The sequence below is a fragment of the Salvelinus namaycush genome, chromosome 26, assembly GCF_016432855.1.
Source record: "Salvelinus namaycush isolate Seneca chromosome 26, SaNama_1.0, whole genome shotgun sequence".
In the NCBI taxonomy this organism is placed as follows: domain Eukaryota; kingdom Metazoa; phylum Chordata; class Actinopteri; order Salmoniformes; family Salmonidae; genus Salvelinus; species Salvelinus namaycush.
The window spans coordinates 17,349,637-17,410,584 of NC_052332.1; the positions used below are offsets into that span (position 1 = coordinate 17,349,637).

At 43.4% G+C, this 60,948-nt stretch overlaps 1 protein-coding gene across 1 annotated transcript; it reads right to left on the reverse strand.

Annotated features, from left to right (window-relative positions):
• Positions 1 to 18,408: 18,408 nt before the first annotated feature.
• On the reverse strand, positions 18,409 to 58,975 carry LOC120021216 (sarcoplasmic/endoplasmic reticulum calcium ATPase 2). The gene is made up of 21 exons (XM_038964877.1): positions 58,335 to 58,975; positions 56,218 to 56,235; positions 56,044 to 56,126; positions 47,472 to 47,576; positions 40,987 to 41,125; positions 30,745 to 30,825; positions 28,274 to 28,359; positions 27,660 to 27,957; positions 27,379 to 27,545; positions 25,265 to 25,353; positions 25,036 to 25,138; positions 24,714 to 24,845; positions 24,320 to 24,439; positions 23,252 to 23,470; positions 21,402 to 21,737; positions 20,998 to 21,218; positions 20,585 to 20,787; positions 20,372 to 20,457; positions 20,149 to 20,282; positions 19,863 to 19,980; positions 18,409 to 19,708 (listed from the first exon to the last, which is right to left on the reverse strand). Exons 1-21 carry the CDS (start codon positions 58,450 to 58,452, stop codon positions 19,433 to 19,435), a joined length of 3,132 nt encoding a protein of 1,043 aa, XP_038820805.1. The 5' UTR covers positions 58,453 to 58,975; the 3' UTR covers positions 18,409 to 19,432.
• Positions 58,976 to 60,948: the final 1,973 nt, after the last annotated feature.

Sequence of the window (60,948 nt, forward strand, 5' to 3'; positions counted from 1 at the left end):
GGAACTGCCCCTCAGTCCAGAGCTGTCTCTCTGTCCGGAGCTGCCTTTCAGTCCGGAGTTGCCCCTCTATCCTGAGCTATCTCTCTATCCTGAGCTACCTCTCTATCTCGACCTACCTCGCTGTCCTGAGCTACCTTGTCTTGGTGTTGCCCCTTATATTAGGTGGGTGGAGAGAGAGGGTGGTCATTCTAAGGGGGAGATGTAAGATGGGATTGACTATGGTGGGGTGGGGACCTCGCCCTGAGCCTGAGCCACCACCGTGGTCAGATGCCCACCCAGACCCTCCCCTAGACTTTGTGCTGGTGCGCCCGGAGTTCGCACCTTAAGGGGGGGGTTATGTCACGTTCCTGACCTGTTTTCTGTTAGTTTTGTATGTGTTAGTTGGTCAGGACGTGAGTTTGGGTGGGCAGTCTATGTTTTCTGTTTCTATGTTGGTTAATGGGTACCTAATATGGCTCTCAATTAGAGGCAGGTGTGTGTCGTTTCCTCTGATTGAGAGTCATATTAAGGTAGGTGTTTTCACACTGTTTGTTGTGGGTGGTTGTCTCCTGTGTCAGTGTCTGTATGTTACGCCACATGGGACTGTTCTCGGTATGTTTGTTCGTTCGGTTTTTGTGTAGTCAGTTTTCCTGTTATTGCGTTCTTCGTGTTTCATGTAAGTTCGTCGTCCAGGTCTGTCTACATCGTTTATTTGTTTTGTTAATTATTCAAGTGTAGTTCGTTTTTTCGTCTTGTTTAATAAATCATGTCATTTCACAACGCTGCGCCTTAGTTCAATCCATGCTCCTCCTCTTCGGATGAAGAGGAGGAGGAACACCGTTACAACCAGTATCCCTGCACTTTATAAATATGGTATTGGAACAGACCCTGTATACAGTATGCTTACTTTCTCGTGTTCTTCTTATTTCTTATTTTTATTTCTCATGTGTTTTTGTTCTACCTTGTTATTTTTCATACTACATTGATATGTATTACTGAATTGTTGAGTTTAGAGCTTGTGCACATGACACTAAAACTTGAAACACGCACGCACACACTATGGAGGTGATGAAATCGTCACGATTGAATCAGAGAGGTTGCTAAGGGACACAGAGCCACACAGCCTGGCACCATGGAGTCGTCCACTTCTACCAACATCATATCTCAACTAACATATTTATTCTATGACAGAAAAGAGAGAGGGGAGGGGGGGGGGGGGTTAGTGAAAGAGAGCAAGAGAGAGAGGTTGTCCAACAGCAACATATGTCCAGAACAGGCTTGCAAATTTTCAGTAACTTTTCTTAAATTCCCTTGTTTTCCAGATATCCTGGTTGGATTATTACCCATTTATTCCGGGAATCCACCAATCTGGATTTCTGGAAAGTTCCTGGAATTTTGCAACCCTAGGCCCTAGTCGAACACACACACTCACTCTGGACCTATGTGGAAATAACCCTGGGGCTGGCCAGGAGTGTTCCCTGACCAAAATAACACCCTAGCAGGACCCGGGCATGGGAGGGGAGGGTGGGGTGGACAAAGTGTCTATTGAGGCTGAGCTTGGGTCAGGTCTGACCATTTTGGTACAACCAACCTCAAAGAAGAAAAAAACATAGGTATGCAGTATGCACTGGTCCTGGACCAGCATTCCCCTCCCCAAACCTTCAAATGAATCATCGGAGTGCAAATAAAACAACTTGCCCTGGAGTCAAACAAAATACCTATACATCCTAAAGGCTGATGTGCTATTTCACCTCTTTTACAGGTACACAGGCTACATTCAAATGAAATCAGCTGGCTCTCAACGTGTCTCTAGACGGGACTAAGACAAGGCTAACACATAGACTAAATGACACATAAGGCTAACACATAGACTAAATGGCAATAAGATGGTTAATATACTGGCAATAAACATGTTAAATAATGAGAAAGATTGCCTAAACGATTCCACCCAATATGTAGGTTTTACCAGCTTACCCCCGACCCATGTGAAATAGGTCATAGAGATAATGATATGAAGCTTAAGAGGCCATCGGTACACCAAAGAGGATCATTTGAATTGGACAAACCCAACATAGGCTGCCTAAAATAATCCTTACATTTGAGCAGCCCTCTTTCTCTCCTTTTAAAACCCACCTACTTATTGCCAAGATTATGAGCTCTCTCTATCGCGCCTGAACTCTTCCATCCGCTTTCAGCTTGAAATTCTTCTCTCAGTCTTAAGTTTCCATGTGGCTATCTCTGTCCCCTCTCTTTCGACGGCGTTTAAGTCAGTGTGTCCCAATTTTCCTGTTCCATATTTCAGAAATGTAAGTCTTTCCTTTCACTGTCAATCGCTGTGGCTAGCCGTGGAAGAAAATATCCTTCCATTCTTGGCAAGTGAGATGAAGGTCTATTTCAGACTATGCATGTAGTACATGAGGAAGTGGGCCTGTCAGAAAGCTAACTGAACGTAAACAATCCAATCATCTGTTCAGTGGCACTGCTTTACTGATGCTCCACTGACAAAGCTCTGTTTCAGCCCAAGCTTCTCCTGGTTACTTCTCCATTGAATGACGCTTGTATTTGAGAGCACTGAGAGGGAGATGTTTTGTCTTTCCTCTCTTTCGCATTGAAGAAGCAGCCATCTTGGATTGACCAGCATGAATACAGTTCATCCTGAACAAAACCCACTTCAACAGGCCAAAGGGACATGAACGAACAATTACTATTGTTGTTTACAGCAAGACCATCTACCATGGGGAGAGAGAGATCACGGAGTGGAGGAGAGGAAGAAGAGAGAAGTCCTAGCTAGCAGACGGCCTGAATCATCCACAGAGACAGTACCTTCTCTCTCCAGAACCAGAGCAGCCATTAGGAGAAAAGCCTTCTGCTAGAGGAACACTTCACTGTGAACACTCACTCCAGCATTGGGATTGGAGGAATCAAAAAGCCCAGCTAGCTACAATACAAACAAACAGCCCAGCTAACTACAGTACGAACAAACAGCCCAGCTAGCTACAGTACAAACAGCCCAGCTAACTACAGTACAAACAAACAGCCCAGCTAACTACAGTACAAACAAACAGCCAAGCTAACTACAGTACGAACAAACAGCCAAGCTAACTACAGTACGAACAAACAGCCCAGCTAACTACAGTACGAACAAACAGCCCAGCTAACTACAGTACAAACAGCCCAGCTAACTACAGTACGAACAAACAGCCCAGCTAACTACAGTACAAACAGCCCAGCTAACTACAGTACGAACAAACAGCCCAGCTAACTACAGTACGAACAAACAGCCCAGCTAGCTACAGTACAAACAAACAGCCCAGCTAACTACAGTACGAACAAACAGCCCAGCTAACTACAGTACAAACAAACAGCCCAGCTAACTACAGTACGAACAAACAGCCCAGCTAACTACAGTACAAACAGCCCAGCTAACTACAGTACGAACAAACAGCCCAGCTAGCTACAGTACAAACAAACAGCCCAGCTAACTACAGTACGAACAAACAGCCCAGCTAACTACAGTACAAACAAACAGCCCAGCTAACTACAGTACAAACAAACAGCCCAGCTAACTACAGTACGAACAAACAGCCCAGCTAACTACAGTACAAACAGCCCAGCTAACTACAGTACGAACAAACAGCCCAGCTAGCTACAGTACAAACAAACAGCCCAGCTAACTACAGTACGAACAAACAGCCCAGCTAACTACAGTACAAACAAACAGCCCAGCTAACTACAGTACAAACAAACAGCCCAGATAGCTACAGTACGAACAAACAGCCCAGCTAGCTACAGTACAAACAGCCCAGCTAGCTACAGTACGAACAAACAGCCCAGCTAACTACAGTACGAACAAACAGCCCAGCTAACTACAGTACAAACAGCCCAGCTAACTACAGTACGAACAAACAGCCCAGCTAGCTACAGTACAAACAAACAGCCCAGCTAACTACAGTACGAACAAACAGCCCAGCTAACTACAGTACGAACAAACAGCCCAGCTAACTACAGTACGAACAAACAGCCCAGCTAACTACAGTACGAACAAACAGCCCAGCTAACTACAGTACAAACAAACAGCCCAGCTAGCTACAGTACAAACAAACAGCCCAGCTAACTACAGTACGAACAAACAGCCCAGCTAGCTACAGTACGAACAAACAGCCCAGCTAACTACAGTACGAACAAACAGCCCAGCTAACTACAGTACGAACAAACAGCCCAGCAGTACGAACAAACAGCCCAGCTAACTACAGTACGAACAAACAGCCCAGCTAACTACAGTACGAACAGCCCAGCTAGCTACAGTACGAACAAACAGCCCAGCTAACTACAGTACAAACAAACAGCATCCAGCACCTGGTCACAACACATGCATGTACGCTTTGGCACAAACACACACACGCACAAACACACACTGCTGACAGCGTATTAGCCCCAATATATGTGTGAGAGTATGTGTGTGTGTGTTTGTTTGTGTAAGTGTGTTTGTTTGTGCGTGTGTATTCTGTTACGCAACGGGAGAGCTCGTCCCATCTGTGCCTCTCTACAGACCCCCATCCCTGACCAGTGAAGTGAGAAACCCCAAATCAGCCATGCAATCTGCCTCAGCCGTACTCATCATCTTCACCATCAACCCCTTCCTCTTCCTCCCCATCATAATCATTACCCTCATCATTTTCCTCCTCCACCTCTTCCTCATCCTCATCACTTTCATCCCCATCCTCACTCACGACGGCTCAACCACTAACAGAAAACATCTCCTATTCTCCGTCCCCTAAAGCTTGATCAAACAGATTCCATACATTTTAAAATGCAGATTATCCCACAAATACATGAGTGCAACTCCGACATCGTCTGTGGAACTGTACAGTGACTTCAGAAAGAATTCATACACCTTGACTTATTCCACATATTGTTGTCTTACAGCTTGAATTCAAAATGGATTATTTCAGATTTTTTTTTCTCACCCATCTACACACAATACCCCATAATGACAAAGTGAAAACATTTTATTTATTTGCTAATTTATTGAAAATGAAATACATAAATGCCTAATTTACATACAGTTGAAGTCAGAAGTTTACATACACTTAGGTTGGAGTCATTAAAACTCGTTTTTCAACCACTCCACAAATGTCTTAACAAACTATAGTTTTGGCAAGTCAGTTAGGACATCTACTTTGTGCATGACACAAGTAATTTTTCCAACAATTGTTTACAGACAGATTATTTCACTTATAATTCACTGTACCACAATTCCAGTGGGTCAGATGTTTACATACACTAAGTTGACTGTGCCTTTAAACAGATTGGAAAATGGCTTCAGAAGCTTCTGATAGGCTAATTGACATCATTTGAGTCAATTGGAGGTGTACCTGTGAATGTATTTCAAGGCCTACCTTCAAACTCAGTGACTCTTTGCTTGATATCATGGGAAAATCAAAAGAAATCAGCCAAGACCTTAGAAAAAAAATTGTAGACATCCGCAAGTCTGGTTCATCCTTGAGAGCAATTTCTAAACGCCTGAAGGTACCACGTTCATCTTTACAAACAATAGTATGCAAGTATAAACACAATGGGACCACGCAGCCGTCATACTGCTCAGGAAGGAGACGCGTTCTGTCTCCTAGAGATAAACGTACTTTGGTGCGAAAAGGGCAAATCAATCCCAGAACAACAGCAAAGGACCCTGTGAAGATGCTGGAGGAAACAGGTACAAAAGTATCTATATCCACAGTAAAACAAATCCTATATCGACATGACCTGAAAGGCCGCTCAGCAAGGAAAAAGCCACTGCTCCAAAACCGCCATAAAAAAAGCCAGACTATGGTTTGCAACTGCACATGGAGACAAAGACTGCACTTTTTGGAGAAATGTCCTCTGGTCTGATGAAACAAAAAGTTGGCCATAATGAACATCGTTATGTTTGGAGGAAAAAGGGGGAGGCTTGCAAGCCAAAGAACACCATCCCAACTGTGAAGCACAAGGGTGGCAGCATCATGTTGTGGGGGTGCTTTGCTGCAGGAGGGACTGGTGCACTTCACAAAATAGATGGCATCATGAGGCAGGAAAATTATGTGGATATAATATATTGAAGCAACATCTCAAGACATCAGTTAGGAAGTTAAAGCTTGGTCGCAAATGGGTCTTCCAAATGGACAATGACCCCAAGCATACTTCCAGAATTGTGGCAAAATGGCTTAAGGACAACAAAGTCAAGGTATTGCAGTGGCCATCACAAAGCCCTGACCTCATCCTATAGAACATTTGTGGGCAGAACTGAAAAAGCGTGTGCGAGCAAGGAGGCCTACAAACCTGACTCAGTTACTCCAGCTCAGTCAGGAGGAATGGGACAAAATTCACCCAACTTATTGTGGGAAGCTTGTGGAAGGCTACCCGAAACGTTTGACCCAAGTTAAACAATTTTAAGGCAATGCTCCAAATACTAATTGAGTGTATGTAAATGTCTGACCACTGGGAATGTGATGAAATAAATAAAAGCTAAAATAAATAATTCTCTCTACTATTATTCTGACATTTCACGTTCTTAAAATAAAGTGGTGATCCTAACTGACCTAAAACGGGGAATTTTTACTAGTATTAAATGTCAGGAATTGTGAAAAACTGAGCTTAAATGTATTTGGCTAAGGTGTATGTAAACTTCCGACTTCAACTGTAAGTATTCACAACCCTGAGTCAATACATGTTAGAATCACCTTTGGCAGTGATTACAGCTGTGAGTATTTCTGGGTAAGTCTCTAAGAGTGTTGCACACCTGGATTGCACAATATTTGTACATTATTATTTTTGAAATGTTTCAATCCCTGTCAAGTTGGTTGTTGATCATTGCTAGACAGCCATTTTCAAGTCTTGCCATAGATTTTCAAGCCGATTTAAGTCAACTGTAACTAGGCCATTCAATGTCGTCTTGGTAAGCAACTCCAGTGTATATTTGGCCTTGTGTTTTCGGTTATTGTCCTGCTGAAAGGTGAATTTGTCTTCCAGTGTCTGTTGGAAAACAGACTGAACCAGTTTTACCTCTAGGATTTTGTCTGTGCTTAGCTCTATTCTGTTTATTTTTATCATAAAAAACACTGGTCCTTGCCAATGACAAGCATAACCATAACATGATGCAGCCACCACCATGCTTGAAAATAGTAAGAGTGTTACTCAGTGATGTGTTGGATTTGCCCCAAACATAACGCTTTGTATTGAGGACATATAGTTCATTTCTTTGCCAAACGTTTTGCAGTTTTACTTTAGTCACGCCCTGATCTGTTTCACCTACAATTGTCTCCACCCCCTCCAGGTGTCGCTTATTTTCCCCAGTGTATTTATCCCTGTGTTTCCTGTCTCTCTGTACCAGTTCGTCTTGTATGTTTTCAAGTCAACCAGTGTTTTTCCCGTTCTCCTGCTTTTTGCATTCTCCTTTTTCTAGTCCTCACAGTTTTGACCCTTGCCTGTTTCTGGACTTTGTACCCGACTGCCTGACCATTCTGCCTGCCTTGACCATGAGCCTGTCTGCCACTGTGTACCTCATGGACTCTGATCTGGATTTGACCTTTTTGCCTGTCCACGACCATTCTCTTGTCTACCCCTTTGGATTAATAAACATTGTAAGACTCCAACCATCTGCCTCCTGTGTCTGCATGTGGGTCTCGCCTTGTGCCTTGATACTATCATTAAGATAGTATTGTGGAGTAACTACAATGTTGATCCATCCTCAGTTTTCTCCTATCACAGCCATTAAACTCTGTAACTGCAAAGTCACCATTGGCCTCATGGTAAAATCCCTGAGCGGTTTCCTTCCTCTCCAGCAACTGAGTTAGGAAGGACACCTGTATCTTTGTAGTGACTGGTTGTATTGATACACCAACCAAAGTGTAATTAAGAACCTCACCATGCTCAAAGTAATTTTTTACCCATCTACCAATAGGTGCCCTTCTTTGCAAGGCATTGGAATACCTTCCTGGTCTTTGTGGTTGAACCTGTGTTTGAAATTCACTGCTTGACTGAGGGACCTTACAGATAATTGTATGTGTGGGGTACAGTGATGAGGTAGTCATTTTAAAATCATGTTAAACACTTATTGCACACAGAGTGAGTCCATGCAACTTATTATGTGACTTGTTAAGCAAATTTGTACTCCTGAACTTATTTAGGCTTGCCATAACAAAAGGGTTGAATACTTATTGACCCAAGACATTCCCGCTTTTAATTATTAATTAATTTGTAAAAGTTTCTAAAAACATAAATCCACTTTGACATTATGGGGTATTGTGTGTAAGTCAGTGACACAACAGCTCAATATAATACATTTTAAATTCAGGCTGTAACACAACAAAATATGTAAAAAGTCAAGGTGTGAATACTTTCTGAAGGCACTGTAAGTGACCCCGCTCTGCCATTAACACCCATTTGTATTTAACGAGGCAAGTCAGTTAAGAACAAGAAAGACATTTCTACAAAATAAAAAAACTGAAATACCTTATTTACATAAGTATTCAGACCCTTTGCTATGAGACTCGAAATTGAACTCAGGTGCCATGTGTTTCCACTGATCATCCTTGAGATGCTTCTACAACTTCATTGGAGTTCACCTGTGGTAAATTCAATTGATTGGACATGATTTGGAAAGGCACACACCTGTCTATATAAGGTCTGAATACTTTCCGAATGCACTGTACTTTGAAAAAACGACTAAAATAGTGATTTTGTCAGACAACATAGGCAGCAGCTCTATAGAGATGAGATGATGACTTGGAATGAAATTAAGTCATCAAATAAAACAAATATAATATAAACAACTGAAATATTGAATTAAAGTAAAGTGATGTGAATAAATGATTGTTAATAAGCGGTAAATGGTTAGTCACTACCATCATGGGACTTTTATTAATTGTTTTATTCTGTGTTACAGCATTCAACCCACAAAATGCATAAAGCATTTCATATAAAAAAAGAATAATATGAACCGAAATCCGTGATTATTTATTAGTAATCGAACTAAAACCTGAACTGACCTCAAAAAGCACTAATCGCTCATAACTAGGTACGAAATGGCAGGAATCAACAAATTCTCAGTAGGAGGAGCCTAGTATGCAGATATTTGTTCCTTACTGCATTCGTTTTTACTAAACAGTACATTCTAAATAGTATGTAGTACGCTTAGTACACAGTATGCAGTTTAAGTAGGTAGTAGGCAAGCCAGATTTGGCGCCACACCCTATGTACAGGGGTTAGTGTGCATCTGCTGCCCCCCCGCCCCCGCCATCAGAGAAGACAGTCTTATCTGCCTCTCTGCACACACACACACAGGGCTCATCCTGGCACAGTAAAGGGCGTCCGCTGCCAATGGCCCGCAGCTCTGTCTGCTCCGCCAGGGCTGCGGCGGGAGGGCAGGCGCTAAAACGCCACTCACTTCGTCAGCAGAAAGCCCAGGGACACCGGGCCAGAAGGAGACAACGCTGCAGCTAGCGCCAAGCATAGCGCCCACGCCTCTAGCTCCAAGCCAAACGGCTAACCGCTAACCTGCTCTGTTAGCTGGGCAGTAACTGGGCCTCGAGGCTACAAACAGGTTAAAGATACTGAAGCTGATTGCTTGGGAGAGAGGGGGAAAATATAGCTTTCTTTGTCTAGTATTCCAGTAAAAGCTTCTAGAAAAAATCTAGTTGGGTTTCAGAAATATTCGTGGGCTGAGTCAGAAGCCTCTCTCCCTGCTTTCTAATGGTACCCTATTCCCTAATACAGTGCTCTACTTTCGACTAGCGTTCTATGAGCCCTGGTCAAATGTAGTGCATTACATAGGGAATAGGGTGCCATTTAGGATGCATCCTCTGTCTCCCCTGGCTGGCTGAGGCTCGCAGACACACACACACACACACATCTACTCTGTGAGGCTCATGTAGCCCTCTAATAGCCCCTCACAATGAACGTACCTGCGCAGAGACAAGGGAGGGAGGAGACAAGAGTGTCAAAATTCACCGAGAGAGAAGAGTGAATGAGGGGAAAAGCTGCTCACACAGACAAAAGAAAACAACGCTGACAATTCATTGTGCAGCTATTTTTAGGAGGAGCCCATGTCTCACAAGGCTTAGTGGCTCTATGACTGTGTAATGAACAGGCAATGAAGAGAGCACTCAGTGCAGGCAATTAGTCGGGTTTCTATGGGTCGTCTCAGTCAAGAGGTCAAACCTGACATTTTAGCCAAGGAACATGTCAAGTACCAGAAACTACACCTGAGAATCAACGGCACCAATGCAAGGACCTGCAGTTGTGAGATTTAAGTCAAATAAAAAAATGGAAACCGTTGGATTTGATTTAGATGCTCTAAATCCTACCAGTGTGGATGATGAGGCTCTAAGCCCATCCTCACTCCTTCCTTACATGGCAGTCAATCAACCCTGCCAGGCAACAGTCAGCATGCGACTGCCTCTTCAACCTCCAGACAGGAACGGAGTAGCAACTAGAGCTAAGATTAGAGAGGGCGGCGGCCACTCACCCAGGTCTCCATGGAAACTGCTGTCATGGGGGGCTCTGCTGGTCGGCGTGGTGTCCGGGTCGAGCGGGGGCCAGATCTGGCCGGTCTTACGGACGCTCACGATGGTGGCTTCGGACATAACCACGTGGCCCTGCTGGCGGTGGGGACGCTTCTGGGACTGTGGAGTGGGGGGGCTGCTGCTGTCAATAGAGTGCTGGGAGTTCTGTGAGTTCTGTGAGGGCGAGCGGCTCTTCTCCCTGAAAGGCCGTCGGAAGGCCGTGGTGGGGCTGGGCGACACGTGGCTGGACTGGCCAGACGAGAAGTCCTCCTCGCTGGACGTCAGGTTCTCATTGGAGCTGCAGTCTGGTGTGTAGCCGCCGCCTCCGCCCCCCACGTCCTCAAAGCTCCCGGGAGAGTAGGAGCGCCGGGGCCAGGTCAGGTGGTGCTCGTCTCCAACGTGGTCCCTCATGGTGACGCCCCCTTTCCCATCCCCCCCGCCCTCGCCCATCATCACCCCGCCCACGTAGACGCTGGTGTAAGGCTGGAAGTCAGAGGGTTGCCATGGGGGTGGAGGGGGCTGTTTTCCCCCGTTGGTCTTGGGGTGGCGTGGGTTGGGATCCCCGTCCTCATACTCAGCATCGTACCCACAGGTGCTCTCGGTAGAGCGTCCCCTGTAGACCGGCCGGGTGCGGAGCTCGCCTGCCACAGTGGCCAGGTTGCCTGGCAGAGAGTGCAGGGACCTCTTGCGCTCCATCTGCATGGCTTGGCTGCCAAGGGTGCTGATCTTGTCAGAGACGTCTCGGTCGTTCACCCTGACCAGGCCCCTGTCATGGTGAAACTCCATGTTGGTGTAGAAGGGCTGCTGCTGCTGCTTCTCCTGGCTCTTCCCTCCATCCCCGGCAGAGTGAGAGTTGGCCCGTTTGATCCTCTCAAAGTTGGACCTCAGCGCTGCCACCCCCAGCCCCATGCCAAGCTTGTCATTGGGGTCAGACGCTAGGTCCTTGTTTGAGGGTGGGTTTGGGCGGCGAGGGGAGATACCCCCTTTCTGTTTGGAGGGCGAGAGGCCGTCTGTCTCGCAGGGCTCTGCCTGCTGGGGCACCTCGAAGGCAGACTGGAGCTCCAGCTCGTCACCGTGGGAGGCTGACTTCCGGGCTGTAGGGGGTCTCTGTTTGGATCTGGCCTCCCCCACCGACTGGAACCGGCTCCGCTCTCCTTGTTCCTGTACGTGTGGCTGCTGAGACTCAGCGCCCAGCCCTGCCTGGTCCCCTCCCTCATTCATCTGGGCCTTCCTGAAACCCCAGCGCTGGCGGTCATAGCTCTTCCTCTCCTTGGCCAGCAGCGTCTGCAGGTAGATCATACGGAAGCGCTCCTTGTTCACCTCCATCTCCAGCCGCCGGATGGAGGCTTTGCACTTCTCCAGCTCCTGCTCAATGCCCCCCACCGACCTGAGCTCCATCTTTGGGGGGTCTGACTCTGGAAACTGAGCTTTCCACGCTTCAATAAATCCCACCGGCTCCACCATTGTTGACATTTACTGTATAGCAATACAGATCTGACCCGGGTGATGTCACCAGTAACCGTATTTCTCGCCTATCATCCAGTTTCCAACAGGGGAAAAATCGGAATGTACCTAGAGAATCTACAATAGAAAAAAAACATTCATTTTAATGGTATGATAAAGCGGTTCAAAAACGGACAATTTAACTGTTGTCACGTCTTTACCGATTTCGCAGACAAAATATATTGTATTGTCAACAATAGAAATAGAAGTATTTCCAGTCAAACGCCTGTTCTGCATTATTCCTGAAAGGCCACTTGCAGAATGAGAAAAAAAAATCTGTCTCGACACAATGACAGCATCTGTCCTCCTGAGCGGATGATCAGGATCTAGAGCGGATCTGGATCTTCCGTGTGATGAGAAAGTGAGAACGGCTCTGCAACTAATTACTTTACATTTTCTTATTCAATTCACTTTATTCCATCATTGATGATCGTCGTTCATTCACATGACAACATCCCTGTTCCATTATCGCCTCCAGTTGTTCCTAGCCCTTTGTACCAGCAGCGACCAAGGAGAATGGCATAAAAATAGAAACCCGAGAATGATATAATTTTCCCACGACAAATTCATTTACTCCTGTTGCTATTCGAAATCGATAATTAATTATAATTTGTTTTGTCTTGTTACCCCATGTTTTCGCGGTTCCGTGTCAATGTACAGTTTATGCAGACATTCCCCGTTCCTCTCCTGTGGTTGTGCTTCGTGTTCCCATCTCAATCTCGCACTGGAGACTGAGGCTGCAGGAAAGGGAGGGACCAGACGCAAAATGATTGACAGTGGCCACACTCGGTTTCGGTTCAATTAAAGAGACAGGGCATGGATGTATTCAACAGTATACCACAGAACAATTATTATTCAATTTTCAGATAATAATACATTATTCCGGAGGTGGTTAATTTATTGATATTTCAGTCAATCCTATAAGCATAATATATAGTCGAGACTGATGGATGTAGTCTATATTCTATGCATTGCAGCTTGGATGGTAGAAAGTGGTAAAATATATGATTGTGTTCTCTCTTCATATGGACTAAGAAATGGCAATTATAATATGCTACAGTGATTGAAATCAACCTGCCGTGCAGGTGTGATACTTGTGGGAGCGTCGGAATTCCTGAAATGACACCAGACTGCCACCCTGTGGCTGTTCACCTAAAGTGCATACAGTAGTAGGCTAATGATTATACTCACTTCAAATCCACAATATACACCGAACAAAAATATAAACACATGTAAAGGGTTGGTCCCATGTTTCATGAGCTGAAATAAAATATCCAAGACATTTACCATGTTCAGCCTGTTTGTAAATTATTTTGGCATTAAATACGTGTCACATATCAGTTGACAAACAATGTAAAAAAAGAATATATTGACTTAATAAAGCCTCATACAAACATGGTTTCGCTTTGCTTTCTTGAGTAAGGCAGCTCCAAAATGCAGGTGTTTCAGCCTAGCTCAGCGCTTTCTGTGGTGGAGTGGCAGCCAGCGGAAATACAGAGTGTAGGGGGTGGTAATCTTCTCTAGTTGTGCCGTGACTGGCTCAGTGTTCGGTCACTCATGGGGACACTATGTCACCGCAAAATCTACAGAGCCATAGATTTACGTTAGAAGTGCCCATCTACAGAGCCATAGATTTACGTTAGAAGTGCCCAATGACCTTGAACCAAGAAGGTTCAAGGTCATTGGCCACAGATAAAATTATGTTAAATCACATTATATCTCCTGTTGCTTTGGTTGGACTGATCATGTCAACATCATACTTTCAAAATCTTAGCTAGCAAGCTAGACAAGCAATCATCCTCATGAGTTAAGTCGACAATCTACTGGCAAATCCTTTTCAATCCTTGTCACATGAAGAGAAATTATAGATAAAACATATCGGTGCTCATCAGCCATTGGACATAAACATTACACAACAAGTTGGAAATCGCAAATTCAACAATAAGTGGTTTGAAAGGAATCAGTGGCTAACTGCAAGCATTGCAAAGCAATCACTAGCCTGCTATTCGGTGGAGAGGGTGTGTGGTCCAAGTCTCGGTTTAAGGGTCTCTTTTCAAAGATTAAAAAGATAAACATTCACAGGCAACACCATGGGCCAGAAAAGGTTGAATACATTGGTCATGCTGTCAATACAGCATGACTTCTTCCGAGTTCAAAAGAACTGGAAACTCAGAACTGGGAAATCTCAGACTTTAGTGAGTTCAAGATAACTGGAAACTAGCTCTGACAGGGAAAATACGTTTTGAATGGTCATCCAACTCGGAATTCCAAGTCGGGAACTCGGGCCTCTTTCTAGAGCTCCGACATGAAGATCACTGACATCATGATTCAACCGTGTTTTTTTCCAGGTTCCCAGTTGTCTTGAAAGCACCATAAATCCAGAGAATGCCAGACATTGATGACAAAATTTGCCCACAAGAAGTGCCGGGCCACCTTCCTGTTCAGCACAACAAAGTGAGTCCAAAAATGTATTGTATGCTGCTGCATAAATTTTGTAATATGCCAGGGAGATTTGTATACTGTAGCTAAGAAAGTAATACTAAGTGTATGTTGTGTAGTAAGCTATTAGTAGCCCATGTGCTTACTGTTCTGACTTCATGGTGCACATGTAGCCTATAGCCTGTTTTAGAGAAATGTCATCATCGAATATTGTAAGAGCTTTCACTGTCTGCTTATATACCCCCTTTATTTATCCTATGGTTCTGACTTGGTGTACAGCAAAAATAATGTAAGAATGGCCCATGTTCTGAATTCTGTCGCTGTACATTTCAAAAGTGCAGAAAACAAATCTTTTTTTGACTACATCTGTCTTAGCTCACTCATTGTCAATAGAAATGATCCGCTCATCGTTCCCTTATGCCATAGTTTTTACATTTGAATTGTCAGTAGAAACCACATTTGTTTAAGCAAGTCAACCATATCAGCTATGGTTTTTTAAAAGGCAGTAAATGAGGCTGAATGAATTGTTTTGCTGCCAGACAAGGCTCCGCTGATAGCCAGGTGTAGCGGTGGTAAGGATTCACTCTATGGTGCTGAAAATAAAACTCTGCTGTTGGGACAGCTTTATGTAGGACCTAACAGTTTGTGGGCACCGTTCGTCACCGTTATAAAGTGCAATTAACGTATTGTTTAGTGTTGTGGCTTTGCTGGCATGCATATACATTATATCTTTTTTTTGCCCCACCAAGATTTGCATGCTAAAATCAGCACTGATCATTACATGGAAAATAAAAGGCCACTCTAGTGTGCAGTTTTGTCACATAACACAATGCTACAGATGTCTGAAGTTTTGAGGAAGCGCACAGTTGGCATGCGGACTGCAGGAATGTCCACCAGAGCTGTTGCCATAGAATGTAAATTTTTCTACCGTAAGTCCCCTCCAACTTTATTTGAGAGAATTTGGCAGTACTTCCAACCGGCCTCACAACCACAGACCACGTGTATGGTGTGTTGGCGAGCGGTTTGCTGATGTCAACGTTGTGAACAGAGTGCCCAATGGTGGAGGCAGGGTTATGGTATGGGCAGGCATAAGCCACGGACAACAAACACAATTGCATTTTATTGATGGCAATTAGAATTCACAGAGATACTGCGACCAGATCCTGAGGCCCATTGTCGTGCCATTCATCTGCCGCCATCACTTCAGGTTTCAGCATGATAATGCACGACCCCATGTCTCAAGGATCTGTACACAATTCCTGGAAGCTGAAAATGTCCCAGTTCTTCCATGGCCTGCATACTCACCAGACATGTCACCTATTGAGCATGTTTTGGATGCTCTGGTTTAACTTCTACAACATTGTGATACAGCTCCTGCCAATATTCAGCAACTTCGCAGCCATTGAAGAGTGGGACAACATTCCACAGGCCTGATCAACTCCATGCAAAATAAATTTGTTGCGCTGCATGAGGAAAATGGTCACACCAGATACTGACTGGTGTTCTGATCCACGCCCCTCCCTTAAGGTATCTGTGACCAACAGATGCATATCTGTATTCCTTGTCACGTGAAATCCATAGATTCTGGCCTAATTTATTTATTTCAATTGACTGATTTTCTTATATGAACTGTAACTCAGTATAAAAAAATGTAGCATGTTGCATTTATATTTAAGGTAAACATAGGAGTACAGTAGTACTAAAGTAACTTTCTATTCCCAATTTAATTTTGTATTTTTCCATAATAGCTGATATGAACAATAATACATCCATCCATTCATCAAGACACATAGCCTGATCGCAGATTTGGCAAACAATGAGTGAAAGCAAGTTATATCACAGACCGACACTCAGGCTACAAGACAAGGATTGACCCCGATTAATAAACCATTGAAACCATTTGACAGAAACCAACCTGTGATGCATGTTACTATCATTTTGTGCAGATAATGATCAGTCATATTTACAATGTTCATGTGTTTCAACATAGTGAGTTAAAACAGCTCTTAGCAGATAGAGGCATCACAGTTTAACTGCAGCTTCAATAACTTGCATGACATTGCTAAGACAAAAAGGGACAATTTTATTCAACATATATAGGACACAGCTATATTGCAAGTCACTGATAAATTAAAGTCACTGTCTGTCTTCTGTTTGTCACGAGTCACAACTAATAGTCAGTAGTGGAGAGGTTATATTATTACAGTTCACTCAGCAGACCTCAGTATCTCCTGGAACAATATTGTGCAAATTCAAACAATGTCATTGAGAAATATTTTTGATCAGTGATGAACACAAATAGTATTTGTGATGTTGTAGTATAGGTCTCTAAAATAAATCTAATATGTCAAGGAGAATTGCACAATATTATCTTACTATAGAAATCTAGATAAACTGCATGGCTACTTACAGCTGGAGGGCATGCACTGTGTGTTGTACATGAATAGAAAACTATAGTTCACCTGATGTGAAATCTTGAAGGTGGGAAGAAGGTTCTTCATGCAGGTGGGAATGTCAGGGACATGGAAGGCTTCCCTGTATAGAAGAATCCAAATGGCATCATCTCTCCCCAGTCTAACATTAATAGAAAGAAAAACCCTCGAACCATTCTAACCCTCACCCACATTCCTATACCATCTCATTCCACTTACTATTTGGTCATCTTTTTCATAATTGTGAATATACTGTAAATGCATTGTACCCATGTCTGCACAGGTTACATATAGAGTACGGGTCATGATATCAGAGGTGCGATGCTACCCAGGACACATGCTGGACAGGACAGTATATTTGCAGAGACTATCAGACTAGATGTAATGGCAGGTTTTAATCCTCACCTGTAGAGAAAGAAAATATGATGAGTACAAATATCAGCACAGAAAATGAATTCTTAACAGGATTTCCAAAAGACAATGTACAGCACAGTATATTTTCTTGCAGACAACACTAGATGACACCCACACTGATATCTGTGATTGTGTGGCAGCATAAGCTTAAGGTGAAAAACTGTTCATGTGCAAGAAAACAAGATGTTCTCAGGTAAAGTCCGTTAGAAGAACGGTGACATACTCGATTTATGATATAGATTTGAAATATCTTCGATTCAATATCAACCACAACCAACTGAATCAGACTTCTATGCTCAACATCAGTAGCTTATCAGTCCTGTTTAAGTGTGCACTAAATTACAAAAAAAGAACGTTTAGCCTTACAGTCAAAAGCCCATCCTGAGTCTATAGCCAGTCAGAGACAAGTTAATTCAATCTGATGAGCGGAGCCCTAGCTGTCATCAAATCACAGTGACAGCAGAGCTGCCCGAGCACCAGATAGACCACTCTCAAAATGACAAGAACAGCAGAAATGGATTGATCCGATGGGCTCAGCTGGTCAGTCAATTATTTAATGCCAAATATATGCTGATGCCTGCAGTTAATAAAAAGTTTAAGAGCTAAGTCAGTTGTCTTATCAATTCTTGGTATAAGCGATTGGTGTGTTAAGAAATGTGGAGGAAGAATGTAATACTCACTAGCGAAAGGGAAGCCAGTGGAAGGCATTGAAGGAGAAAGTAGTTGTTAAAGAACACACACAGTGCAATCAAACCAAGGCCTCTACCAAAAGACATGCTTCACACAGAGGGAAGTTTCTACATTGGATTGCTGAAAATCAGACCCATTTAATAAGCCGATAACGTGATTGTATGGACTCCTATTCTAAAAGTATACGGCACCTGTCAGACTTGTAAGCCCCCCAGAGGGGAGAAAAATACTCTAGATCAGAGTTCTGTATAAACACACCCTGACAACCACGTCGCGACCATTAAGCATGAAGCATTCAAAGACTTTGTACATTATCTATATTCAAGTATGTGCCCATCCAAAACCCACACTGTATAGAAATGATCTAGACACCTTTAGCTTATTCCTGGTAAAGAAAGACAAAAACACATTGATTCAAAGGGTTCATGAATGTATTTGTTTTAAGTAGAAAAAAAATATAATTGTTGGAAGTTCATGGTTTGAGTAGTCAATTGGAAAAACTGCATTTAAATCAATGTTTCGTAGCCTTTGCTCTTCTTTGAATCAACCCATGTCCCACAGAGACGGCAACATTTACATCCTTTAAAACAAGTTAGAGGGAAGGTCAATCGCTTTTTGTCAAGTTGGTTTTCTACACAAGGAAATAGGGGCGCACCTCAGGCGTCATAACTATATTGACTAAATATTGAATAGAGACTAAAGCCAAGTATGTAAAAACATCTAGAAATGAGCTAAATTGATCATATTGAGGTAGCTGTGCTCTGCCTAGTGCAGAAATACTGGCTTTTCAAAATCAAAGAGTTCAGTTTAAAAATAAACAAATCCATGGTCATTTTTACATTGATGTGGGGAGACGTGACTAAATCGTAAGTGAAAAAACATACAGTTCATGCTAGGTCAAAGAACATGCAGCTTTCATTTTTCAGGATACTTTTGTTTTCAGAAATGCATACAATCACTCCACAAACTCGTCACACCCATCTCCTGCCAACCGGGACTTGTCCATCGTTTACACAAAGTGATGAACAAAAACAGTTGCATACAATAGTGTTAAATCTCTGTACAGGTCAATGGACTGCTTTTAAATATCTAATTTGTATACTCGTGAAAAGGGAAGCGGAAAACAGGAATGTATTATTTCTACTGTAGTGAAATGAGACAAAATTACAATCCCAAATCATTAAAAAAATACACATTTAAAAAGGCAATATGAACAATAAAAACAGACAAGTTTTTTTCCCGTTCGAACCAGCAAAAAGTCCACAGCTATGGGCATGATGGTCAACTGACACTCAACAGGACTTTAATTGTTACATTTTTATATTATTTGTTTAGTTTGTGTCCTCGTGCATGCTCGGCAGGCACACACTAAGTCTACACAAACACACTCACTCTAGCTACGCACACACAGGAGGAAGAGGGTTGTGCTCAAGTCAGTCAGGACCAGAACATGTCTGCCATGTTAGTGTCGGTGCTGTAAATCCACAGCACCAGCGGGAGGGTGAGGGCCACAAAGGGCCAGGAGATGCCCTCCATGCAAGCAAACAGGGAGCAGCATTTGCTGCTGGGCTTCTCCAGCTCTTTACCAGGGTAGTTCTCCATGTAGTTCCTGGCTGCTAACTTTAGGACCTCGTCCAGCAGGAGGACGGGCAGGGAGAGCTTCAGCACCATCAGCCACTGGGTCAGGTTCAGAGGGGTGATCTGGAAGATGATCTGTAGAGGAGAGGATAACATGAGCGAGCCGGATAACCTCTCCTGCTTTCGCAGTTTCTCCACCCATCCCACCTTTTACACTAGCATTATAATATCTTGTTCTAGAAAGCATTTCTGGTAGCCTCGGGCCCATTATTAGTGCAGGTAACCTCACCGGCAGGGGCTCCACATAGAGGATGAGAAAATGCAGGGACATGGAGAGGCAGATGGCTCCCAGCAGCCACATGTTCTCCCAGGGGGGCATACGCAGCAGGGACTGGTTCTCTGACACACTGAGGGAGAGAGAAAGAACTGGGTTAAGTCACTGGCTGAACACCCATTTGCCCATCATTTCACCATGTACACCAGATGAGTCTCACAACATTATACCACTAGTGACAAGCCTAAAGCAACAGTGAAATAAGACAGGGAATGTGAAAGATGTAGTGGCATAGTCTGACCTGTTGAGGGCGTTGCACATCTCAATGGTGACGAGCACAGACAGGGCCATGGTCATAGGGTAGGGGGACTCAAACAGCTCACACTCCAAACCCTCAAACTCAGGGTTCTCAGGACCACACTGCAGGAAGTGGCTCTGTGGGTAGAGGAGAAAAACAGCCAAGTAAGAGTAACTGTGCGTGTGTGAGTGTGTGTGTGTGAGTGTGTGTTGTATTGGCATCTTACCAGTTGGTAAAAGGTGATCCTGGGTCCGTCCGCAGCAGCAACGAACCACCAGGCAGCAGCCCCAACTGTTGCCACACCCACATAGCCTGAAGAGGTAGAGCACAGGAGTCACATGGCTATCTGGATACACACAACAGCCTAAACACATACAACTAAATAAAATCAATGAAGGTGAAGGGATATTTATGTGTTGTTCTATAGAGGCCCACTCACATCCGATGGCGAGGTATCTGAAGAAGAGCCATCCAGAGATGAGGGGCTCTCGGGCATTGCGGGGGACCTTGTTCATGATGTCCAGGTCGGGGGGGTTGAAGCCCAGGGCTGTGGCAGGGAGGCCGTCCGTCACCAGGTTGACCCACAGCAACTGGACAGGGATCAGAGCCTCAGGGAAGCCTAGAGCAGCGGTCAGGAAGATGCTGTAGGAATGATGGAAAAACATTTACATGGTGGCTTGTTACCGTAGCACTGAGGACCATTTATCGATTACCCCGCTGAAGAGAGGAGATGCTGTGTGCGTCCCAAATTACACCTTATTCCCTATATAGTGCACTACTATTGACCACCTCCCTATTGGGTCAAAAGTAGTGCCCTTCAAATGGAAATGGGAAGCCAGTCGGGATCCTCACCAGACGACCTCTCCCACGTTGGAGGAGATGAGGTAGCGGATGAACTGCTTCATGTTGTTGTAGATGGCCCTGCCCTCCTCCACAGCCGCCACGATGGTAGAGAAGTTGTCATCGGCCAGGACCATCTCAGAGGCCGACTTAGCTACAGCCGTGCCTGAACCCATGGCGATGCCGATCTCTGCCTTCTTCAGAGCAGGGGCGTCATTCACGCCATCACCAGTCTGGCCATGGAGAAAGGACAGGGCATGGTTAACCAGTTAATCAACCGTTTAGAATAATCACATACTGGATTGAGTCGAGGTTACATTACATGCCGAGGGCTGACCAATCATGAAGGCCCAACCACAAAGTGTGGAGTTCCAGTACAAACTGATGAGGAAGGTCTCAGGTGGACAATGTCTCACCATGGCTGTGATCTCATCCATGGACTGCAGGAACTCCACGATCTTGGACTTGTGAGATGGCTCCACGCGGGCGAAGCAGCGGGCATTCACCACGGCGTCTCGCTGGGCCGCCAGCGATAGGTCGTCAAACTCACGGCCGGTGAAGGCCATGGACGAGACATCGTCGTGGTCGCTGAAGATGCCGATGCGGCGGCAGATGGCCACGGCCGTGCCTTTGTTGTCGCCGGTGATCATGATGACGCGGATGCCAGCCAGGCGGCACAGCTTGATGGAGGCAGCCACCTCAGCCCTGGGGGGGTCCAGCATGCCCACGCAGCCCACGAAAGTCAGGTCCGTCTGGGGAGAGAGTCAGACCAGACTAGAGTCCTGGCTTTGGCTCACTCACGACTCATCCAATGACCAAAATTATACATTTCTGAAATATACACTTATAATTACTTTGCAGCCTCATCAAGTTTAAAGTGTTATTAGTTGTACTTGGGGCTGTGGCGGTCAAAGTTTCAGCACCCGGTGATTGTCAAGCAATTAACTGTCGGTCTCACGATAATTAACCGTTAATTAACAAACACATTTAGCATCTCCTGCTTCCACACAGCCTACAAGTCACTGATGCAGACCTTTGAAACACCTACATTTTAAAAAGTAATATAGCCTACACCTTCACAATAAAGCCATGATTTATTTTAGACAGGTCTGAAGAAGCATGATATGAAGAAAATGTAGTCGATTTCAGAAGAACAGAATAGCATACCGAGTTGTCCTCATCTGGCTATGCCAAATGGCTGTGGGCTACACTAGTTAATTTAGCAGACAAGATTTGCTTAGGATTCTGTGGCATTTTCTGGTATGAAGGATACAATTGAACAAAGCTGAATAAAATAGAAAGGATATTTTCTCCAAACGATTTGAGGGAGTGTGCACATGCGGCTACTCTGTGTTGAGCGGTTAACAAAGAAACAGGTTCTCCTATATGCTTAATTTAGAGTTATTAATGTAACTTTAGTTCTCCAAACATGGGGCTATATGATTATATTTTTAATACATTGTAAGGCTGCATGACGTGACTAATAGGCCAGCAGCGTACCACCCTGCATACCACTGCTGGCTTGCTTCTGAAGCTAAGCAGGGTTGGTCCTGGTCAGCCCCTGGATGGGAGACCAGATGCTGCAGGAAGTGGTGTTTGAGGGCCAGTAGGAGGCACTCTTTCCTCTGGTCAAAAAAATATCCCACTGCCCTGTGTAGGGTGCGGTCTTTCGGATGGGACGTTAAACGGGTGTCCTGACTCTCTGTGGTCATTAAAGATCCCATGGCACATATCTTAAGAGTAGGGGTGTTAACCCCGGTGTCCTGGCTAAATTCCCAATCTGGCCATCAAACCATCACGGTCACCTAATAATCCCCAGGTCATTGCTGTAAATGAGAACGTGTTCTCAGTCAGTCAACTTACCTGGTAAAATAACGGATGGATAAATTTAAAAATTAAAAAAATAACGATGATTTGAAAAAAGTTACTTTAAAGGCATGAGCTCAGCAATGCGCACATGGTAGGAGGTTACAAACACAAAATGTTCCATTATCAAAAGTGACTGCGATTATGCATGTGCAGTTATGGTGAAAATGATCTTCCCCAAACTTGAAAATCACTCACTGCTTATATATGCAAGTTAGGCTCTACACCCCTTGTAAAGCTGATTTATTTTAAGTTATTTGGCCACTTTAGTTGTAATACAAATCTTTTTAAAACATATAGGCCTACGGGCTAGGCTAGTCTTAAATCACTTCTCTGAATAAATGCCCTGCTATTCCTGTCACTCACTTCATTAAGACCCCTTCTCCCTCCATTCTCTCACCTCATATTCAATGAAGCGGTTTGAGTCTTCCAGCACCATGTCCTCTTTGGCGACGGGGTTGTCCTTTGTGGCCAAAGCCAGGCAGCGCAGGGTGTCACGCCCCGTCCCGTACTCCCTGATCACTGACAACACCTTGTCCTTGATGCCCAGGGTCAATGGCACCTTTTTCCCTCCTACACGGATGTGAGTGCACCTGTCAATCACTCCCTCTGGGGCTCCCTGGAAAGAGAGAGCGAGAGGAAGTCAAACCAGGGGAAATAAAGCATCAGCCTCAGCTCATTTACTACATACTGTAGATTAAACTACAATTATAAACCGGGTAGTTCGAGACCTGAATGCTGACTGGCTGAAAGCCGTAGTATATCAGACTGTATACCACAGGTATGACAAAACATTTACTGCTCTAATTACGTTTGTAACCAGTTCATAAGGCACCTCGGGTGTTTGTGGTATACTGCCAATATTCCACAGCTAAGGGCTGTATCCAGGCGTTGCATCGTGCCCAAGAACAGCCCTTAGCCGTGATATATTGGCCATATACCACTCCCCCGCTCGGGCCTTATTGCTTCATTATCAACCAGGTAGTTTCGGTCATGGATGCTGATTGTCTGAAATAGCATTTCAACCATGTGTATATCAAACAATATACCATAGGTATGATGCAAAAATACTTGTTTACTGTTCCAAGTAAAGTTTCAAGTAAAGTAACTAGTTAATAACAGCAATAAGGAACATTGGGGGTTTGTGGTATATGACCAATATACCACGGCTAAGGGCTGTGTCCAGACACTCTGCAGGCTGTGCCCAGGCACTGTTAGCCTGGTATATTGGCCATATACCACACACCCATTGGGACTTATTGTTTAAATAGACACTACTAAAGTAATCTGGTACAGAAACAGATCCTATAATTTATCATAGTAATTATGAAGTGGCATCTAGACCTGCATCCCAAATGGCACCCTATATAGTGCCCTATTCAAAAGGTTGTGCACCATATAGGGAATTTCTCAGGTGTCCACGTGGTCTACTATCCAAGCTATACTGTGGGTGGCTCCTCATTGGTACCTTGACGAACATCTTGCCGATGGAGGAGCGGGCCTTGTTGGGGGTGCAGTACACAGACATGGACTTCCTGTCTCTGGAGAACTCCAGGGTGAACTCCTTATTCATCAGCTGCTTGATCACCTGTACCACACAGAGAGGAAACACCAACACATCCTTAACTGGAGGAGTGGAACAGCACAACTTGGGGGGGGGGAGACCACACTCAGTAAGCATCCTTGAAGGCCCCCTATTCCCTATATAGTGCACTACTTTTGACCAGCAGGGCCCATAGGGCCTGGGTCAAAAGCAGTGCACAATAAAGGGAATAGGGTGACATTTGGGACCAACACTCAGTTGTATAATACTTCACATGAGGAACATGTTGGGATTGAGAGAGTAGCAAACAGTAGCTTACAGAGTTGCAGGCGTTGGCTCTCTCGATCTTGGACATGCCCTTGAGGTTGGTGTCGAACACGTTCATCTTCTCCACCAGACAGGTGAGGGCAGTCTCTGTGGCCTCGCCCACCTTCTCATACACACCTTTGGTCTGAGGAGAAAGCACACACTTATTAGCAAGATCGTAGCGATGAACAACTAAAAACCAGTTTACTTGTATATCCACAAAAAGAATAGTGAAGACTACTGATATTCAAACCAATAAATCAACCACTGATTTGTGTGACAGGTTCCGGCTGGTTGAAAAGTACCGAACAGTGAAGTTTGTAAAGGACACAAACCTCATTGTAATCCAGGGAGGAGTCGTTACACAGGGCACAGATAGAGGCCATCTCCACTAATCCATCATACTGGGAGGACTTGACTGGTTTACCATCATGGTACCTGGAATAAAAGACAACAGTCATGAAAAAGGGGGAACAGTGAGCTGAGGTAGGTTGTATTGGTGTATTGACAATGAGACTACACAACATGTTTCCTTGACTGTGTGTGTGTACTCTAATTACTCACACTTGTCCCTCAGGGGCGTATGTGGAGCCAGTAATGGTGAACTCCTTCAGGGAGCAGCTATTGCCCTCTGCCTGGTCAATAATGAACATCTAGAACAAACACAGGGAGAGAATCTGTCAGGTTACAAGTCACACAGCAACAGTTCTGGACCAGTAGTTATCTAGATCCCTTGAATCAACCTAACACTGAAGAGTCCATTGATCTACATGCGGTAGTAGCAGCCTACCCAGTAGGGTGCAGCAGGTAACTGCAATACAAGTAGAGCACTGACAAACCATAATAGCCGTAGGCAAATGAATGAAATCAATTCTACTGCGCCTGGGAATAAAACCACTAAGGATTAAGCACATTTTACACTGGTGGCTGTAGGTCTCTTGAAGAGGTGTTCTCACTGCAGGGTAGACAAGGGTAACCAATTTACATCCGTGCTGGGATGAAAGCGTGGATGTCATCTCTATGTAAATGAATGGTAGCCCACACAATGTGACGGAGGAGCAGGACATTAGTTCTCCATAAGGAACAAAAACAGACAAACCAGCAAGGAGGCGGAACAGGGGAGAGAAAGAGAGTGAGGAGGAGAGAGAAAGCAGACAGGGACAGGGTGAGAGGAGAGAAAGAGCAGTGAGAAAAAACTGAAACAAAGGGAGAGAGAGAGAGAGAGAGAGAGAGAGAGCATGTGCGTGAGAGAAAACAGAGCGTGAGTAAGAGGGCAAGCCTGCCGCCTCCACAGCTGGCATGCAACAGAGAGATACGCGCACACACACACACTGAGTGAGACTCATCTCCCAGGCGTCTGCTCTGCAAAGAATCGAGGCAGGATGAGAGACGGAGAGAAATATCCAAATAAAAGGATGAACCGGTGTTCTTTCCCCTTCTCTCCTGAGGCACAGTACAGACTTCAAAGAGCTATGACATCAGGAATGCTTTACCAAAATCACAGAATAAATTAACATTCCTCTACTCCAGCCGGCTAATTTTAGAGCTACCCCTCTCACACAGCAGCCGAATTGCAGTATCGGTACAGGAATAGTTCAAAAGTACATTATGCTAGGAACCTTTGCATTGGAAAACAATTAGACAACGTAAACAAAATGTTGCTTCAAACCCCCCCCCCCGAATTCCAAGAACTGCATCACGCTACTATGTTAGAGGGGAGAAGGACAGATCTAAAAAAACAAGGTCAGTTATGCAACACTACTGCAAGTGACTGACTGCTGCATAAAGATCATAATACTGCATGAGAGAGGGGGGGAGAGGAGTGGAGGTAGCGGGATGAAGAATATAAGAAATAGGGATTTAAACGTGAGAAGAGAGGGCAGGAGTGATGTAGTGGAAGAGAAGAGCAGCAGAGGAGACCATTGGGGAAACAGGCTGGGGGACTGAGGGAGGGGTGATAACGCATTACGGTCTTTTCACTGCCCTCAGACTGGCGATGAGTCACACAAGGTGGGGGCAGGAAGGTACAGAGTTCGGCAGATGGATTTAATCTATCTAATAGGGTAGAATTCAATGAATACGGGAACAGCGAAATTTCATAGCCTCCTCTTTCCAATCTCATTTAAACCATGCTTGCAAATAAATGAATCCTTCATTATAAAGTGTTGCCCTTCAACACCCTGGGGATAAATCCACACTGTCAGCAGATGCTGTCAAGACTGATTTATTTCCAGGGATGATGCCAAATCATTGTCAATGTTTTCACTGAATGGATTGTTCACGGTTGGCAAGAACATGGCCTTCTCCTTACGCAGGTTTACAGCTACATAAAGTAAAAGACGAGTAAAGATGAGTTTAGAGAGCTTAAAGTGTGGAAGAGGCTGCTGTAGGCTCTGTTTATCTCAGCTGGACCCCTACCTGCTAGTGCAGAAAGCTTGTCCTAGGAGGCCAGGTGTGAGGTGGTGTTTTTAATCACGGCTTTCACATTGAGCAGCAGGAGATGTGTTTCATATAGTGACTAGGCTGTAGCACAAATACAGCTAGAATGATTGATATTTTTCACTACTATGGTAATGTTAGTTTTAATAATCTGAATACGACCCTGAGAGTCAGACGTAACCATAATACTTATCAACCGCCCCTACTCCCCCCACGGTGCTCTGCGGATGGGGACTCACCCTGCAGACAGACATCTGGTTGGTGGTGAGGGTACCGGTCTTGTCCGAGCAGATGACCGAGGTGCAGCCCAGGGTCTCCACAGAGGGCAGGCTGCGGACGATGGCGTTCTTCTTGGCCATGCGGCGGGTTCCCAGAGCCAGGCAAGTGGTGATGACAGCGGGCAGCCCTAGTAAAGAGAGCGATGAGGGGAGTTAGACATACTAACAACGCTGGAGCCCAATGTATTGTTTTCTGTATACTATAGACGGCTTCCCCTCACTCCCTCTTCCCACTCTCTTACCCTCTGGGATGGCAGCCACGGCCAGGGCCACAGCGATCTTGAAGTAGTAGACGGCGCCGCGGATCCAGGAGCCTCCGTGGACGGGGTCGTTGAAGTGGCCAATGTTGATGAGCCACACGGCGATGCAGATCAGGGAGATGACCTTGGACAGCTGCTCCCCGAACTCATCCAGCTTCTGTTGCAGCGGCGTGCGCTCCTGCTCTGTGGCCGCCATCTCGTCCCGGATCTTCCCGATCTCCGTGTTGACGCCCGTGGCCACCACCACTCCCACCGCCTTACCCGCTGCTATGTTGGTGCCCTGTGGAGGAGAAAAGAGAGGTGGTGAAACTACAGGTGTACACTGCTGAGGGATGTAATTACCTCAAATACACATTGGGACATGAACAAGTGAGGGAGGAGCAGAAAAGAACCGGGGAAGAAGCGGACAAGGATAAGAGGCCAGCTATCAAAATCCCAGAGAGGAACATGTAAAGGAGATGATAGAGGGAACGGAGGACATAAGTCTTGGGTTAGCTAAAAGAGAAAGAGGATCATGTAATGAAGAGGCAAGAGAAGATGAAAGGGGAAGGGAGGAGCGAGGAGCGAGGTATTTCAAGGTTTTCTAAAAGACTCACACAGAAGAGCATGTTCTTCTTGTCCTGGTTGACAGCCCGGGGATCAGGCACCGGGTCAGTGTGCTTGATCACAGAGACAGACTCTCCTGCAGAAGGACAAAAAAAGGGATGAGTAAGGATCAAACGCAGCCCTTACACAGAGCAATGAGGTGACAGGTTGACAGGTGTGTTGACTTCACAGCTGACTGAGCATGGCTGCCAATTACAAAACGCTGCATGCAAAAGACTTTCACACTCCTGTGAAAGTGAGTGTGGACACCTGCTCGTCATGGGCATTAATATAGAGTTTGTCCCCCCTTTGCTGCTATAACAGCCTCCACTCTTCAGGGAAGGCTTTCCACTAGATGTTGGAACATTGCTGCAGGGACTTGCTTCCATTCAGCCACAATAGCATTAGTGAGGTCGGGCACTGATGTTGGGCGATTAGGCCTGGCTCACTCAGTCAGCATTCCAATTCATCCCAAATGTGTTCAATGGGGTTGAGGTCAGGGCTCTGATCAGTGAAGTTCTTCCACACAGATCGAGAAACCATTTTTGTATGGACCACGCTTTGTGCCAATGGTCAGACTGTCAGATGGTGAAGCGTGATTCATCACTCCAGAGAACGCGTTTCCACTGCTACAGTCCAATGGCAGCAAGTGTTATACCACTCCAGCCGACGCTTGGCAATGTGCATGGTGATCTTAGGCTTGTGTGCGGCTGCGCCACCATGGAAACCATTTCATGAAGCTCCCGACGAACAGTTCTATTGCTGACGTTGCAGTTTGGAACTCGGTAGGGAGCGTTGCAACTGACGACAGACGATTTTTACGCCCTTTAGCACTCAGGGGTCCCGTTCTGTTAGTGGTAGGCCACACAAACTTTGCGGCTGAGCCATTGTTGCACCTAGACGTTTCCACTTCACAATAACAGCTCTTACAGTTGACCGTGGCAGCTCTAGCAGGGCAGAAATGTGACAAACTGACTTGTTGGAAAGGTGGCATCCTATGACGGTGTCACGTTGAAAGTCACTGAGCTCTTCAGTACATTCTACTGCCAATGTCGGGATTGAATTGGCTGTGTGCTAGAATCTATACATCTTTCAGCAACGTGTGGCCGAAATAGCCGAATCCACTAATTTGAAGGTGTCCACATACTTTTGTAGTGTGTGTGAAAATAGTTCACGCTTTACAAAAATAAAACCCCAACATGTGACAATTCCTGAGATTTTACTGAGTTACAGTTCATATTATTAAATCAGTCAATAGAAATACATTCATTAGGCTCTAATATATGGATTTCAACTGACTGGGCATGGGCCATGTAGCGTAGCTGCAAGCAGCTGTGGCCCACTGTGCCACCATCAGGAAAAATTGCACATATTGCCCTGGGACGAGCTACTTCTGTACCGTTTAGGCTTGCCAAATATCAGAACTCAAACTGATCCTACGATATTATTTTGATGTAATTTGGACCATTTTCAAATTATGTTTACTACAGAACCGCTCAGCACCAAAATAGGTATATAGCATATATAGAAGCACATCTTCCAACACAATATTTTCCTAGACTCATGCTCAAACATGGCCACTGTGAGCCAATGAGCTTGCATGACTGATATTTCCTGTCCAACATCATTACCATGAGGCTAAACTGACCCATTCTTTATAGATAAGACTCAAAATCGCTGAGTGTGTGCCAAATGTCATCACTGAGTCAAACAGATTGAGATAAAAATATGCCCGTTATAGCGACACCGTGTGGTCGATATGAATGTGAGCGATATGTTAAGTCTCGACAAAGTGTGGAACATGTGTACCAGGATTTGTTACAATACGATGGGTCACATGTGGCTCAGTTGGTAGAGCATGGCGCTTGCAAAACCAGGGCTGTGGGTTCAACAACAAATTTCAGTACTCTAGCTCAAACAGGGTGAGGGGTGTGACCTTTAAGAAGTTAGCATTTTCAATCGCTTGTTACAACACCACCATGTGGCCAATTGGCATGGCATTGCATGAGAGGGCGTGGTGCTTTAACATCATGCAAGGTTGCAACCTCTTAGTCCTTACCATCTCACGTGAATGATTTTTCACAAATCGACAGAAAATAATCAACGCCAACAGATACAATAGACTACCTTCTCAACCTTCGGTCTGTCTTTCCCTCCCTCTATCAGTCCATCCTCCTCTACACTGCATTGCCTAAGCACTGCTGACTCTCGAATAAATGATCAGTGAGTCACTCAGTGAGAGAAATTATCATTGTTCTCACATTGACCGTTTCAGGGTCATCCTCAATTGGTGACTCAACCTGGAGCTCTTCATCAGCCCATATAACCCAACTACATACAAGCTCTACACAAAAAAAAAAAGGGTAAATAACCTTCAGACTATGAATCCCTGGAACATTTCGTTCTTGCAATGCTTTTTTGGCTGCAATGCTTTTCTGGCTGCAAGAGCAATGGCAAAGAAAGATTGAAAAGTATGACTCACCTGTCAGAATGGACTGGTCCACCCTCAGGGTTGTGGATTTGATAGAGGTCAGTCGAATATCTGCAGGAACTTTGTCGCCAACTGTGGAGAAAAACAATGTAGGGAGAAACCATTAAGTACAACTAGAGCCTTTTTAAAAACAGGTCTGAGTTGATTATACCTTCAGTAAATGGATTACGGCTTTATAAAACAAGTTATTTCATGTGAAAAAGAGTAAAAACTAATGACCTTCACAGGTAACATCCAATTCTCCCCACACGAAACCACTGGCTCACTAATACATGCAGAATGAAGGCTAATGACATCAAACGAAACATTTTTGCAGATAAAGCGATCTGTCTAAAAAGATGAACGTTCCACTGGACGGGCGGGGACTGAAATAGAAGGCAGCTCATTCTTTCCACTAAAACAGGGCTTTGGTCAAATGTAAATCTCCCATTACCAAACAATTCTTTGCACCACTGAAATGGGACAGGAACAAGATGCTATTCAAGGCTCTTGACATTTATTAGTTACAGCTGAGAGGGTAACAGTGTATCCTGCTGTCAGCCTGAAAGAACAACAGGGATTTCCAAATGAGGTTTCATATGATTTGATTTATTAGGATCCCCATTAGCCGACGCCAATGGCAACAGCTAGTCTTACTGGGGTCAGACAACAAAAAACACATTACAGACAAAAGACTTTACATACAGAAGATAAAGGGACTGATAAGTTGCTTTAGGTAGTGGGGTTTGATTAAGAATGCAGAATTTATAAGGGCTTATTCAGATGTAGTTTTACTGTGTATTTAGTCCAACTACTTCATATAGACAAAGTCTGAAGATAGGGAAGGCCTACTGTACGACATGCAAAACTAGGGGTGACCCCAATTAGTCGACGGGCTGTTGGTCGACCAAGATTTAGTTTTCGTCGAGCAGTAGCAAATATCTATATTATTTTTATGGCACACGAGACAACCGTCTGATTCGTGCCCATCTCAGTGAATTAATCCGTTGGAGGCCGCGTGGATGGCACAGTCCAAGAAGGGGAGTGAGGCTAAAACGCACTTCTCTCTCCAGAATGTGCTCTGACAATTTTTGCACATTCATTGTTTCACAACATCATTGTGTGAATTGTTTGCCTTGATTGTTAGGGTCGATCAATTCACCTTTACATATATCACCAGTAGTACATTTACCATTAATTCCTAATCTACAATGTTTGTTTAGTTAGGGTCATTTCTGTTAATGCATTCAATATATTATTATTCCAGTCTTTTACAGTTCATTGTCAGAGTGCACATGTTGTTTGCAGAGCAGAAACAAGATTATTTAATACCATTTGTCAAGTTAGGCATTGTCTTTAGTTTGGAGCGCTAATGTTCCACGAAACTGTGCATATGAAAACCAGCACTGGCACACAGGTGGGAAAGATAAATTGGCATTCCACATGAAAGGTTGCTGACTCCTCGTGTAGCCTATTACTGACAACTTCAGGAGAGTAAAGGCAGAATTTGAAAAAGCCAGCAGGAACGGGAGGATGGTCGGGTCAGGTTAAGTTTTTTCTCTCTGGTTATCTTGATCTCTGGCTCCCGAGTTATTTGTGTCTTATTTCAAACAGTTCACTTACGGCATCAGGAAAGCATATAGTTAAAAAAACTATATGTTCGAAAGAACAGACAACTTTGTCAACCAAGGTTTTTTTTTTTGTCAGGGACAGCCCTATGCAAAACATGCATCCAAAAAAGGGAAAACCATTTTGATCAGTTCTACAGTGCAGTAGTTGGGGTTTAGATGGAAACGCTGCTGGGCAGGAGTCTCTGCTATGGGCCTCATGGAACTAGGCAAGAGAAGCAGCTACTTATTTTCTAGATTTATCCCTCCAAACATTCTGATAAAAGTCTGGCCTTAGCTGTACCAACTCCAGCAGTAAAGTTTAAAATGGAGCACTATCCTCTTCATCCTTGGTGGCTGTCAAAACATCATTATCACCCGCCAGGCTTCAAACTAGATCAATCTCAACAGGACGAGATTGAAGGATGGATTGGGATGTGTGAGATGAGGGTAGCTCAACAACAAATACATGTGCAGAATATACTAAATATTTCTCCCACCCTGTGTGGACTCAATTTATAAAAAGCCACTGTCAAAATGCCCCTAACCTAATAGTGGAGCGTGTTCCCAATATACACGTCGGGTTGGTTAAGAGGGTCATGAATAGTAGGGTAACCTACTTTTGATGACAATGAGAGCAGAGCGTCTGTAAGAATAGGTCATCATTAGACAAGCTGTTCAAAACATGTTTGACAAGAGTAGGATGGATTGGTGCCATCAATGGTTACTCCAAAAACCAGGGTCACTAAGGGTAATTTCCTAATAACTCCATAGATAAATAACAGTTTGAGCAGAAACGCACAACCTTAACCGTGCCATTAGTCATAGTGCAGAGCCGAGTATCACACCGTGTCCTCGGATGTCGCTGTGGTTTGGATAACCTTAACTGACTCGCCACTGCAGACAGACGTGGGGTTCTAAAAATGCAATGAAGTGTGAACTAGCTTGCATTAGAGGTTGTAGAAGTCATTCTCCATTAGCATGGAGGAAGCTTTATTTAGCTGGTCAACTTTCTGAGAAAGGGACAGACTTTTGCTTCCAGATTGAGGACCCTTTCCACCCCCCCGTCGTCCCCCCAAAGTTCCTCTCCGAGAGATAAATGGGAAGCAACACAAACTTCAGCCCACAAAGGCCAAGGCAATCCTTTTCAGCACAAAGATTAACAGTCACTAATGCATGTGCACGCATTGTGACATGGAACCTGGCCTTAGCTGCAGTGGTGCTCCTGTATGCTTGTGTGGAGCTGTGTAAAACTTGTTACTGCAGACCACAAGTGGAGGGGGGAAAAAAGCAGGTCATGTCACCCCTCCTGTCCTGGTAAACATTCACCCAGGGCTAAGTCTACATGGGGGGGTCCAGCAACATCAGTGGCCAGTACTCCTACTACTCCCTGGTGAGGCTGCATGTAGGCCTGCAGTTTCCTGGGTCGTTTCACCTATTCTGACAGTCACCTGCCATGGTGGACGTGTAGTGAGAGAGCAAGGGAAAGAGAGAGCGCTTGTTTGATTCCTATATACAGGATGTTGTGGCTTGAAGGGGCCAGGGTTATTGCCATGGCAACAGTAGCAGTTGGTTGGTTGGTGAGGGTCTGAATGCTGAAAGGGAGGGTGGTGAGTGGTGACGTCAAATCACTTAGACGAGAAAAAAAAAAGCCCTGGAAGGAGAGCTGGCGAAAGAACTGCTGCTGTTGTGATGACACAGAATCTTTGATCCTGACAGCCAACTGTGGGTGAAAAGAGAAACGAGGAAGGGAATCTCTGAATCAGGCAACCTGTAGCAGAGTGACTGGGAATGCTATTAGCACTGGAGGAAAAACCTAGGCTTGACAACAGCTAAGCAGTGGCTTCCACTCTAGATCCCGCCTGGTCGCCCTCTTCCTCCAAGGGGGGTTGAAGCCACACAGCCAGGCGGTTAAAGTGAAAGCCACAGCAGACGACGTGGTGAAGGCAGTCTCAGGTTTCTGGCACGCACCTCAGCTCATGTTGAGGTCGTCCCCTCCACTCGTTAGCACCACCGCTGTGTTTATAGCCCCCCCGGGGGCTTCCACATTTCAACAATCTCAGAAGGAACTCTACTCTGACCCCATGCTTACAGAGAACCCAAAGTCCACCAGGAGGCAGCCAGTACCAATGGCTGGCAAACACATTGTGGGACAAAAAGATGTAACTTTCTTTTTTTTAATGTAATAAACTGTCCACATGAAACCGCTCATGTAAAACATGTTTATTATGGTGTAACAGTAGGGCAGATATCTGACCATTGATGTAATCTAAAAATAAAAAAAAAGGGAGGCCGGTGTGGCGGTTGGGTTTTGACCTGAAGCGACCGCACTGATTGGCTTGGCTGTATGTAGATGAGCGCCTAATCAGTGTGTGTGAGACAGACTGGACAATGTTGGCGTGTGCCACAAACTGTGCAGGGTTACTGGCAAGTAAACAAATGAATACAAAACGTGGAAAGTAGGAAGGTAGGTGGGACTGGTCTTTCTGGTAGACTTCCAAGGTCACTGAGCTCCAGACAGTGGGAGACAGTAGCTCCAGCCCAGCCTGTCAGCTCAGACTCACCCTTCAGGGCAAGAGGTGAGGGGGATGGGTGGGTCAGGGCATAAAGCAGATGCTGCTTTTAACATGGCACTTAGTGAATTAATATTTGAGTCAAGAGTCAACTCCTCTCCTTACTCACAGCAGAGAATATTCACATACTCTTCCTTATTGGTATATAGTTACTCTAGGATTGGAAAGTGAGGGGTTAACCAAAGCCCTTCATTCCACGTCCTTAGTGTGGTGTCAGGAGTGGGAAAGGGCACCACCTGTCATATAAGTTCATATCTATCTTATAACTAACGCCCCCAACCTTTCTTTTGAGGGGAAAGAGAAAGAAAAGTAATTTTCTAGGAAGGTGGGTGACAAAGAGAGCAAGACGAGGAGAAAAAAGTGGGGAAAGGACAAGGCGATGTATTGAGTGACACTGAAGGAGACACTGAGGAGGCCAGGTCTGGGTGACAAGAGGAAGGAAGCCATGGAAAGGGTTGTGGATCTAACACCCAGTTGGGACATGAGGCCGCTGTAGTCTGGTTTCACTGTTATCCCATCCATCACACAACCCCCACCTCACCCACACAGACTCAATTATTTTGAATGACCCTCTCAATTGGTTTACAGCTCTCATGGTCTTATGTAACTACGCCAATCACCTGGTGCAGCCATTGTATTGGATTAGTCAGGGAGATGAGCAGTGTTCAGCAGGGTGGATGTGCAAGTTGGGGGGGAGACTTATCTACATCGCAAACAAATAACTTCCCTTTTTAGCAGAGCCTATTCTTTCATCTCAAGCACCTGTTCCACCGCAGCCTGGCAAGGTACAGGTAGATTTGACAACAGTGTAGGGGGAGTTCTCATGCAAACATCCTCACCCAGCGTCTATCCCTCCAGAGAGAAACAGTGGCCAGTTCTACATTGATAATCTGTTGTTGGCAGTACCGTGAGCGTCAACTGCTTAGAGCCTTCTAATGTCCCTCATTGCAAGTGATTAAGTACGGTGAAACTCAATTAAAAAAAAGGTTGAGCTCATAGCTCTAAGTTGTCTACATCAGACATTGAAACATTTACCAGCCAAGACCAAAGACTGTTTGGGTTTATCAATTGCAGTGAATGCATCTTTAAATCAATTAGCAGAGCCAATGCCAGGTGGTGTCTGATCTCAGGGTTTAGCGGTGGTGACAGGGGAGAGAGGCGCAGAGATCAGGAGCAACACAGCTTTGATCCCTCTCTGCTTATCAGAGCACTAAGATCAAACAGCTCCATCTGCATACATGAAAGAAAAAACAGGACCACAAATATGAAATACTCACGCACACCTAAAAACAGACAGACCTGCACCCCCCCCCCAAACAATGTGTGTTATCACCGGAGACTAGTTTATCAAACCTAAGCAGAGATAGCGCATTGGGAACATATTCAGACACCTTGACTTTTCCCACATTTTGTTAAGTTATAGCCTCTAAAATGTTTTTTCCTCTATCTACACGAGTTTAGAAATATATTAATAAAACAGGAATCTCTTATTTACATAAGTATCCAGACCTTTTGCTATGAGACTCAAAATTGAGCTCAGCTGCATCTTGCTTCCATTGATCATTCTTGATATGTTTCTCCAACTTGATTGGAGTCTACCTGCGGTAAATTCAATTGATTGGGGGCTGGCTCCCGGATGGCTCAGCGGTTCGATCCCGGGCCGTATCACAAGATCGGGACACTTTCGTTCAGTCTGCATGGTCAATGCAGCATATGCAACAATGTTGTTGACAACAATGTTGTTTCCAATTTGATCTTATAAATCCACAAGCGTTCTATAATTACAATATTAGTTTGTGTTTTTACATCTGCAAACAGCTAGTTTGTATTTTCTTGGCATGTTAAGCTAAACCGTGTTAGCCACTAATGCTAATCGCTAGTTAGCTGGCTAGTACTGACTCAGCGTAAACGTGGCTAGCTAACGTTAATACAGCCCGAGACCAGTGCTGGTGGAGGCCTAAATCAGCATGTTGTTTGAGCAACAGTATCTTCTAAAATCAAAGAAGATGAGGCAAAGCATGAATATGTTGGCTACATAAAGATTTAATGTAGGCAAAGAGTATAGGGTCCCCTAGGAAACACGGAACATCACTTTGGTTCCTACATTGTCACAATAACTCGTCCATGGCATTTTCATTAGTCGTTATGTCAAACACTATATTCAAAGTGCCCCCTATTATTTATATTCTAACTATAGAATTAGAATAAACGTTGTATTTCCATGATTGCAAAAGTTCACCCAAGTGTTTTGATCTAAACCGCAATTGCAACATTTGGTTAAAAATAAGGCCTAGTTTTTTTTGTCCATATCGTGGCAGTGTGGAATTGATCTCAAATTAGTGCAGGAAATTATTTAACGTTGAAGTTAAATTGAACAGAATAAAACAAATCAGAATGGAGAAAGACCCATTGAAATAATTTAGAATGTAATATTTTAGCCATATCGCTCAGCCCTACACATATATATATTAGTGATGCACCGATATCGTCCTTGCCAAAGAAATACACATTTTTAACATTTTAGCAGCCTTTTAAGCATTCTAGTACAGTTAACACACACACAGCAGTCTAAGGCACTGCATCTCAGTGCAAGAGGCATCAATACAGTCCATGGTTTGAATCCAGGCTGTATGACATCAGGCCGTGATTGGGGGTCCCATAGGGAGGCACACAATTCGCCCAGCGTCATCCGGGCCGTCATAGTAAATAATATTTTGTTCTTAACTGACTTGCCTAGTTAAATAAAGGTTACACAGACACAAAAGTTATTTTGTGGACATTTACTCATGTTAAACAAAATCAAAACCTATTTCTTTCACCTACTTGCTGTGCCGTTTCGTTGTCATTTGTTTCATCCTCAACCAGGATTTCTACGGAATGCTGTTTGGGTCTTCGCATGTAAAATAACACTAGGTGATGTGTCAAATAACACTAGGTAACCAATCAGGACCTTTACATAGTTATTACACATTGATTACACCATCACTTGTATTTCAAGTCACAACAATTCATCAATACATATGGTGTGATGCTGGTAAAGTTGTCTCGCGCACCTACAGTGCTGGTCATTAAAAAAAGCTAGCTAGCTCATGGATGCTAACAATGTTCTTCCCCAAAGACACAGCAAAACGACAATCTGTAGTTTTAGTAGCTAGCTAACTATATAGCTGTCATCTAAAATAACCCTAACCCTTATTTGATTAATGGTGGTCGGACCCATCTATGTGAAGCTAGCCACAATAAGGATTAGCCACAATAGTGGACTTTGCATTTATCCTTCAAAATAAAAATATGTAATTGATAGTGACGCAAATTAATACAAATAGTAGAATTGTGCCATAATTGAATAGATCATGCTAAGAGGTTGGAATGTTATATTACAAAAAATAAATAAAATATATTTTTAATTTGACAAAAATCTGTTAAAATCACATGACAAAGTGGTGATCCTGTATTATACTTTAGAATTGCATTTGGGGCATACTTACTTCAATGTAGAGCCATACCTATGGATTGTGGATCAATGACATGGGGTATCAGTCTACTTAGTGAGGCCCAAAGAAGATTAGCTCTTATTGCGAGATTCTGAAACTGAATTGAGCCACATTTGTCAACACTATTGAACACTATTCCAGAGGAAAAACAATACTGCGTGGATGTTCTGGAGTCTAATAAATATATTGGGTATTGAGTAGACCGATACCCCATTTCATTGAGCCCCAATCCTTAGTTAAAGCTCTACAGTGCAATATGAATGTCAACACACACAATAGGCTGACTGGGGAGGTGATTTCACAGTCACAGACCTGCGTTAACAGCTACAACGCTAATATTTGCATAAACTCTGTTCTGTGGGTGTCACCGAGTAGACTCATATTTCATTGCTTCACATTCCAACCTTATTTGACTAGATAATGTTAAACATGGCATGATTCCATCAATTGTAACCTTCTGCATCACTTTCAAAGATGAACTTTTATTTTGAAGGCAAACCGCAAATTCCACTATTGCGGCTATCTTCACAACACATAATCCAGTCCGGTCGAGCATCACTAGCCAGATGAAGCTAGCTGGCTGCTTATAACGTTAGCTTTGGCAACAGGGTTAAGTAGCTGGCTAGCTATTTATTTTCATGAACTGAAGTTCAATTTCAGTAGGCGAACAACAAGTGGCAACCTAGCTAATACTTACAAGGATTCCTAAATCACTGCTAAGAATAATAAAAATGACTTCAGTTTCTACTGGTCATTGTTTTCAGGCTGGTTGTATTGGTGCTAGTTAGGTACCAAGCTAAAGCTAGCTACCCCAGAAGTTGGTCAAACAAACAATGCTTTATTACCAAAGCGGAATTGTAAACACATCGTTTGTGGCCGGTGTTTGCAGACCTTTTTGTACAGCTTTGACAGTGCTACTGATAGTAGTGGTGGCACTTGGTTTGCACATGCAAATTCAGAACACACAACATTCTATAATAGAACTGTGTATCTGTTTTGACACGCATAGACCCAAATGGCATTCCATAGTATGTATGCCGTTTAGCTAATAGCACTGACGCTATTACTGTGCAACTCCGGTAGGGCAACATCTGAAAAATAGCGCACTTGGTCGTGTGTACCAGTGCTCGACCAGTTGGCGAAAGCCAACATCATCCACAACAGAACAGTTGATTGTCAAGGGCAATGAATTCCATTATCTTTATGTTGTCGCACTGAAATTCTTACTCTGTCAAATGACTGCTCGATTCATACAGCAGACATTGTGGGCTGTTAGGAATGCTGTGTTGCACGTGTAGTGCAAAAATGTACATTGTGTCATGTACCTACATTATATTAGGTATGCAAGTCAGCTTTGACATTGGTCTTGCACATTGGCGTTAAACTAGACATCGGGGCGATACTGATGTTGGCATTTTTAGCTATTATTGGCCCATTCCGATATGTTCACTAATATATCATGCATGCCTAATATATAATTAGGGATGCACAATCTATTTATATATAAGGGATGGATGATGTATGACATTTGGAAAGGTGCCCGTCTATATAAAAAGGTCCCACAGTTGACAGTGCATGTCAGAGCAAAAACCAAGCATGAGGTCGAAGGAATTGTCCGTAGAGCTCCAAGACAGGATTGTGTCGAGGCACAGATCTGGGTAAGGGTACCAAACATTTCTGCAGCATTGAAGGTCCCCAAGAACACAGTGGCGTCCATCATTCTTAATTGGAAGAAGTTTGGAACCACCGAGACACTTCCTAGAGCTGGCCTGACGAAACCAAGATTGACCTCTTTGGCCTGAATGCCGAGCGCCACATCTGGAGTAAACCTGGCACAACCCCTACGGTGAAGCAGGGTGGCGGCAGCATTATGCTGTGGGGATGATTTAGCGGCAGGGACTGTGAGACTAGTCAGAAGAGGCAAAGATGAACAGCTCAAAATACTGAGAGATCCTTGATGAAAACCTGCTCCAGAGCGCTCAGGACCTCAGATTGGGGCGACGGTTCACCTTCCGGCAGAACAACGACCTTAAGCACACAGCCAAGACAACAAAGGAGTGGCTTCGGGACATATCTCTGAATGTCATTTAGTGGACTAGCCAGAGCCCGGACTTGAACTCAATTGAACATCTCTGGAGACCTGAAAAGAGCTGTGCAGCGACACTCCCCATCCAACCTGACAAGAGCTTGAGAGGATCTGCAGAGAAGAATGGGAGAAACTCCTCAAATACAAGTGTGCCAAGCTTGTAGTGTCATACCCAAGACTTGAGGCTGTAATCGCTGCCAAAAGGTGCTTCAGCAAAGTACTGAGTAAAGGTCTGAATATTTATGTAAATTAGAAAATTCTAAAAACCTGTTTGTCATTATGGGGGTATTGTGTGTAGATTGCTGAGTAAACATTATTTTAAAATCCATTTTGGAATAAGGCTAATGTAATAAAATGTGGAAAAAGTCAAGGGGTCTGAATACAGTGTACAGGGGTAGTCATGTGTGGGGTTGGTTGACAACCAAATAATCAGTTAATAGCCAGTTCCTACAGAGAGGTTTGATCCACCACTCAGTGTATTAGAAGCATCTTACCAGCCACCTCCACGATGTCCCCTGGTACAAGGTCCCTGGACTTGATCCTCTGCACACTCTTCCTGTCCTGCCGGTACACCTTGCCCATCTCTGGCTCGTACTCTTTGAGTGCTTCAATGGCGTTCTCTGCATTTCGCTCCTGTAAGACAAGCCACCAGATCAATATTATTCAGAGATAATGTTAACTTTAAGTGTGGGTTGATGACAAGATCCCACACAGAATTTAGAGCTGGTTCAACGATGGGAATGATCACTTGAACAGTGACCCTCAAGCTGAGAAAGGAATCAACCCCAAGAGAGAAGTGTTTCCCACAGCAAATCATTGAATATTGTAAGACAGAAATATCACAGTATTTACAATGCTAATCTGTGGATCTCTCATCATACACAAAATAAAAACAATAGGACAAAAAAAAAAAAAAAGGCCATTACATCTAAAATTACATCTAAAATTGAGCCAGTCACAGGCAGCCAACCTGATAGCACTCTGGACAGGTCAGGGCGATATAGCCTAAATATATCAGGGTATAAAAGGTTTTTTTTAATATAAAAAATTGTATGACGGTATTTTTAGTTTTTGAATAATAAAAGTTGTACATTTGCTTTATGAGTAGTGAGTGATCCTAGGGTGCTTTATGAGTAGTGAGTGATCCCAGGGTGCTTTACGAGTAGTGAGTGATCCTAGGGTGGCAACACTGAAATCTCTTAGAATGTATATTAGTCCTTCTCCATTCTGATTGGTTTATTACTGTTCAATTCAAACAAAATACATTTCAGCACTTTAATCATTTCTGCATTTCCTGCACTCAATTGCGGTGGCGGAAAAAGTACTTGAGTAAAAGTAGATACGTTAATAGAAAATTACTGAAGTAAAAGACACGTCATAAAAAACTTGAGTAAAAGTCTAAAAGCATTTGGTTTTAAATATACTTAACTATCAAAAGTAAAAGCATAAATTATTTCAAATTCCTTATATTAAAGCAAACCAGATGGCACCATTTTCTTTTTACAGAGCCAGGGGAATACTCCAACACTCAGACATAATTTCACACAAAGCATTTGTGTTTAGTCAGTCCTCCAGATCAGAGGCAGTAGATGACCAGGGATGTTCTCTTGAGAAGTGCGTGAATTGGAACACTTTCCTGTTCTGCTAAGCATTCAAAATGTAACGAGTACTTTTTGGTGTCAGGGAAAATGTATAGAGTAAAGAGTACAGTATTTTTAGGAATGTAGTGAAGTTAAAGTAAAGTACAGATACCCCCCAAAAAACAACTTGCGTAGTACTTGAAAGTATTTTTTACACCACTGCTCAATTGAGAATTTCCACACTGCCAAATAATTTAGGATTTATTTTTAACCAAATGTTGCAATTGCGATTTAAAGCAAAACTATTGGAATCATGGAAATAGAATGTTTATTCTAATTCTATAGTTAGAATATAAGTGGGCACTTTAAATACAGTGTTGTTTGAGATGAAAAATGCCAGGGAGGAGTTAGTGACAGGGTAGGAACTAAAGTGTTGATAAGTGTTTCCTAGGGGACCCTATAAGCTTTGGCTACATAGCTAAGAGAGAACATGCTATCTCATGTTGCAAACATATTCTTGCTTTGCATAATCCTCTGATTTAGAAGATACTGTTGCACAAACATGCTGATTTAGGTCTACACCATCACTGGTTTTATCAGGTTCTATTAGCTAGCTACGTTTGCTCTTAGTCGCTAATAGCTAACTAGCTATTAACAGCTAACAATTAGCATCTCACAAGATTTAGGACAACTTGCTAAGGAAAGACAAACTACCTGATGTAAGAAACAAAAACTAAGTGTGTCATAGAACGCTAGTGGATTTATATTAAGAAACAAAGTGACCCAAACCGGTCCCTGCATCAATACCGGTATATCATAAAATACGGTATACCGCCCAGCCCTAGGTCAGGGTACCCCCGCTTGATTTTCTCATTGGATGGGAACATGGAAACGTCTTCATTAAAAACACAGGTGGCAGGGTGAGTGTTGTAGGTTAACGGTTGTCGTTGTGGGCATTGATTGGTCCAAGGCACCTCTGTTGAAGTAGGGTAGGGGACTGCGTATGAATACGAAGGGTATTCTGAACATGTGTCATCTTCACCTCCGCAGTCCCCAGTCAAGCTGACGGATAACGGCTCTTCTCTTGCATAACCCTCAACAGGGGCTAGAGAATAAATTATAAAAACTCACCAGACATCACAGCTTAGCAAAGAGGGACAGAATGTCGTAAAGCATTTCACAGAGCCACACTGTACTGAGCGACTGAGGTGTGTTCAACGGCAGTGTAAACTGCGTAACCGATTGTTCACAAATAAGAGCCAACAGAATGTTGCGAATTACAATGTGTCCTTTTGAAATGTGGGTAATATACACTTAGAACAACTCACCACAGGGTTCTATGTCTAGACAAAAATGTCATCCTCTTGTTTGAGGAATATCTCAGAAATCCACAGGATGTAAAAGCCATAAGGCAAAAAATACTGCTCTATACTAAACTCCAGTGGCCAATGACACTATTGACCAAAAAGGTACAACTAAAACAGACAGACTGTATGAACCTGCTTTAATGGGATTCCCTCAGACTGTGGGTGGACAAGTACCCAACAGGACAATTTTTTAAATTTAAAATAACCTCGCCACAACCTTGGCCTGTGCCTCAAGAGATTCATTGTCAATCTACCTCACAAATCTAAATTTAAAAAAGGTGATGAATCTAGGTGTCAAGAGTGAAACACAAAATGCTATGATAGTAAATGTTTAACATATTCCAAATGTGCTGTTGACCCATCACTTCCACCCTCCTACACTAACTGGTCTGTTTCCGCCTCGCTTGCCGAGACGTCCGGCATTATTCAGTGTCCTTTTAAATATTGCGTTGCCAGGCTGATGCTAGGGAGTCCCTGTGCCCCACGAGCAGGCCCCACTCCAGGATGATCCGCTCCTGCCTCTGCTCCAATTTGGATTGAGAAAAAAAAAAAAGAGAGCAAAAAGCAAGGTAATTAGGCTGTGTGCCTCCAAGCCTGCTCCTTCCACCAAGGTGCACACGGCCAAATCAATAATCCACTCCATGACCTGCCACATTATCCCCCTGGGCTAAGCCAGAAGTCCAGGGGAAAGCACACGCAGAGGCATACCAGTACAACCATACAGGTTGTGCCATTCAGGGATAAAAAAAAATATTAAAAATGACCCAAGACTGAGGGGGAACTTGGTATGTGGTGGGGGGGGGGGGTAGGCAAAGGCTTCAGGCCAGTCAGGGTAATGAACGCAGATGAAAATAAAACCAAGGAGAAGAAAGTGGGACGAGGGTTTCAGGGTGACCTCTTCTCACTCTGCTCCAGGCCCGGTGCTCCAGTGGGATGCCTGTTCTATCTTTAGCCTGGATGGGGAGAGTTATCTAGACCTGGAGTTTTACATTGAAAACCATGCATATAGGCTAATCCTTTTTTTCCCTCATAACTGAAGTTTCACTATCCAACTCCATCCCCATCTGCATCAAGGAATTAAAAAATAATATTAATAATGCACCTGGCTGGCAACACCATCACACAGCCATGATTCAACCGACTGACTTCAACTTCTAAACTAAATAACTAAGGTTTAAAATGTGGATAGCTTCATGCCCAGTGTATAGCTTCATTCTCCTGTTTCACAGAGGACAGAAGAATAGCCTCTGGTTCAGCGCGAAGCTTGGATCTATTTTTAACTGTCTTTTTGTTCATGGCATTTTCTCTCCAAGGTTTGAAGGATCGTTTGGACAGGCAGACGAACTGGCCAGAGGACGTCCATGGGGATTCCTCCAAACCCTCTTCCTGGCATCCAATCCCTGCCTTGTTCATCAGGAGAACCAGCTCAGTGGCCAATCACAGGCAACTAATGGTCGCCACTGACTGGAATGACCCAGAAGTCTTGTCATTATACCAGCAAGGGAAAAAAACATCTTTGCTACCATGTATCTATCATTTCAGTTTCATTCACACAATCAATTCTCTCAATTTACAGTGAAGGAGGCAATCATTTACATTTGAGTCATTTAGCAGACGGTCTTATCCAGAAAGACTTAGTGCATTTAACTGTAGATAGGTGAGTAGAGATGTGCTTCTTTCCCTTTTATGATGTGATATGCATCTAAATACATGGGCTCTGATACGATACAGGAACAATACGTTTTAGTTTGAAACGATGCGATTCATTATTTTTACATAAACATTAATTTCCCATTATAAATTACAAACTGCTGCTGGTGGAGCTGAAGAGCCTTGCCTCTCTTAGCTGGATTTGTCTGAGCTGACAAGTGTGTGTAAATGTATGCACCCGAGCCGAGCATTTACACAGATTAAGTGAATGAGCTAGTAATGAATCAATATTTATCGTTTTCAAATTAGCTATGAAATAGCCAATGAATATATAGCACAACTAGGGCTGTTGCGGTGACCATATTACCGCCACACCGGCAGTCATGACCACAGTAAAATTTCACGGGATGTAATGGTAACCTTTTAAGCACTCTGGAAATGTGTTGGTAGTACCAAACATATGGTTGCTAATGGCCTGGTACTCAGGGCTCTAATGTCCCTCCATCCATCAGGTCCTAATGGCCTGGTACTCAGGGCTCCAATGTCCCTCCCCCCATCAGGTCCCAATGGCCTGGTACTCAGGGCTCTAATGTCCCTCCATCAGGTCCTAATGGCCTGGTACTCAGGGCTCTAATGTCCCTCCCTCCATCAGGTCCCAATGGCCTGGTACTCAGGGCTCTAATGTCCCTCCATCAGGTCCTAATGGCCTGGTACTCAGGGCTCCAATTTCCCTCTAACTACTGACATCAATGCAAATGAAATTGGCATCAAACACTTATCAAAACAGTATGTCTTTTGAAAACTCACCTCACTGTGATTGAACGTCTTTCTTCAAATTTATGAACAGGTTGAAACAGTGAAAAACATGGTCACCGTGGATGTTTCAAAGCCTAACAGAATGAAATGGACAGCGCTTTCTAAGGTGATGTTTCATTCAAAAACATCCAACAAGCATAGAGTTTATGCATAGGCCTATTTGCCCAAGCCTGGAAAAAAAACTAAATTAAAATAATGATTGTGCTGTTATACAAAACATAGCCTACCGCATTTTACGCACAGCAGAAAAATAAAATAACTGTTTTAATGAAATGTTTTGTTGCGCCATTTTTTTATGATCAATTTTCACTACGTTTCCCCAAGCACGGGGTAAATGCAGGAACAGGGTTGGAGAGCCCATGGCACAGAGAGTTTGGGCAGAATATAACCCGTTGTGCAGCAAGTGGCGGCAGGCTCCATAAACAGTGGTCGATGCATCGAGTGAAATAACCGGAGTGGTCTGAAAAACAAACCAGCTGGAAAGCGGCCTCCAGTTACTATTCAAGGTCATATGGATATCTTTTCCCCTGCCCATTTGATAAATGGGCAATTCTAAATCAAAACAAATTTACTTATTTAGTAAAGACCTGATTAAATGTAGAAGTGAAAATATTAACAGCGTGTGCAGCCTGAGTCATGGAACAGAGTGCAAGCTTTTTTTGCTACTTTCTCACAATCATCAATAGCCTATAGTAACATTGTGCATCCCATATACTGTATGTTTTGATTTCTAGAACATTCTGAGGTTTGTATCATTCAACTCTAAAGTTGCCAAATAACTAAATCCAGCATATAGGACCTGTTTCAAATGATCACGTTTACACTCAACATAGCCACTCGCTCTGTAACGGGAAAAATATCCTTTCTATTTTATTCAGCTAAGTTCAATTATATTAAAATCATAATATGAAATAATTGCATGGGACTTAAGCATATCTTGTTTGCTAAATGAACAAGCCTATAGACATGGCACATAGCCAGATAACATACAGTAAGAAAAATGTATTTCAGAAGAACAGAATATGAGTTTCTTCATGTTTCTTTAAACCTGCCTAAAACAAATTGATTAATTGTGATGGTGTATATTAAAATGTACACTTTTAAAAAAAAAATTTTTTTTACATGCAGATGTTTCAAAGGCGCGCATCAGCGGCTTTTATGCAAGGAGGCCTGGAGATGCTAAACGTGTTTATGTTAATTAGCAGTAAATTACCGTGAGACTGGCAGTCTGTTGCATGACAACCAGTTGACACATTTTCATACCCGCCCCAGCCCTAAGCACAACTTTGGCAGTTACATGCAGTTTGACACAGAGGACATCTGTCACTAAATATAAGGTATTTTCGTAAGGTAAACAGAACGTAATATGAGCAACAAAAAATGTGACCTGGAACTGGTTTAGACCTATGTATGTTATATGGCCTGGAGATGTGGCCTGATCACATCATAAGCTAGGTCTACTACAATCAATTAACAATTACTGTTCGGGTAGGACGGTAAATCCAACCCCAAAGAATAACTAAGCTAACCATATTAAAAGGAAAATGTTTTAAAAGATCTGCTTACCTGCCAGACACCCACAATGGCATTGGCTATAAGAATCAGCAAAATTACAAAAGGCTCAACGAATGCAGTGATGGTCTCCTCTCCCTCCTCGAACCAGGCTAGCACCTAACAGGAGGAAAAAAAGAGGCAGACGAGTCAGACAGCAATACATGCATAACAGATTTAGACATATTGTGCCCTGCATTACCAGATATTAACATCTCAATCAGATATCAGTTTTAGGATGTAGAGGAGATTAGTCTTGTAACGATACCAGCATTTTTACTACGATACCAGGTTTGGTATCACGATACTTGTAAAATAAATAACTGCCACATATGCATAAATGAATCAATTATACAAATCCTACTATTCATTTGACTTCATTTTCACCAACCAAACTACAGCTCCAATGATATGGGATTTTTGGGTCTGATACCGATTTTAGGGAGGCAAAAGTCACCGATTCCCAATCTGTCGAGATGGTATTTTTCATTCCACTTGTAAAAAAAAACCTAAAACAAGTTGTGTTACAAAGGATTAACAGATACTCTAAATGATTTCTAAACACAAATTAACAGAATCTTTTATTTGTAGTTTACATGAACCACCAAAAAGCAACTGCATCTATAAACACAAAAACACTTGTTCAGTTTACCTTAGGTACAACTTAAAGATTTTTTCTACGGCAGTGGATAAGAATGCAGCAGGGTTGATGCTGAAGCATCACAAGCACACTAAACTGTCTCAAAGTACATCTGAAACGGCACTGTTTACAAACTATGCAGTGAAATACAGTAAAATGCACTTCATAATGAAACCACTAGATGTTAGTGTCACCATTTGTATTGAGTAAATTCACTAGTGCTTTACATGTCAAAGGTCATGTAAAGAAACACTATGGCAACCTCGCAATAAGAGCTTGTTATGACAAGCACACGCTGGCTGTTACGTAATGTTTTCTCTCCGAAAGCATAATTGAAATTACACATTGTGTACAAAACATTAGGAGCACCTGATCTTTCCATGACAGACTGACCAGGTGAATGCCATGCTCCCTTATGACACTTGTTAAATCCACTTCAAAATCAGTGTAGAGGAAGGGGAGGAGACAAGGCTTAAAAATCCTTCTTTAACCTAAGACATCGATTGTGTACGTGTGCCATTCAGAGGGTGAATGGGCAAGACAAAATATTTAAGTGCCTTTGAACGGGGTATGGTAGTAGGTGCCAGGCACAACGATTTGAACGTGCCAAGAACTGTAACACTGCTGGGTTCACACTCCCCATGTGTATCAAGAATGGCCCACCACCCAAAGGACATTCAACCAACTTAACACAACCATGGGAAGCCTTGAAGTCAACATGGGCCAGCATCCCTGCGGAATGCCTTTGACATCTTGTAGGAGTCCATGCCCCAGTGAATTGAGGCTGTTCTGAGGGCAGAAGGTGTAACTCAATGTTAGGAAGGTGTTAATGTTTCAGCTGCAAATGCGGCGATGACTGAAAACTTTCATGCAGGAAAATCCTTGCCGCACTGGTTTTAGTCAAACATTCTAATTTAGCTAGCTAGCAATCTTCTCATCATGAACGCAAGCAAGCAAGGCCTAAATTATAGATCTGCGCCAACTGTCTTGCTTTTTGCAGATTGAATATTTCGGGAAAACTACATAAGCCCACAAATTTAACAGGCCCAGACAGTAAGTGTTATTTTTGTATCAAGGTTGAGTTCACGTCGGCGCCAGTCCACTGTTCGTACATAAGTAGCGAAGATTGCTCACTAGCTAGGCTAACTACCTCGCAGGCTAGCTATGAGAACAGGGCTGCTTGCTTGGTGAAGTGTACTTTTGATTATTTACTTATTCAAATATCCTGTCGCTGGCAAGCTACTCACTGTCAAACCACCATGCCTACGTCGCCCACGTCGTGACTTACAGATTGAATATCATTCAATGAACAGCTTGTAGACCGCCCTCTCAAGGCAGCCATTGAAAACTTATAAAAATGACCAAATGAGCAGACCTATGTGTATACAATGTTTGTGCTTTATCTGAGGAATAAAGACAGATACAAATATTTCCATGAAAGGTTAATGTCGGCCAATTACAATTTTAAAAAATTATAACATAATGCTAATTTATTTGAATGGTAAAAATGGTCCGGTATGTACTTCCAGAAAAGGTTGAAATAAAAATGTACAAGCAACTATGCTTGGCCGGTATCCAGATTGTTATACCGACCTTGTGCCATACCGGGATATTCGGTAATACCGAAACTGAACACAACAGTTCGTAATCCGAAGGTTAGCAATGTTAATGTTAACAATTACAGCAATGCTAACTAAATACCAATGAGAGCATTGCAAACATTTTATACAGTTGCTTACCTAAATTATTTGTAAAGACAGAAATCCCAGCTCATTAAGTTATACAAGAAACAGCAAAAAAAAAAAACCTACTCAGCTTGCTCCATGGACGAAGCAAATGTAAGACAGCAACGCTCTTGATCCAGGAGGGAATTCTCTGCGGTTACCAAGCAAAACTTAATTTTGGAAGAAGCTAACCACTTAGCTACTAAATTAGCAAACCAAATGCACAACTACAGAGCATTTACCACATTTTAGACAGTTGATTTAAATATTTAGAAGATATCTAGCTGGCAAACATTTTGTTGTGAATTCCATACTGTAACTAGGCTCCGGTCTCTCGTCGTTGTGTGCTTGTAAACAAACACCACGTGGCTGGGACTTCAAATTGAAGCAGGTGAAATGAATACGATCGGATTTCTCTGGAACGTATTGCACAAGTTGAGTGCAGGTATTTACTTAAAAGTAGCTACAAATATTCACATTAACAAAAAATTCACAAAAGATAGTTAAAAAAATAAAATAAAGTATTTCCAAATACCCTGGTGCATGGCAGTAATGAGCAATTGGAGGTTGCTACAAATGTATTTACACCTTTCCCCCCTTCTTTTTTTGTTGAAGTTAATGAAGATGGTTGCTCAGCGAAACTCCATATTTAGTGAGTAACAAACATTTTGAGAACGCTTGTAGGGCTGTCTAATGGGAGTTTGAGTCCGGGTTTCCTGGGCGTTTGAGTATGACGCGTCTCCTCTCTTTGTCAACATCTAACGCACAGATACTGGGGCATATTCGAGTGTGTTAACTTCTGTGCAGCATGAGTGGGGAGCTAACATATTGCTTCCCAGTGTTGTAGCAATGAGTAAGTGGAGCAGGCAAGAGGCATGAACGGTGCACTCACGCTATATGGGAACATTGGCTGCATTGATATACGTGATCTGCTCAACCAGTATACCATGCGAGTCATTTGACACAAGTAATAAACTGTTTGTGTTCTAGTATCAAAAAAGTCCCAAAGTTTTGTGCAACACTAGAGGAGATGAGGTGAGCCAGAGGCAAGAGTCAAGGTAACAGAGCCAGGAGCAGTATTGTAAAATCACTTGGTAACAAGGAGACATTCAATTTGGGTGAAAATCGCCATCCATTGGGACAGTGACAAGGCTCATCTGCGCTGAAAATGTGGTCAGCTCAAGCCCATCAAATAGCTTTTTATCTATACATCTAGGCAAGGGAATGCTATTGCAGAGAACTGTAAGTGGACAAATGCTACCCATCAGCGCCTTCTACGAGGACTTCCAGTTACAGCAATCAAATCCAATGTTGAACATATGGCAATAGTATAATCGCACAACCACCCATTATGGATGAAAATCATGAAAATAACCGTCTTTACAGTTTAAAAAAGTACACGTATAAGAAAGTGTATTGTGGAACAAACAGCTGACTGAAGATGTGACTGCCGGCAGTCCCTTTTGTTCCCACATAACGACACCTGTCAGAAGATGATGCACGTTGTAAAGTTACCTCTAACATGACAGTTGCCAGGAGCCACCCGTTTAACAAATCGTGGCACTCAACCCCAAAAATATAATGAATACATTTTTTTCTTTTTAATTGGGAACTGCAGCTGTGTGGCAACAACGCAAATTTGTGCTGTGACGTCATCGCGGCCAGGCAAAACAGAATCTTGCGACTTATCAAGCAGCCAATAGCCACTCAATGAACAATAGAGAGCAGTGCACTAACCACAGCCGAACAAAAATTGCGTTATCATGAACACATTGTGCCATTAGCAAGAACTTCACTACGCTAGCTAGGAGGGCATATCCAGCATTGAGTGTGTGAACTGGCGTTGTTAGCAGATCTTTCGTTTCATATGGATTGATTTGAGACTGGTCAAGCCACTCACGTGGCTGACATGAGTAAAACATTTAAACGTGTTAACCCTCGCAAGGCTGCTGGCCCAGACGGCATCCCTAGCCACGTCCTCAGAGCATGTGCAGACCGGCATGTTTACGGACATATTCAATCGCTACCTATGCCAGTCCATTGTCCCCACATGCATCAAAATGGCTACCATTGTTCCTGTACCCAAGAAGGCAAAGATAACTGAACTAAATGACTACCGCCCTGCAGCACTCACTTCTGTCATCATGAAGTGCTTTGAGAGGCTAGTCGAGGACCATATCACCTCCACCATTCAGGCCACCCTAGACCCACTTCAGTTTGCATACCGCCCCACTAGGTCCACAGACAATGCAATCGCCATCACACTGCCCTATCCCATCTGGATAAGAGGAATACTTATGTAAGAATGCTGTTCATAGGGCCTCCCGGGTGGCGCAGTGGTCTAGAGCACTGCATCGCAGTGCTAGCTGCGCCACCAGAGTCTCTGGGTTCGCGCCCAGGCTCTGTCGCAGCCGGCCGCGACCGGGAGGTCCGTGGGGCGACGCACAATTGGGCTAGCGTCGTCCGGGTTAGGGAGGGTTTGGCCGGTAGGGATATCCTTGTCTCATCGCGCTCCAGCGACTCCTGTGGCGGGCCGGGCGCAGTGCGCGCTAACCAAGGGGGCCAGGTGCACAGTGTTTCCTCCGACACATTGGTGCGGCTGGCTTCCGGGTTGGAGGCGCGCTGTGTTAAGAAGCAGTGCGGCTTGGTTGGGTTGTGCTTCGGAGGACGCGTGGCTTTCGACCTTCGTCTCTCCCGAGCCCGTACGGGAGTTGTAGCGATGAGACAAGACAGTAATTACTAGCGATTGGATACCACGAAAATTGGGGAGAAAAGGGGATACAAATTATAAAAAAATAAAAAAAGAGAGAAAAAAGAATGCTGTTCATTGACTACAGCTCAGCATTCAACACCATAGAATCCTCCAAGCTCATCATCAAGCTGGGTCTCAACCCCGCCCTGTGCAATTGGGTACTGGACTTCCTGACGGGCCACCTCCAGGTGAAGGTAGGAAACATATCCACTTCGCTGACCCTCAATACTGGGGCCCCACAAGGGTGCATGCTCAGCCCCCTCCGGTACTCCCTGTCCACCCACGACTACGTGGCCATGCACTCCAACGCAATCATCAAGTTTGCAGACGACAACAGTAGTGGGCTTGATTACCAACAACAACGAGAGCCTACAGGGAGGAGGTTATGGCACTCGGAGTGTGGTGTCAAGAAAACAACTTCACTCGACGTCAACAAAAGGATATGCTCGTGGACTTTAGGAAACAGCAGAGGGAGCACAACCTTATCCACATCGAAGGGACAGCAGTGGAGAACGTGGAAGGTTAAGTTCCTCGGCGTACACGTCACAGACAAACTGAAATGTTCCACCCACAGACAGTGTGATGAAGGCGCAACAGCGCCTCTTAAACCTCAGGAGGCTGAAGAAATGTGGCTTGTCACCCAAAACCCTGACAAACTTTTACAGATGCACAATCGAGCGCATCCTGTCGAGCTGTATCACCACCTAGTACGGCAATTGCACCGCCCTCAACCGCAAGGCTCTCCAGAGGGTGGTGCGGTCTGCACAACGCATCACCGGGGGCAAACTACCTGCTCTCCATGACACCTACAGCACCTGATGTCACAGGAAGGCCAAAAAGATCATCAAGGACAACAACCACCCGAGCCACTGCCTGTCCACACCGCTACCATCCAGAAGGCGAGGTCAATAAAGGTGCATCAAAGCTGGGACAGACTGAAAAAACAGCTTCTATCTCAAGGCCATCAGACTGCTAAACAGCAATCACTAACTCAGGGAGGCTGCTGCCTACATCGAGACCCAATCCACTTTAATAAATGTACCACTAGTCACTTCAAACAATGCCACTAATAATGTTTACAGATCTTATATTACTCATGACATTTACACCACCAACTGCACCTTGCCTATGCCACTTGGACATCGCTCATCCATATACTTATGTACATATTCTCATTCACACCTTCAGATCTATGTGTATTAGGTAGTTGTTGGGAAATTGTTAGATTACTTGTTAGATATTAATGCACTAAGAACTAGAAGCACAAGCATTTCACTACACTCACATTAACATCTGATAACCATGTGTATGTTACCAATAAAATGTTATTTTAGCAAGCACATTAGCTAGCTATCTAACTTTCGTGCACATTTTGCAGCAGCTCAGGCATTCAGGAGCGGAGTAAATGTGTCTTAAATAAAATAAAATTGTTGCCATTTGAACGATTATAAAAATGGTGAGCGCGGTCATTTGGCTGACATGACCATCATCCAAAACTCCATGCCCGTCACAGCCCTAGTTGAACATGTTACTGCTAATAACTGTAGTAGTTCAAATTCAAAGCACCGCACAACTCTGTCCTGTTCAGGCACCCAGTCTCTGGCTAAGCATTCAGTCCTCTATCTGAACAGCAAGCGACTACTCTTTGAAGTGGTGTTCATTTCCATAAAGTCCTTCTCAGCCACTGAAATCGGATGCATAGATTTTAACCAGCGCAGTTTGAATGACCAGATTACATAAGAGATCAAATCAATCTGATGAGGCCCAAACATTTTACCTCACAGAAATGACTCAGAGAAATGGAGGGTATAATTGTAGATATACTGACAACTGCACATCTCAAACTAGTCTACACTTCAGGGCTGGAGTGGTAGCCTCCCTCACAACAGTGTTCATAAAGGCCAAGCTTGATCTTGATTGCTATACAACGCAATGACCACTTCATTGAATGAGGTTAAATAGCCACACCCTCTCATTCTATTTTGATGTCCCCGACAGTCAATCAATATACAGGGAGGAGATGGACCAGAGTAGAATTCTTCCTCGGGCAGCGGAGTACACTACAAAGGCCTTGGCATCATTAACTCAGAGCCCAACTAATTAGCCTTGTCAAGCTCTCTGGCAATAACAGTCAATAATATAACGACAATCATTTGAGCTATGAATAGCGGATTGAAAGCCTTTCACCACTGCGCATTAGTAAATGTATTGAGCGTAATGAGTTTGTCCCAATTCAGCAAATCTTCCCCAGAGAATGGGAGAGGTCTATAAAACTATTTCAGAACAGGGACAGGAGTAACTTGTCCGCTCAATCAGAATCTAGGCCAGAACCAGAAATGTGTCACAAGTTTATCCTCATCCGAACACAGCCTATCAAATCAAATGTCAAATATGAACAGCTTGACAGCTCAAGCCCGCCCGGGACATGTTTATGTGATCTGCCTAATACTGGATGTGATTTACAGGCTAGATTCCTGACCATCATCACCGTGTGTCCTTGCTGCTGGTGATATTTACAGCAGTGGCATTGAATATCAGCCAACCAGGCAACAGCAGTGGTTCTCAAAACTCTCCTCAAAGACCCCCAGCCATTCCATGCATTTGATCTATTCCAGAGCTAGCACACCTGATTCAACTTGCCAACTAATCATCAAGCCTGTGACTTCGTGAATCAGGTGAACTAGTTGAGGGCCAAAGCCAAACAAAATTGTGAAACGTCTGGGGGTCCCCGAGGAGAGGTTTGAGAACCACTGAGCTACAGGAAGGGGTAAACACCCCTACTCTTATGATAAGTGCCATGGGATCTTTAATGACCACAGAGTCAGGACACCCGTTTTATGTCCCATCCAAAAGACAACACCCTACACACTGCCCTGGGGCACCGGAACTTTTTTTATTTTTTTAATTACAGAGTAACGGATGCCTCCTAATAGCCCCCCCAACACAACTTCGAGCAGCATCTGGTCTCCCATCCAGGGACCGACCAGGACTACACACACCCCTCATTCCAATACTGTAACCTAAGACATAATGACATACAAGTAGGAGCAATAACCAATTATTCCTATAGTACTGGACAAATGCCAGTTCATTATATTTTCACCAGAATAGTCAGATTCTATATAAATCCATCATGAGGCTGGCGCTGTGGGCATCAGGCCTAATGAAAACCTAGGGGCTTGCATTTTCTAAATGGTGGCACACGTCGCACTGAATGTGGATCTACCATTCGTCTACTAATCGCTCAGCGCGCTGTTGACATTTTCTGTGCAATTCTACATGTAAAATTTGTTCACACGTACTCTCTGCAGGCAAACGCCATTGGTGTGTTTGAACCCTAAAGAAAACCCTATTGAGTATGGTCTGCCTTACAGGAGATTTGTGCGTGCCCCAATTATGTTCATACTTATTCTGGACATATGAAACTTACTAGGATCCTCATGTGCCTGAATTGAGTCATGTTATACTTACAAAGGATATGCAGGCTGCAAGAAGAAGAATCCTCACAAGCAGATCTTCAAACTGTTCAACCACCAGTTCCCATAAAGATTTTCCTAAGAGAACAAAAGAGCATCCAAATAATGGGATACCTTCAAATGTGGCTTTGAAGACATAAACTATCCAAAAAAGAAACAATTTGCTTACCCTCCTCAGCAGGCAATTCTGCGATTCATCCAAGGGACACCACACCGAAAATAGAGAAGTGAGAAAAATGTTACGTGAAACACTCTTTATGCCACTTCGATACCAAAGTGACTTTTTTGTAACAGGTTAGAACTTACGCAGCAGCTTAGGATAAGGGTTAGCGAAAATGCTCTGGTAACCTGCTACGAAAATCACTGAATCAAAGTAGCGTGAAAAGAGCGTGTCCCGAAATATTACGACAGAACTAGCTAGCTGTGTTTCTCAACCATATGTGCAGTACCTTCAGAAAGTATCAGCCTTAAATATTTCACATTTTGTTGTTACAAACTGAATTCAAAATGGATTAAACCGATCTCACCTATCTCCACACAATATTTTGCAAGTGAATTGAAAATTAAATTCAGAAATATCTAAATTTACATAGGTATTCACACTGAGTCAATACATTAGAGTCACCTTTGGCAGCGATTACAGTCTAAGAGCTTCGCACACCTAGAATGTACAATTATTATTATTTTTAAATTTGTTTTCAAGCTCTGTCAAGTTAGTTGTTGATCATTACTTGACAGCCATTTAAGTCTTTCCATAGATTTTCAAGTCAATTTAAGTGTCAACTGTAACTAGGCCACTCAGGAACATTCAATGTCATCTTGGTAAGCAGCTGCAGTGTATGTATGTATATATTTGGCCTTGTGTTTTAGGTTATTATCCTGCTGAAAGGTGAATTTGTCTTCCAGTGTCTGTTGGAAAGCAGACGGAACCAGGTTTCCCTCTAGGATTTTGCCTGTGCTTAGCTTTATTCAGTTTATTTATATCATAAAAACTCCCCAGTCCTTGCCGTTGACAAGCATACCCACAACATGATGCAGCCATGCTTGAAAATATGAAGTGTTACTCAGTAATGTGTTGGTTTTGCCCCAAACATAACGCTTTCTATTCACGACAAAGCTTTTTCTTCATAAAGCAATTTCTTTGCCAAATGTTTTGCAGTTTTACTTTGGTGCCTTATTACAAACAGGAGAAAAATTTTTTTTAATATTGGTATTCTGTGCAGGCTTCCGTTACACCTATAATTAAGTTTGTATTGTGGAGTAACTACAATGTTAAGCCATCCTCAGTTCTATCACAGCCATTAAACGCAAACTGTTTTAAAGTCACCAGTGGCCTCTCATTGTGAAATCCCTGAGTGGTTTCTGTTCTCTCTGGCAACAGAGTTAGGACACCTGCATCTTTGTAGTGACTGCATTGATACACCATCCAAAGTGTAATTAATAATGTCACCATGCTCAATGGGATATTCAATGTCTGCTTTTTTTGTTTTTACCCATCTACCAATAGGTGCCCTTCTTTGCGAAGCATTGGAAACCTTCCTGGTCTTTGGTTGAATCTGGGTTGAAATTCACTGCTCAACTGAGGGACCTTAAAGATAATTACATGTGTGGGGTACAGTGATGAGGTAGTCATTCAAAAAAGCATGTTAAACACCATTACTGCACACAGAGGGAGCCCATGCAACTTACACATTTTTACTCCTTAACGTATTTAGGATTGCCATAACAAAAGGGGCTAAATACATTCCAGCTTTTCATTTGTACATTTCTCTAAACATAATTTAACTTTGACGTTAAGGGGTATTGGTTATGACAATCTCAATTTAATCCATTTTAAATTCAGTCTAACAACAAAATGTGGGGGGGAAAAGTCTGTCGGTGTGAATACTTTATTTAGGCATTGATACGATGTCGAGTTTCTCAACTCCAAGATGTACAACAGAACGAACGTTTTCCGGGGAAAAAAATCAAAAGGGAAATTACACCTAGATAGATATGTTTTGTTCATCCAGTCCACGTCTAAGAAATAAGAATTGAACATCGTTTAGAATCGGCAGATCATTACAAAATGTGCAGCATTTTGTTTCAGTTTACTGAATTAATTGCAGTCTTTTTTCCCCTTTTTTTTTTTTTAACACACAGTCATTGTCTGTCAGCCTGAACATGTTCGTGACGTCAGCAATATTTTTTCAAGCATGCCGGTTGCTTAAGAATGCTAGCTAGCTAACAGGCCGTGCACCGTGTTGCCAGGAAAGGGGTATCACATTTCAAAAACATGTTACTCACCATTAGGTCCCCATTTTTCCCGCTGCCTCTTCACTTGGTCTACACCTAGACCTGTGCTTTCGTTCACGTTGAAATGACTGTAAACTTCCTCCACCGTCTTTGTGTGAGCGTTCGCCATGGTGAGTAGCCGCTCGAATAAACACTAGCTAACTTAGCTGCTTACGTTAGCTAGACAGCTATCTAGATAGTTAATTGAAGAAACCTCAAGAACCCCACTGATTGTTCACTTCTTTTACGTCTTCCCCCAACTCACGCTGTCGAAAATGCAGAACAATCTCGAAATGTATGTTATCCCAAAAACGTCTGTAGCTAGCTTAATAACCTCACATGTAGTCAAAAAAAACTGGCTAGTGTAATGACTGCGTTAGCCCTCCTCGCCACTTGTTACTAGAGCAATGCCTTACCCCCTCAAACTCGCCGGTTACAACGTTCCAGGCACAACAATGAAATACGGATAATTCATAGCTACCACCATCAAAACTATTTCATTCTTAACGGAGCAATAACTTAAGAAGACATGCGTAGTAAGTTAATGCAAGACGGTAGGTCTGAAAGTGCTGCTTTGGTGTATGTCCGCAGTGTGTTCCTTCTTGTGTGCTGCCGCGGATTCACTACTATCACCATCTGCACCAATCGTATTTGTCCGCTACCAGTTCGCATGCTCCGAATACTGCGCTCGGTGTCCGCATGTGGAATGCGCTTATTGGCTGGAGAGATTCCGGAAATCCCTTTTTCTTCCAGATCTTTCTCCGGTGTCTCTGATCAGCTGACTCCTCAAAGGAATATATATATACAATGTACAATATATATATATATATATTACAGCCCATTAAAATAAATGATGTGGTATTATTGAGAGCATTAATATAACAGCAATATTTTAAAGAGCTAGTAAAAACTAGAATATCTGTAAAGTCTTGGCATATCACTTCAACAGAGGGGGAAAAAACACAAGTAGATAGGTTTATACGTGTCTATGTAATTTAGGGATTTAAGAAAAGTGAACATCTTATCTTGAATGCTCTTTCTTTTCTTGATTTAGCATAGCCTACTACAGCTGACAGCTAGTATTAATCCAAACACAAGTGTACTAAGGTCAGCAAGACACAAATCAATAATACTATCAAAATCACATTTGCTCGACCCATTTGATAAGAGCCCAGTTGAAAATCCATGTTATGTTGGAAAACAGACCTGAATTGTGAGCTATGATTCAGATAGGTCAGTTATCTATTGTTTGTACAGGATGGTTGCATTGGTGGACACCAGCATGACATTGTGGGACTGATAGGCTTCTGGAGGTCAATGGCATCTTCAGTGTTTTCATAATAGCTTGGTCCAGATTATTTAGTATAATTTGTGAGAATCCCTCAACGCTGCCTGAAGAAGATTCTTGTAGTTGAAACGCGTTGCAGTTGTATGTACTGATGTTATGTAAACCATGGGCTGATCTGCTCCTACTTACAGTATATGTATTCTTTGTCAATATTATCAGTAAAGTTTTCTGCGTCGTACTGGCCGCCTACTTGTTTTCTTTCTTGAGAATCCCTCTAAAGAGTCCCCTATTCCCTATAAATTAACAAAAATGTAAACCGTTGACTCTGCTCATGTGAGTCATTGACCTGTCACTTCTCTCTCACTCACAATAGTCGTTCTGTCAATTCTGGACATGAGAGGCTGCCTCCTCCATTCAAGGTCACGTCAGTCAGATGTTAAATAGTTCCTCAGCCTCCCCAGTGTGAGCCACTATGTACTGGCTCCTACTGTAATGTTCAGACCACCAATAGTAAATGGCTTGGATGAAACCCCTACTCTACAGGAAGATGATAGTCAGAGAGTGGAAAGGATACAGTAACAGCTACCTTGCACAAAGTAACCCACTTTCAACACAAAGCAAGCAGTGGATAGTATTTTTGGTTGGTAGTACATGTTCATTAGGGAGTAGGATATGACGTGTCTGTGCTTGTATGTAGTTATTTAGGTGTCTAGGAGCCTCACTGTCATCATGACATCACTAGCCTATCTGTCTGCAATGGATTCCCCCCAGATACTGGTATTATTAGGGCTGTGAGAGATAAGTCCCACGGCCTGATAGATATGGACATAGATTCAGCACAGGTCACCCCATTACCCATAGGCTATCTATGGCCATATCAGTGTCTATTAGCCGGCAGCTAAAAATAATACCTGAAATTATGTTACAGAGTCCTGTAAAGTTCTATTTCATTCTGTTTCATTGACACGAGGGGGCAGTTTCCTGGACACAGATTAAGCCTAGTCCTGGAATAAAAAGCAAGATCAATACACAATTTAACATGCTTTTTAGACCAGGATTAGGCATAATTTGTGTCCAGGAAACTGCCCCAAGAAGTCTAGTCTGTACAGAATGTTGTGTGTGAGAATATTGCCTTTGAAAAATTGAGCAGTGATGATTGACATTGGTCCCTGGTTGTGAGTTATACAGGGGTGTGGACTGTAGTAAGAGATGGTTTCTGTCTCTTGCAGCTGGCTATTGTCTGCTTGAGATTGTGGTTATTTATAGATACTGTGACATGGTTCAGCTGATGTGGGGTTGTTATGGCGATCTGCCAATTAACTTGTCCCAGACCCTTTT

What these genes read in the sequence shown, in the direction of transcription:
- LOC120021216 (XM_038964877.1), bottom strand. Translation starts at nt 58,452, where the DNA reads ATGGCGAACGCTCACACAAAGACGGTGGAGGAAGTTTACAGTCATTTC. An exon ending in AGAAGAACATGCTCTTCTGT is followed by an intron (nt 27,958 to 28,273) that starts GTGAGTCTTTTA and finishes TCTCCTCCACAG; the next exon opens with GGCACCAACATAGCAGCGGG. An exon ending in AACGTGGGAGAGGTCGTCTG is followed by an intron (nt 20,788 to 20,997) that starts GTGAGGATCCCG and finishes TCATTCCTACAG; the next exon opens with CATCTTCCTGACCGCTGCTC.